Below are 71,587 nucleotides of genomic sequence, written 5' to 3'. Positions count from 1 at the left end.
TTGTCTGCTTTCTTTTGCGAGACTAATTGTTGCCTCGTCTTTCCAATGCTTTTTGAAGAGAACTCGGGCATCAAGTACGAAGTGCTCGGGATTACTCAGGAGAGGGATCTGATCAGAAATACGCCGCTCATCACTGATCCGAAGGACCGGCCTCTTAGCCGAAAAAAAGTCTCCAAATTGTCAGTGCGGTTGAGTACCAGCAGTAGAAGTATTGGTGGGAGAAACTTAACCCGTTCTTCCCTTTAACTGCCAAGGAAAAAGCGGCTGCAGCTCGTGCTTCTTCAGCTGTTAGAACTTCCACTCCTATTGCTGAGCAAGCTGAAATATCTGCTCTAAGAGTTGAGGAGGGTGAAGACGAAGACGAGCGTCTTCTCAACACTTTGGTAAGCTTTGAATTTGACTTGTTTGTTTGTTTTTTTTTTGTGCTTACACGATTCTACCCCCCTTATCCCTTCTTCTGCACTCTGACGAAGAAGAGGGGAACAAAAGAAAAGCTTCTGAAGTCGTCCTAAGCCTTTCTTTAGACAAAGATATGTCTGGGCCGAGGAAAAGGAGAGCTATTTTGAGACCGGGGCAGTTTCAGGCAGCCCCTATTCCTGTGAAGAAGCCTCGATTTGAGGAAGAGGTTAAAGAGAGGACCCTTCCTCCTCCTGAAACTCGGACCGAGGAAGAAGTTCAACAAAATACTCCTCCTCTTGAATCGTTAGTCAACGTTCTGGAGATTGAATTTGAAGAGAAGACTCTGCGTTCCTCGTCCCCACCTCGAGAAGGAGTTTTCACCGAGGATATTCAACGAGAGGCTGATGCCCTTCTACTGCATCCAATGCGGAGGTTCTGAGTGACCAGCCGAAGGGTCTCAAAAAGAGAGATTCCAAGAAAGATGCAAAGGCTGAGAAGGGAGATGATGTGCCTTTAACCTCTCCAAACCAATCCTTCAAGAGCTTCCAATTTGCGGATATGGGATTCGAGTTAGTTCCAGTTTTTCATGTTCCTAACAGCACTAAGGACATCCTCTGGTGATACCGAGACTCGGCCGTGGCCTTCTTCGGCGACCTATCAAGCAAACCCGAGCTGGACAGAGCAAGGACTTGGTCTTTTCGAGCTACCGCTGGAATAGCTGAGCCTCCTGTGAGGGTTCTAGACCCTTTTGTTGAAACTCTGAGACTTCTAATGCACGTAAGGCGTTTGGTCATTTTTACTTAAGCAAAATATTTTTTTTATAACTTTTTTGCTTCGGCTAATTGGTTTTTACCTTTGCAGGTTGTTTAGAACCACACTTTGGCGGTGGAGATGAACGAGAAGCTGAGATTCAAACAGGAGGATGTCGAAGCTTGAACTAACCTTGCTGAACTCAAAGCCAAAGCTGCTGAGGAAGAAGCTGTCGTGGCCAAGGAGACCTTGGAGACCTTGGTCAAACACCTGGAGAAGTATGTATTCCCTGTTATGCATCAGGGGTACGAAATTCTGAGAAAGTATGAGGTCGAAGACATTCCTGGCTTCGAGTCTCAAATCCAAGATATGTAGTAGCGGCGGAATGAAGTCCAGCGGATGATGGTCGAAGACTTTCGGCATAGGTCTCTAATAGCTTAGGAGGAGTCGCTAAAAAAGCAAACTGAGTTGGAAAATGAAATTCAACGGCTCCAAAACAAGCTGAAGGCGCAGCAGGAAAGGTCTTCCAAAACTCAGGCCGAGCTTGAAAAAGCCTAGGAGCTGCTGAAGGTCCGGATCTATACAAAGGCCGAGTATAATGAGGGTTATGAGAACGGATTCAATGTAGCTCGACAGCTAGCCTTCCATGTCGATCCTAACATTGATTGGGATCAAGTGGAGGTTTAGGCCTTGGATGACCAGGATGTTCATCTGGCAATCGCTAGCCAAGCTGAAATTGACTTCCTGACTCGTCGGGCTAAAGTTGAGGCTAAAGAGGAGGAAGAAGCTGCTAGGAGGTGAAAGAAACAGCTCAGAAGAAAGAGTCTAAGAAGGTCCTTGCACAACCTACCTCATCCTCAGCTGCTGCAACTTCGAGTGGCTCAAGTGCTGCTCCTCAGTCTAGTCCTGCGAATGCTGAAGCATAGGAACTCGAGTAGTCGTCTATAGAGTCTTGCGGATCAACTTGCTCTTAATTTTAAAATATGCCGCATCTATTTGCCTTTTGGTCTTTGCTTCAGCTTGCCTTGATGTACAAACTCTTAATTTATTTTTGACTTTCAAGTAGTTGTACTTAGCTCGGCAGCTGTGTTTTTCCGTCTTGTGGACGGTTGCCGATTTAGGATATTTTTCTTCTGTTTATCTGAACTTGATTTTTTGTAGCTCGGTGATCCGAGCATAAATTGTTTGCTTTGAATGCACTGCTTCTTTTTCAAGTGCCTTGCTCTTTTTACTTAGTTTCACAGTTTGCTTTTTCATATTTTTTGCAAAATTTTTCTAAGTGTTGAGCTTCGGCTTGGACCTGTTTGGTCCCAACTTACTGGAAGAGTAACATTTAGTTAAGTGCTTCTTGCCCCCTGATAACTTGCTATTTGATATGATTTTAGGGTGTTTTTGAACCTAGTTTACTTGATAAAATTTGTGTTTTGGTTCACTTTTACTCTATTATTATGCAATTTTTGTGTATCCTATACTTCACGGGTTGTTAGTGTTTTTGTTGAGGTTCTAGGTTCAAAGACGACCAAATGAAGCCCTGGATACAAAACCGAGGTCAGAAGCAAGAAGATGGTAGAAAGAAACCAAGGAAAGGAGCAATATAGAAGAAAAGATGGAGAAAAGGGTTTAGAAGACCCTGTACGGCCGTGCCAGACCTTGCACGTCCGTGCAGGAGTGCTCCAAAAAGTCACAACATTCTTCCAAGGCTTGCACGACCGTGCTTAAGTTGGCACGTCCGTGCAGAAGAGGCTGCACGTCCGTGCCATAACTGGCACGTCCGTGTAAGATTTCAAGCTTAAGCAGTAGCTTCTGCCATGCCCTGCACGGCCGTGCATAAGGCAGCACGTCCGTACAGCTTGGTCTGCACGTCCGTGCCAAACCTGGCACGTCCGTGCCAAACCTGGCACGTCCGTGCCAAACCTGGCACGTCCGTGCCAAACCTGGCACGTCCGTGCCAAACCTGGCACGTCCGTGCAGACCTGCAGTCAAGCCCGATTCTTGTTTTCTCCGTCCTTTTTATTTGGGGGTCTTATAAATACCCCCTTTGAGCTCATTTGTACGGCATGAAGGTTTTTAGAGCTTTTCTCTTAGTTTATAATCTTAGAACATTAAATTCTAAAATCATTAGTTAGATTCTAATTATTAGCTAGGAAATATTCAATTTCAATCATTGTAGAAGACAAGTTCCACCATTGTTTCTCACTTTGAAGCTTCATAGTAACTATTTCTTACTCTTCTCTTCCATTACTCTCTACTTTTGTTGTTAATTACTTGCTTAATTCTTGCATGCTTAGATTTCTAATTAGCTTAATCCTTAGTTTGAACTTGTTCATGAATTTCTTGAAATCTCTATTTGCTTTAACCTCCATGGATTGTGAGTAGTCTAATTTCTAGGGTTTGGGTAAAACCCTCAATGTAGTCACTAATAAATAGTTGCATGTGCTAATTTGGTTGTTGTGGGATATGAATTAGTTGAGCTTAAGTGGTTTAATTGCTTAGTTCTTGTATATGGCCATTGCTAGAACTATTTGTCCAAGCATTCTCAACGAAGGATCGAGAGATGAACTTGAGTTAGCTCCCTTATGCTTGATTGACCCGAAATGCCATGAGAGTAGGAATTTCCGGTCAAGGGAATGTTTATGTCATCGTAATTATGCTTTAACACTTGTTTTATGCTTTGTAACCACGAGAGTAGGTTGTATTCATGATTCAAGTAATCCCTCTAGCTTGAGAGAGTAGTTGGGTGCCTTAGATGACTTCCATTAATCTATCCCATTAATTTACCTTGATTGTTGCTTGCTAATTGTGATTTGTGATGAAGTTGAGTGGTATAACCCGAACCCTAGACTCCTATTAATATTGTTAATCTCCCTTTTGCCTTTAGTTGAATTGAATTAGTAGAAGTTACTCAAAACCAACCCAATTTAGACTTCATTTAGCTTATTTAAACATATCTTTGGTAGGCTCGACGACGGCCTATCACCCCCCCAAAAATCTGAAGTTTGAGCCTTCGTATTTCTAAGGTGTTTGCTTAGTTTTACTTGTGCAGACAAAGTCTTTCTTCGCCTTGTCTTGTACCATTTAGTAAAATTTTTGAAATTTTTAGTCTTTTTTTTTTTTTTGAAGAATCTATGAGTTCGCTGCTCAGAAGTCTTGGAGTATGAGAGTAGTATTCTCTCGATCCTTGAAAATTTTTCAGGGGAATGACTATCCAAAGCACAATGCTAGAGGCTGGCAATGCCTCGGATATAACTCCTTTGAAGCACAGTGCCAGCGTTTGGCTATGCTTCAGATTCGTCCACGACCCCTTTGCCCCAAGGAACTGGTTTTCCTGAAGTACCGTGCCTTCATATGGCTATACTTCGGTTGTGAAACCATTGTTCCCTGTTGGTCGGGTTTAGAGGTAATCCAAAGTATAATGCCTCTATTGGGCTATACTTTGGACAGTGCCGAAGAGAAACCCTTTTCAAAAAACATAAAAAACAGAAAATAGAAACTTGTAAAATTGATAAGAATGGTGGCTCAAAGGCCTTTCATTAATTTCGAGAGATGCACTTACATAGATTGTTCTTCCCCGAAGAGCTCATACATGATTTTTTTTAAGTACATCAGCGTTCCAGTGGTTCTTCAGCTCGGTTCCATCCAACTGACGAAGTTGGTAGGTTCCAGGTTGAAGTTCATCGTAAATTTCATAGGGTCCCTCCCAAGTGGCTGAAAGTTTCCCATGAATGCGGCCTTTTTGTACTACATCAACATTTTGAAGAACCAAGTCCCCCAATTTTGAGTGGCCTTGCATTGACCCTACTATTGTAGAACTTGCTGATTCTTTGCTTATATGTAGCCATTCTCTCTCGAGCCGAGTCTCTGACCTCGTCTAGAAAATCGAGGGATTATTTCATGAGCTGTTCATTTTCTTCGGCTAAGAAGTGGTGCACTCGCAAACTTTTGGTGCCTATTTCCACCGGAAGTACGGCTTCGGATCCATACACTAACACAAATGGTGAATACCTCGTAGCCTCTTTTTCAATTGTCCAAAGTGACCAGAGGGTTCGAGGAAGTTCCTCTATCCACTTGGACTTTTGATCCTCAACCCTCTTCTTGAGTGCATTAAGGATTTTCTTATTTTCTGCTTCGACTTAACCATTGCTCTGCGGATGCCACACCGCGGAATAAGCCAACTTGATTCAACTTGATTTCGAACTGATCAATGTACCGCCTTAGCGGCAGATTGTCAAATTGCCTCCCATGATCAAACACAAAAACTTTCGGAATACTGAAGCCAGTGATAATATTCTGCCAGTTGAATTTCGTGACAGTTTGCTCGGTGATGTTCGAGGCTGTCTCGGCCTCAATCTATTTGCTGAAATATTCATTGCGACTATAAGCTATCTACTGTGGTACAAAGCATCTGGAAATGGCCCCAAGATGTCCAGTCCCCATTGAGCAAATGGAAGAGGATTCAGAATCAGCTAGAGATCTCGGGCTGGCTGATGAATAACTGGTGCGAATTTTGACATTTCTCGCATTTTCTGACCAGTTCTTTCGCATCCATGACCATAGTGGGCCAGTAGTACCCTGCCCTCAATGCCTTGTGGTCCAAAGTTCTCCCCCCGATGTGATTCATAAATGCCGAGGTGGATCTCACGAAGGATATAATCGGCATCTGTTGGTCTCACACATTTCGGTAGTAGGGCTGAGAAGGATTTTTTTAGTAGCTCTCCTGTGAAGATGATGAATCTTGAGATGATTCTTTTCATCTTGGAGGCTAAGTTTTTGTCTTTGGGAATTTCTCTACAAAGTGGTCCATCCAGCTCGATCGGCTCAGGTGTGACGCAGCAAATTTCAGGTGCTTCGTCAACACTCCTTTCTCGCCACACCTTCACATAAACAAATCGGTTCAGCTCGGTTAAAGTTGAACTTGCAAGTTTGGAGAGTGTGTCTTCTGACCCCTTGGGATCAGCTCGACTTCAAAGGTTCTCAGCTTCGCAATTATCGTTTTGATTTTTGCGAGGTAAGAAATCATCGAGGGCTCTTTTGCCTTGTACTCGCCTCGGATCTGGTTTGCGACGAGCTGAAAGTCTATTTTCAGACAGACATGTTCGGCTTCCAATGATATGCACAGTTCTAGGCCAGTAATTGCTGCCTCATATTCTGCTTCGTTGTTCGAAGCTCGAAATGTGAATTTGAGTGCATACTCAAAGGACTTGCCTTTGGGCGAGGTAAGTACTACCCCCGCCACCGAACCATTCACGGTGGAGGATCCATTCGTAAAAACGGTCCAAGTCTTTTTCTCTTCGTATAGCGTTTCCTAGTATGAGCATTCGGCCAGGAAATCCGCTAGAGCTTGTGCCTTGATGGTTGTCCTCGACTGGTAGCTTATTCTGAATTCAGTGAGCTCAAAAGCCCACTTTGCCAGTCTGCTAGATTTTTCAACCTTGCCGAGGACTTTTTACATGGGTTGATCAGTTAAGACCACTATTTGATGACAATCGAAATAAGGCCTCAGCTTCCAAGCGGCTACCACTACTGCATATGCAACTTTTTCGAGTAGGGGGTAGCGGGTCTCGGCATCCGTCAGAGTGCGGCTAACGAAATAAATCGGCTTCTGGACCTTGTCTTCCTCCTTCAGCAGAACCGTGCTTATAGGGGCAGGGCTAACTGCCACGTATAAGTTTAAGTTTTCTTCTTCGACTGGGCGTGCCAGTGTCGCGAGTTGAGCCAGGTACTCACGGAGCTGCTTGAAGGCTTCTTTCTGCTCGCCTTCCTAGATGAGCTCTTTTGTTCTGGGAAGTTTTAGAGCCTTGAAGAAAGGTAGTCCCTTGTCCGAAGCTTTGACTATGAATCTGGACAAGGCTGCCATTCTCCCGGTCAGGCGCTGAACATCCCTCTTTGTTTTCGGCTCAGAAAGATAGAGCGCCGCTTGTACTTTGGCGGGATTGGCATTAATCCCCCTTTTGCTGACCATGAAGCCCAAGAACTTGCCTGACTTCACGCTGAAGACACACTTCTTCGGATTCAGATTCATTTAATGTTTTATTAAGGTGGCGAGGGTCTCGGCCAGGTCCGCAACATGGTCTTTATCCTCTTTACTATTGACGATAGAATCATCCATATAGACCTCCATGTTGCTCCCTTTTTTCTTGGCGAAGACTTGATCTACCAGCCTCTGTTATGTTGCCCCGGAATTTTCCGATCCGAAAGGCATCATTTTGTAGTTGTACACCCCGGAGTTCGTAAAGAATGTCATTTTTGCTCGTTCGTCGGGGTGCATGAAGATCTGATAATATCCCAAGAATGCGTCCATGAAACTAAGCAGAGCATGGTCACTTGTCGAGTCGACTAGCTGATTGATCCTCGGCAAGGGATAAAAGTCCTTCGGACAGGCTCTATTTAGGTCCGTGAAGTCAACGCACATTCTCAAGGTGTCATTTTCCTTCTGAACCATTACAATGTAAGCCAGTCATTCCGGATTCATGCAGGGTTCGATGAAGCCTGCATCCAGAAGTTTCTTGACTTCGGCTGCGATGTCTCGGTTCTAATTGGCGGAATAATTCCGCTTCTTTTGCTTAACCAATCGACATGTGGGGTCGACATTCACTACTAGAAATAGGCTATTTTGCGAGGGACAATAATTCCGTCGAAAATTTGAAATTTCCGGCGGAAAATAGAGTTATAGGAAAATTCGTCGGAAAAGAAACCTTTCGACGGAAAAATCCGTAGGAAATATTCCGACGGATTTTATTTCCCTCGGAATATTCAATTTCCGAGGGAATATTCCGTCAGAAAACATTTTTCGACGGATTTCCGACGGAATATTCCATCGGAACCTGTAAATTCCGAGGGAATAATTTCCGTCAGAAGGCTGCAACGATAAAAAAAAAATAACGTTAGGTTCTGAAAAAAACAGAACAACAAAACGCGAATGAAGAAGAGGAAGAGAGAGAAAGGGAGAACGCGAAAGAAGAAGAGGAAGAGAGAGAAAGGGAGAAGGAGAAAGAAGAAGAGAGAGAGGGAGAAAGGGAGCGTTGCCGCCACCACCACCTCGCCGCTAGGACGCCGCCGGTAAGTGTTTTTCGTTTTTTTTTTCTTTTTACATTTTTGCTAAAAACCCTAACAACCACCACCATTTCACCTAGGCTTCACCGGAATTCACCACACCCACCGCCGGTTTTGACCACAACCACCAAGAGTCGAAGCCGCCGCCGTTGATTAGTGGTAAGTGGTATTTGTTGTGTTGGTTTTTTTTTTAATTCACTGTGTTGGGGTTTTTGGGTGTTTTTTGGGGGTTTTTTTTTGGGAGTTTTTTGGGGTTTTTGGGTGTTTTTTTTTGGTTGTTTTTAAGGGTTTTTTGGAGGTTTTTTTTTTTTTTTTTTTTTTTTTTTTTTTTTTTTTTTTTTTTGCAAGCATAAACTTAGTTACTAAGTATTTAATTTGAATTATTTGTAGGATTTGTAGATTTAATCGGTTCTTTGGAAATAACAAGGGCAGATCTACAGGTTAGAAAGTGTATAAAAGCTTTTATTATTGTATTAAAATTCGTAGTTTATTATCGTTTTTAGTGTAGTGTATACAATTTGTTGTATTTATATTCTAATATGTTTAAATATTTGAGAGGAATGTGTTTGTGTTATGACATGTTAGTTTATTTAAGTTTAGTTTTTAATTGTTGTATTATAACATGTTAGTTAGTTTAGTTTAGTTTAATATAATATAATAATGTATGTTAGTTTATTTTAATTTAGTTAGTTTAGTTTATTTAAGTTTAGTTTTTAATTATTGTATTATAACATGTTAGTTTTTTTTTAGTTTAGTTTAATATAATATTGTATGTTAGTTTATTTTAATTTAGTTTACTTTAGTTTATTTTAGTTTAGTTTATTTTAGTTTAGTTTAGTTTAATAAAGTGTATGCTAGTGTATTTAGTTTAATATTTTTGTTTGATATAATGTTTAATATAATATTTAATAAGCGTTCTTATTTATTTGCTTAGTTTAGTTTAATTATGATATATCTCTGTTTAGTAAAATGCATGTGTCCTTCACTTTATATATATATATAATAAATGAATCATTTGCATAATCATATGCCTAGATACCCGTTCAAGGCATACACATTAGGAGTATATCTTGAATAGTCCTCGGTTGGGACTGTCCTTGTACGCTTATTCTCACTTAGGTGGTGAATGTAAGTCTTGTTTTTTATTCTAGGGAAAATCCTTCCTTTTCATGCATTTCTCTACCGTGTTCTCTGGGTACATATGTAGGTGTGTTTAGCCTACATCGTATACTTGGAGAACTGTAGGGAAATGCTGGCGGATTTTCCATAGAATTGAAAACCTGGGTTACATTCACTAGTAAGAATAAACGTACAAGGATGGGTTAAGTTGGAGTGATAAGGACCCTTTGGAACATTTCAAATTTCATTTGCATTTCCATAACGCTTTGGTGGATAATGACTGCGAAATACGGTTTATGACTAATGTGATTGTACATATGCGTGAGCTATGTAGAAGCTGTAATCATGAAACGAAGAGAACGTAGGTGGATGTATGAAAGGATGGTTGGGCAAAGTATTAATCCAGAGTTCGTGAAAGGGGTTGATGAATTCATTCAGTACGTCACAGATCATCCCGAGAGTAGTAACCCAAATGAAGTTAGGTATCCATGTGTTAAATGTAAAAACAAACGCCTTTGGGATGCGGATACGGTTAAAATTCATCTGTATCGCAAGGGTTTCACACCTAACTACTATGAGTGGATGTGTCACGGGGAAGGGTATCTGAGAGTTCCCGAACGGCGGTCCAATGAATATCGTGACATGGTTTTGGATGCTTTTGGTCATAGTCAAGATCAGGGGCACTCCGAGGAGACTAGTGTTCCATCAGAGGAGGAGCCTAATGCAACTACTAAGCATTTTCTGGATTTGTTGAAGGCTTCTGAAAGGCCATTATACGAAGGGAGTTCTTTGTCTGTGTTAGAGATGGCCGCTAGAATCACTAGTCTAAAATGCGAGTATAATTTGCCTCACAGATGTGTCGATGGGTTTGCTTCCTTGCTAAGTGAGGCGATTCCGAACAACAGCCATATGGCCGACACTTTCTACGAGGTGAAGAAGATTGTGAAGGGATTGGAACTGTCCCATCAAAAGATTCATGCATGCCCGAAAGGGTGTATGTTTTTTTGGAAGGATGATGCTCAGTTGTCTGCATGCAGGGTGTGTGGCAGCCACCGATACAAGCAGACTTCCAAAGGTAGCCTAGTGCCTTTGAATTTTCTTTTTTATTTCCCGATCACACCCAGGTTGCAAAGACTGTTTGCAACGAAGAACGTTTCGGAGGAAATGACATGGCATTCGAAAAATCCCCGAGTTCAAGGCACAATGGCACACCCTAGTGACAGTGCAGCTTGGAAACACCTCGACTGTCGGTTTCCAGAGTTTGCTCTCGAGCCTCGTAATGTGAGACTTGGCTTGTGTACAGATGGTTTTGCTCCTCATGGTAAGTTTGGGGGACAATATTCTTGTTGGCCTGTCATTTTGACCCCTTATAACTTGCCTCCCTCAATGTGCATGAAAAGACAATTCATGTTCCTTTCGTTACTCGTTCCCGGTCCTAAAAACCCTAAGGGCAACTTGGATGTTTACATGCAACCGTTGATAGAGGAGTTGAAACTGTTGTGGGAAGTTGGCGCGGCAACTTATGATATTTCGAAGAAACAGAATTTCAATCTTCGAGCAGCCATCCTATGGACCGTTAGTGACTTCTCGGCTTATGGCATGTTGTCTGGTTGGGCCACAGCTGGTAAGAAAGCTTGTCCATATTGCATGGAGAAGAGCAAAGCATTTTGGCTCAAACATGGTGGTAAAGTTTCTTGGTTTGATTGCCACCGACAATTCCTTCCGACAGATCACCCTTTTCGGAACAGTATAATTGCATTCTGTAAAAATAAAGTAGAGAAAGGTGCCCCTCCACACATCATGTCAGGAGAGGAGCTGTGGGAATGTGTGAAGGACTTCCCGAAGGCTACAGATGGATCCGATTTAATTAAGAGACTGAAAAATGAAAAGAAGGGGTGGTTCAAGCAAAGCACTTTGTGGGAGCTCCCATATTGGAAGCATCTCCTTATTCGTCACAACTTAGATGTCATGCACATTGAGAAGAACTTCCTCGATCAGTTAATTCACACTGTAATGGATGTGAAAAAGCATACGTGTGACACGCCATCTGCTCGGAATAACATTGCCAGATATTGTAAACGTCCCCAACTTCATCTTCAAGAGGATGATAAAGGAAAAGAGGTCATGCCAAAGGCTCCATTCGCTCTTGACAAGGCTCAGAGAAAAGTTCTGTGTTAGTGGGTTAAGCAGCTGCGGTTCCCTGATGGTTACGCCTCCAATTTGAGCAGATGCGTAGATTTGCAAGCGTGTAAGCTCCATGGAATGAAAAGCCATGACTGTCACGTGTTCATGGAGAAGATGTTGCCCACAACTTTGAGGGAATTGCTCCCTGGCCATATTTGGAATGCAATTACAGAGATCAACCAATTCTTCCGCGACTTGTGTTGCTATACAACATCAGTTAGTGACATGGAGCGATTGGAGAAAAACATACCTGAGATCCTCTGCAAGCTTGAGAAGATCTTCCCTCTTGCATTCTTTAACTCCATGGAGCATTTGCCAATACATTTGTCGTACGAGGGGAAGTTATGTGGTCCTGTACAATACAGATGGATGTATCCCTTCGAAAGGTAAGTCAAATACCCTTATTTCACATCCTTTGTTTTACATCCTAATCACTTGTTCATACAGTTACATAACAACTGTAATTGCAGGTTCCTCAATCATTTAAAACGGAAAATTGGGAACAAGGCTCGAGTTGAAGGGTCCATATGCAATTCTTATCTCACTGAAGAGATAGCAAACTTCTGCTCTAATTACTTTCAGTCGACTGTAGACACTAAAACTCGAGATCTTGGTCGAAATGTGAATGCCGACGTTAAGTCCACATTGGACGACGCTGAAATACTAGAGTTGTTCAAAGAGGATAGTGGTCGTGTGACAAATGAGGGTAGAACTCGGTTCTTAGATGACAAAGAACTCGAGTGTGCACATTTGTTCGTGTTACGAAACACCGGCATTCTTGGTGAATACAAAAGGTATATTAGGCCTAGGTATTCAGTGTATTCGTATTTACGATCATTTACAATGATGACTTTGTAGATTTACATTGTGTGTTTGGCCTCGTAGGAAGTTTGAGGACTACATTCTTAGTACTCGACCTTTCCTGCGTAAAGAAGAAGTCATGGAGAACTTCGAAGCTGAATTTTCTAATTGGTTTCATCACAAGGTGATATACGCGGTGTAACCGTGAAATAATTCTGTATTTTACATCTTGCATTTCAATTCATTGAATTCAAGAACCGTGATGTTGATATTCAACCACTTTATAGGTGGTCGAAGAGAAGCCAAATTCGGATGTCCTGCGAGTGTTGTCCATGTGTCCCTTCAAGCGAGTTCGTACTTGGGGCCAGATTTTTGTAGGTGGATTTAATTTCCATACACATGCCCATGGAAAGCACAAATCCACCATGAATTATGGTGTGTGTGTATCAAGTGAGGATGGCGGAGAGTACTTCGGCATTTTAGACGACATAATTGAACTTGTCTACACGGGACCCAAGAGACAATACAAGACAATTTTGTTTAAGTGCAATTGGATGGATTGTGGTAGGGGAATGAACATACACGAACAATACAAGCTAATCGAATTAAATCATACTAAGAAATACCCCAAATATGATCCATTTGTCTTATCTTACCAAGTGGCTCAAGTGTACTACGCATCATACCCTAGCCTGAAACGAGACCATGTTCAATGGTGGCCTGTGTTTAAAACACAAGCACGGTCAGTGTTGATGCTCCGGTGGACTTAGAGTTTCTGCAATCACCATCCCCAACAGTACATGCAACGCTTTGCCCACCGGATGACATTCCAGACTACGCCAGGGATGATGATGATGAAGACGATGACATTGGCTTTGTGATCTCAAGTGATGAAGACGATGAATCTAGTATCGGCTCTAGTGATAGTGACGATGATGATGACATCGATGTAGTATTAGATGATAGTAGTGATGAATCTAGTAGTGAAAGTAGTGATGAGAGTACTGAGTAGGAGAATATGTTAATCTCCTATAAAAGTATGCTTCTTATTATAAAATCAAACTATTAATTAGGCTTATGTAAAACTTTTCAGTGTTTGTATAAAAGCCATATTACGTTGCACTGCACTTGTTATTTATAATATCTTGTCATTTTACTAACATCTGATTCAGGTAGTCATGGCGGGTGGAAATAGTGGGCAATCGTCGAATAAAGTAAAGGGGAAAGAGAAAATGACCGCCCGCGCCCTTTTCACCGACGAATAGGATGAGGAGATGTTCGATGCGGAGGCCATTGATTTGGGTGAGGATCAAACGGGTCCATCCACTCCTCCAGAAGATGGGCCACGGGATGAGTCACAGGACGAGTCACAGGATGAGTCACAGCTCCCGTTTTTGGACCCTACTACGCTGTGGTACGTACATATCATGATATGGATGATGAGATACAAGGCTTATATTACTATTCTCGAACTTGTTTAACATTGTTGTTTCCCGTTTGTTATAGGTTTGATGATCCTAAGGTTCGGAGTGCGGTATCCGGTACGATCACTAGATACTACCGAGCCCCTTGGAGGAACTTTGGAGAAGTTCCTACAGCTACGAAGGAACACTGGTGGAACTTGTTCAGCGTATGATATTTTTGGGTCTTGGTTAATACATGTTTTTAGATATTGTATTGATTTAGTTTTGTGTATTGATTTAGATATGGAAATTCCCGTCCGAGGGACCCACTTTTAGGGTTCGTCGTCAGCGACCCAACATGCAAAAAGAATGGTAAGTTTATTTAAAAAGATCTTATATTAGAAGGCATTTTTGTGTATTTCAATGTAACAAGGGTGTGACTTGTTTAACGTTTATTCCTATTTTTTTGTATCAAAGGCGGCAAAGAACAAGGGCCAGATTCCAACAGCTCCTGAGTTGTTTCTGAAGACACACTTCAAGGAGCAGCCTGGGAAAGGCACAGTGGAAGTAAACCCCACAGCTCAGGAAATTGCGGTAACAAATTCCCTAAACTTAGTTCATTGGTTTATTATTCATGAATATGGTACTGAAAACTTAGGGACTTGTTGTTTTTTGTGATTTCAAGGCATGTACCCCTTAGAATAACCATAATTGACATGTTTAGAGAAAGAAATAGTTCATTTATTCGAAAATGAAGAAAATGGGCAAAGAATAGGTCATATAGGCCATAGTTGGTTCAATTTTGCTCCAAATGCGTCCCGAACCTTAGCGACTTGTTATTTTTTGTGATTTCAAGCCATGTACTCCTTAGAATAACCATAATTGACGTGTTTAGAGAAATAAATAGTCCATTTGGTCGAAAAGGAAGAAAATGGGCAAAGAATAGGTCATATAGGCCATAGTTGGTTCAATTTCGCTCCAAATGCGTCCCGAACCTTAGGGACTTGTTTTTTTTTTTTTGTGATTTCAAGGCATTTAACCCTTAGAATAACCATAATTGACTTGTTTAGGGAAGGAAATAGTTCATTTGGTCAAAAATGAAGAAAATGGGCAAATAATAGGTCATATAGGCCATAGTTGGTTCAATTTCGCTCTAAATGCGTTCCGAACCTTAGGGACTTGTTGTTTTTTGTGATTTCAAGGCATGTACCCCTTATAATGACCATAATTGACATGTTTAGAGAAAGAAAAATTTCATTTGGTCAAAAATGAAGAAAATGGGCAAAGAATAGGTCATATAGGCCATAGTTGGTTCAATTTGGCTCCAAATGCGCCCCGAACCTTAGGGACTTTTTGTTTTTTGTGATTTCAAGGAATGTACCCATTAAACTATGTACATTTGAAATGTTTGGATAAGAAATGAGAACATTAGCTAATAAATATTTAGAATGGGCAACATAGAAGTCACTTAGGCCATACTTGGTGCGTTTTTCATCAATATGGCTCCCAAAACTTAATGTGTTGTTTTTTTTTTGGCATTTAAAGCCCTAGACACCTAAAACTATGTACATTTGACATGTTTGGATCATAAATGAGAACATTAGCAAAGAAATAGAGAAAATGGGCAACATAGAAGTCACTTAGGCCATACTTGGTGCGTTTTTCATCAATATTGTACGTAAAACTTTGTTACTTTGTTTTTTTTTTTGGCATTTCAAGCACTTTATACCTAAAACTATGTTTAATTGATATGGAATGAGAAAAAAAATAGCTCATTTCCTAAGAAATGAAGTAATTGGGCTAAGTAGAAGTCACCTATGTCATGTTACTTGGTTTATTTTTTCATGAATATGGTACCCAAAGCTTATTTATATAACTTACTAACTCATTTGTTCCTTTTCATATGTTTATCTTGTAGGAGGCCTACCGAAAAAGGGTTGAGGAGGCTAGCACTCAAAGGACTCAGAAAAGTCCAAATGAGCTGTATTGGGAGACAGTGGGTGGTCGGAACAAAAAAGGACGTGTGAAGGGACTTGGCGGAAGTGCTGACCTTTACTATGGCAGCCAGATGGGTCGACTTTCCACATCTTCCATGCAGTACACGCCCTCTGTTGTTTCTCGGATGCAGGATCAGATGGAAACCAGGGTGCAGGCTCTTCGGGAAGAAATAGAACTGGAAATGGAGAAGAGCCCAAATGAAAGAAATGGGGAAGAGGTTGGAAGAGAGGATGATGAGTCGTTACCACAATGACCCTTGTTCCACCGTGCGACCTCCATTTCGAGATCCCAGGGACGACGACCCGGGTAGTGGTGGAGCAGGCTAGGGCACTCCCGCAGTTGCTTAGCTTTAATTAACATAGTGTTTATTAGTACTAATTTTAGATTACACTACTTGGCTGTACAGATTGGAATTAGTATATATATATATATATATATATATATATATATATATATATATATATATATATATAGTTATTTTTGCACAAAAACCATTAATTTTATTCTGTCATTAATATCAGAAGTAGGAAGTACAGGTATCAAAGGGTAGCAATGTGCCATTGGAAAATAGTCAAACTCGAAATAGTTCTGTCATTATTTCCGTCGCAAAGTTCCTACGGAATTAAAATACGTCGCAATGGGTATAAGTTTCCGGTGGACTTTTCCGTCGGTATGTTGCGACGGAAATATGTCCGTAGGAAGGTTGCGACGGAAATTTCCGTAGGAAAGTTGCCTTCTTCCTACGGAAATATCCGTCGGAAGGAGCTTAGCTTCCCAGTTGGACGGTTCCGACGGAATAATCCGTCAAAAGCTGAGAAACTTTCCGACGGAATGCAGTCCGTCGGAAGCTTGCGACGGACTTCCCATTCAGGTCAAACATTGGCTCCGACAATTTAAAATCCGTCGGAAATTCCGTTGGTATGATAATTTGCGACGGAAAATCTCCAGTGTTAGCCAAAATTCCTACGAAGTGAATTCCGACAACGTGTTCCGACGGATTTCCGTCGAAAACTGCATTTTCCGACAGATTTAGAAGGTTTTTTTTACAGATATTTTCCGTCGTAAATAAGGTGTTTTCTAGTAGTGATTCAGCTTATGAGAGATGAGGTTCGGATCAATCCCAGGAATATTAGCGGTTGAGAAAGCGAACACATCTCGGTTGTCTCAAAGGAGTTGGATGAGTTTAACTCGGATGTTCGGATCAAGTCCGAGCTCGATGCTGACGCATTTTTCTGAGTCCCCTTCGGTCAACTCGATTAATTCAGTTTGCTGGTCCAGCTCCATTGCTTTGAAACTGGACTCTTCACAATCCGACCTGCTGTCACGGCAAGCTTCCCAGACTTCGGTTGGCCTTTCGAACTTTTGCTTCGGATGAAGAGCCAGCCTTTCCTTTCCCCTTTGATATTTCTTGGGAGGGGGTCCCTTGGGCCGAAGCACTTAAGCCTTTCTACTTCTTGGTGCTTCGATCCTTTTCTCTTTCTTTCTCCTCATCATCCTTGTCTTCACGACGTTCTTTGGATGACCTGAAATAGTTACACTTTCGGGCAGCCTCTTGGCTCCCCTGAATTCTTTCGGAGTGGCCTTTGTCGGACACGTATATCATCATCTGATGATATGTGGAGACCACCCCTTGAATCTGGTGAATCATAGGTCTCCCCATGATCACATTGTAGACAGATGGAACATCCATGACCAAAAATTCGGCCATCACGTTCTGAGCTGCTCGATCCCTGCCTATGGTGACGGGAAGAGTGATCTTCCCATCTGGATATGTTGCAGAACCATTGAATCGAGATACCGGGTAGGGTACCGGACTCAGGTCCTTAGACTGCAGCTTGAGCTGGTCAAAAGCATCCTGAAACAGGATGTTTGCCCCGCCACCACCGTCGATGAGGGTTCGCCAGAAATTGTGGTTTACGATCCCCGTGATGATTACCATCAGGTCATCATGGGGTATGCCACCCCCCGGCAATCTACGGCTATGAATAGATGTTTGGCACCGGAGACTTTGGACCTCAAATGGAAGCGTGGTTGACTTGATGGGTCAGACCCCTCAAGTGGCGCTTTCGAGCATTGCTAGAGCTCGTTCCCCCGGAGAATAATGTTAGGATTCTCCTTATCCTGCGGCTTGTCCTTCTATCGGCTGAAGTTTAGTTGCTGCCGAGAGTCTTGCTCGGCTTTTTCCTCTTCGCGGCGGTCCGCGAGATATTTTTTTCAAATACCCCTTTCGGACCATATCCTCGATCTGATCTCTCAGCTGGATACAGTCCTCGGTGTGATGTCCAGGAGATTCATGGAACTCACACCATTTTTCTTTATTTTTGTTTTGATGCCACAATGGTAGTGGCCTCGGCTTTTTCCACTTCTCCTCGATCTTCGTTATGTTGTAGATTTTAGCACGCGGTAGGGCGAGAGGATTGTAGTATTCGTATTTCCCTACGAATGGGGTCTTTTCTTTCTTCGGCTCAGTAGCCGAGGATGGTTCTGAGGCTTTCGCCTTCCCTTTCTTCTGGCCCTGGCCTTCGAACTACTGTCCTTTTGCCTTACCAGTCCCAGTTTGAGATTAGGACTTGTTCTTGTTCCATTCTTCAGCTCGGATGTACTTATCCGAAGCATCGAGGGCTTTTTCCAAGGTCTGCGAGGTGTGCATGACCATGAAGTCAAGGAATTTGCCAACTTACAGCCCGCTCTACAACGCGAAAACGGTCAGCCCTTGGTCCAGACTTGTGATTCTAGAGGACTCGTTGTTGAAGCGAGTTAGGTAATCTCGAAGGCTTTCATCCTCCCCTTGCTGCAGGCTCATGAGTTGTGTAGTTGTTTTCTCTCGGCGGTTTATTGGAGAGAATTAGAGAGGTCTTCCCAACCAGTTATAGAGCCTTCCTTCACTCCTTTGGTGATCCACGATTGTGCAACACCTTTTAGAGTGGTCGGAAAATATTTACACCAGGTTGGTTCGGACCTGGGTTCAAGTACATATGCTCCTCGTAAGAGGCAATATGGTCCTTCTGGTCAGAAGTACCATCATACATAATGTGTGCCGGGATTTTCACCGTCGGCACTCTTTCTTCCAGAATCCATCTTTGGAATGGGGAATTGGAGGGAACCATCACGACCTTTCCCTTGGTCTCAGCCGTTGGGACCTCGCTTCCTCCCTTGTGAGTGGCGGAAGTGGTTTTTGTCCTCGGATGGGACCATGCGGGGTAGGGATTAGTTCCGTCAGGGTAAGTGAAGCAGCTATGGATGCTCACCTCCCTTGGGCCGATATGTCGTGAACGTTTCGGCGAGTAGTTTCTTGCCGCGTGGAAGCGGTGTTGCTGCTTTTGAAACTTCGGGGTTCGGGCTCCTCTAACTCACAAATTATACCTAGCTTTGCTAAAAAAACTAACATTCAAATTATAAACCCTATTTGCATGAAACCTTCTTTTTGCCTCAAATCTCTCATAGCCAAGCACTCATGGTTAGTTATTACCGGCACGTACAACACTTACAAAAAGTTGGAATGCCATATCTTGTTTCTAGGCTAATTGTACGACTTAAGTGTTGTATCGTGACTTGATTAATCATCATACAACTTTATATATATTTAATGATGACTGGAATATGTTTTATGTCACTTATTTAGATATATCATGTATGGATTTTTTTTTGAAGTATTTGAAAAACCAATATTATGATATGAAAACATTAAATTTATAGGATAATTATTGAAAATTATTATTCAATTTGCACATATAAATTGGAATTTTATCGAAAATAATTTTCTAAACCAACAATTTTATCCTAAAAATCTATCCAAATTTATTGAAAACTAAAAACCTAAATTAACTTTTTTTATCCTAAAAAACTTATCTAAATGTATCCAATTTTTTTATCCCACAAAAGTACATCCAAATAAATCATATGTGTCATACTAATAATTAATTATTGTCTACTTGGCGCGACACTTGGCGAAAAGTTGTAACGCCAAGTGTCTCTGTCTTATGGAATAGCTAAAAGTTTAGCTTTATATATTAGTTACTAGTTTTGTGTCTGGGCGATGCCCAGATGGTTGATAAAATTTTAGGGTAAATTTTTTTGGCTTGAGTGTTATATACAGTCATATAATCACTTTTGATAATGTAGGATATTTAGACATACGATATTATCCGCTTATTTATATAATAGTGTATTTTTTTGTAGTTTTCTTTGTAAATAGATGTCTATTTTATTATTGACTTAAAATTATTTTTATTGAACTTAAATTATTTTTACTAAACTGAAAGTATTTTTACTAAGTAAAACTTATTTTTACTTATTCTCTATTTTTTAAAAAAATAAATTAAATATATTATAAATGGATTTTATTTTAAAGAACTTTTTAAAATAATTTTTCGATGGAAATAGAACCAATTTATAGAATATTTAACGGATTTTATGATGGACACAGAACCAAGTTATAGGATATTTATTAAAAATTGTGATAAATTTTGTATATATGAAATATTAAAAATATATCGATAATAAAACTCTATACAATATTTTTATCTTATAAAATATATCCAAAAGTCGCTTACTAATCATCATATGTGTCACAATAATAACTATTTATTGCTTACGTAGCGCGACATTTGGCGGAAAACCGCAATGATATGCCAAGTGTCGTTGTCTCATGGCTTAGCTGGGAGATCCGACTTTATTTAATAGTGATATGATATGATATTAGACTATATATCATCTTACCTTATTATTTTCTTATCTTTTAATATTTACGCATCTTTAATTTGTTTATGCTGCATATTCACCAATTTAGAGAAAATTCTTTAGGTGTCGTTTCCTAAGTATTAAAGTCATAATTAAAGGTGTTTGATTTATACTCATTGAAAGAAAGTACCTTTAACACATACCTTCTAACAATTATATTGTTTATATGGGGTAATTTTTATATATTATAGGGTAACTTTTAATTATTCAAGAACAATTTTATTACAGATGTACAATATTATTTATTGTCACTCTATTTTTTTTTTTAAATGTTTGTTGTAGCTGAGTGATTTGATATTGTTCGTCTGTTGCCAATTTTATTTTATTTATTTATTTTAAATTAGAAACTAATCTATATCTATACTTAGTATTTAAAAACACAAACCCCATTTTCCACATGTCCTCCATTATTTCTACATTTTGTTATAATACTTTGCCATGTGTCCTTTACTTTTACTTTCTTTTTAATTCTTTTCTTTTATTGGCCTTCTTTATATGTCATTAGTTATTGTAGAACTTTTCCATTTTCCCCCACTTACGTAATACGTTTAATAATTTTGTAACCTCCTCTTAAATTCAACCAATCTTTTCCTCTTCTCCCTCCATCTTTCAAATCTATGTAATATATAAAGAGAAGAGGTGTTTTTGGTTGGGAATTTTTGAGTGGACCATTTTACCCCTCTTCAAAAAATTTATTATAATTAATAAAAATTTAAAATTTATTTAAAGTTTAATCTTAAAAAATAACTTTCATTTTTAACTGGTCCATAAATTTACAATGACAACTCCTCTCATGGTAGTTATTTAGTGATATAAATTTCACACTTGGTGTTTTAAAAGTTAGTAGTATAATTTAATTAGTAGTACGAATATTTATATTGTGCACATACTTTACAAGAATGTTTAATTTAAATGATAGAAATATATTGAAACTTATTTTATAAGTATGTAAGATTTAAATGATACATAAATACAGTGAAAGTTATTTAAGCCCGTGTAATGCTTAAAAAAATATTTAACTACATGTAAAAGTAAAATCTACTCCCTCCGTCCCTAAAAGATCGACCCTTATGGGAAATTTTCACGGATATTAAGAAAGTTAAATAAGAAGTAGTAAAAGTGCATTGAAAATATGAGTTTACATGGGATTTGCAAAAAAGTAAAGAGAGAAAGTAATAAAGTACATGGAAACACAAAATTTTACATGGGAAAGTTAATTTTGCACAAATATTGTTGCAAATTGAAGGTTATTATATTGCAAATGGGATGATCTTTTGGGCTAAAATTTTGGCCATAAAAGTTGAACTTTTAGGGACGGACGGAGTAGGATTTTTTTTGCATGGTTTTCTTTTTTAGCTCATCCCTTAAATGGATTTTTACATCTACTAATCATAAAAAATACGGAGTAATAAATTATATCAATATGCCATTTATGTAAATAAGTAAAGTATAAAGATAACTTTATGTACGAAGTATTAAGAGTAGGGAGGATAATCGTGCACGCATTGCGTGCGCCTCTGAACTTGTTCAATTTAATTGAATGTGCAGTGTTATTTAATTCATTGACCCTTTATCATTTACCCATATTTCTCTCCTAATATAAATTTCTAATTAAGCATTTTTTTACATGATCTAAATTCCCCTAATAAAATTGACATAAAAATATCTCTAAAAATGTTGTGCAAAATATGTGTTATGATGAAGATGGTGATTGAAAGGAGATAAATTTAATCTCAAAGAAGGAAAAGTTGAATGGCAAGAAAAGGAAAGGGTGTGAGAATATTCTGAATACCGATACTGTATGGCATTGCTTGCATATCATAAGACCTTGCATACTTTCAAGATACTAAATGTTCTCTTTTAGAAATAGATTTTAATTTCATATTTGATGTAAAATGTAAATTTATAACAAGCATTTGGTCTTCAATTATTTGATTTTATATAGCTACCATGCATGTTAAATGTTATAAGATTGTAAAAGTTATTTTCGTAAATACTTTTTGTAGCATAATAATAACTTACAAACGTCCCGTGCGTAGAACGGGCCCCAAAAACTAGTAAAGCTTAATTAAGCTACCCAAATGACCTTGTTGCTGATTGAATGAATATTCTATCTATAATCTATAGAATACAATTCCATATTAAAGTCAAACCCTAGGGTATGCTTGGTGCCATTGATGAGCTAGAGTCACAAATTCACAATCCAATTTAGCCGATTATTCAATTTTACCAATATATCCTTTTATTAGTTTAATAAAGGTCCATTAATTTTATTCGACAAACAACACTTTGTAAGAATGGGGTGGTTGATGAGATTCAAGTCCATGACCTCAGTATCACATTGGCTCTAATAGCATGTTAAAGGAATCACTCAACCAAAAGTTTAAGTTGATGGTTGAAACTCATAATCTGTTTTATATACTCTATCAAAAGATGGGCTCTCCATGTAAGTTTGTTGGGACTAATTTGATAGAGCACTAGCTTGCTCTTAATAATGAAGGAAGAAAAATGAGGATAATTATTTTTTTTTTTATATATATATATATATATATATATATATATTTGGACTATTCTCTTGTGTAATCTAGATTATAGTGTAGGATTAGACCTTTGGTTACTTTGGGCTAAAAGCCAAAACAATATCCTATTATTAGAAACCAATGCTGACTAAAGCAAAATGAAATACTTTTTGAATTGCAAGTAACTAATATGAAATTTGAGATCGTATTAGACGTTCAAATGATAGCCTGTTTAACCTCGTGTACATAAAAAAGTAAAAATAATTAAAATTCTCCTATACATCATCATAATTATTCTATATTTGTTTTTCTTTTTCTCACTACTTTTTGGCAATCTCAAGATCAACCAAAACTTTGGTAAATCTTGATCAATTTTCTATAAAAATAACACTTCTTTAGTTTGCCCATCAAGGAAGCAATGAAAGACTCAAAATATCTTGATAGGTTCGTTAAATTAGCTTAGCTTGCATCATTCATGCCTTATTTAAAATCATATGAAGAATAGAAAAATAAATTATTTGATACTTTCTAAAATTAGAAGGTTTATCCCTAGAAAATTACCAAGTATAGAAAGTTGGTTGTCAAAACAACTCACGCCATATTTAGATTAATTTGAATATCCTACCGCCCATTGCATTATATTATGGGCATGCATCTCAAAAAAGGAAAGACTTTTCCAATACTATATGCTCCGTACACATAATTCTATAATCTATACCTCTTTCTTAGAAAGAGTGAACCCATTATTTTGCTTGGAAATTCAACTAATGCAAAGGATAGGTTGAACTATGTATAAAGTATAATGTTATGGCTCGACTTTTATTGAAAGAAAAAAAAAAGTTAATTGAATTTGCAAAAATCCTGATAGAGGTACATGCTGATTTTTTAGGTTTAGGATATATGTCACAAAAGTAGAGCAATGATATTCTTTTGCGAAATTATATTATAAACTTATGAGGAGAGAAATATAAACAATTATTATCATCAAGACTTACACTCCTGTCAACAAATAGGCTTAAGTGTGTTGTATGTTTCAGTAATCAAATAACTTAATTCGTGTCACTTAACTTAAAAAGTTGTTCTAAAATTGGGCAAAAAATCAAATGGCCCATGACGGTCATGTGACCACGTCCACGTGTCATGTCAACGAGCCATGTAATTAACAAATTGGTCAAAAATAAGCGGATTAGCTTATAGTGCTAGTGCCCAACGGTTGAAAATGTTGTATATGCACAACCTATGGCCCACCGACTAGCTGAGCCGGGCTTGTGGAAGGCCCGTGCCCAGTCCGGTCATTCGACCCATACCCAGCTTTACTTGTCTTGCTCATGGATAGAACAATCGGAGTAGAAGATGTGCAGTGAAATGTAATATATGGGGCTTAATTTGTCATATTACTCATATTGGTGATTTGGTGCAAACTGCAAAGTAACGTGTGAGAACATAAAGGGAACCTTAAAGGGGTATATTGAAACGTGTCATGCAACGGCAGCAACATATATATAGACGCTTCATAGTCTCTAACTAAACAAATTCTGCCATTTTTTCATGCTTTTGATTCTAAATTATCAGTCAGTGATCAAATAAGGTTTCCGAGTTGTTTTTGAGAAGATTATCCCAGGTTAGGAATCCCCTCTCCCCATTTAACTCATGTATTTAAGTTGATTTTTCAATTCTCAAATTCACGTACGTGTCTATCATACATCCAAATGTATCTTGTGGAGTTTAGAGCCTATGGGAATGAGTAGGGGTGGGACTTCGGTCTGGCAGTTCGGTTTGACCTCAGTTTGAAACGGTTTCGGTTTGAAACGGTTCGGGTTAAAACGGTTTCATTTAGACGGCTGGTCGGTTCAGTTCGGTTTTGATTAGTCACAGGTCGGTTCGGTTTCGGTTTATTTTTGTACGATTTAAATTCGGTTCGGGTCATAAACGGTTCGATTTATAAACAGTTCGGGTCATAATCAGATCGGTTAGAAACGGGTCGCTTCAGGGGCGGATTTACTCGGGTCGATGCCGGTTCGGTTTTTAAACAGTTCGGTTAATAATCGGGTCGGTTTGAAACAGGTCGGTTCAGGGGCGGGTTTACCCGGGTCAATGCCCGTTCGGTTTATAAACGGTTCGGGTCATGATCTGACCGGTTTGAAACGGATCGGTTCAGGGGCGGTTTTACCGGGTCAACGTCGGTCCGGGTTCATATCGGTTCGGGTCATGAACGGATTATTTTGAAATGGGTCGGTTCAGGGGCGGGTTTACCCGGGTTAATGCTAGTTCGATTCATATCGGTTCGGTTTATACTCGGTTTGGTGCTAAAATCGTTCGGGTTAGTTTGGTAATCGGTTAAATTGGATCGGGTTGAAATCGAGTTCTAAAAAGTGGTTTTGACCAGTTAGCGCGTTTTTTTTATATCAAGTTGGGACTAGTATTTCCATTTCATTGGCGGGTCGGCATAGGTTGGTGAAAAAAATAATGGATCGATTAGAAATTGGGTTTTAAGAGATTTTTGACCGGTTATCTATTTTCGTTTTATATAAAGTTGGGACTTCGTCACTTTATTTTCAGACATCGGATTATATACAATTACACAAATCTTCATTTATTCAATTATTCTATATCATGTTAATATGTTATGTTTCAAGTTTGGTTATACTCTTGTTGTTGTTTATTCGATATTATCATATTAGTCTATTACAAATTTATAATGTATTAATGTATTATTGTTTCATTATTAAATATATATTATTAGGTTATCAGCTTCTTGTTGGATTGTTTTAGATATCGTGTCATGACCATGTTTTGATGAGTTGCTACTTTGAATACGATAAATCGATTCAGATATCAGATTATATAGAATTACAGAAATTCTCATTCATTCTATATCATGTTAATGTGTTATGTTTCAAATTTGGTTATAGTCTTGTTGTTGTTTATTAAATATTAGTCTATTACAAATTTATAAGGTATTAATGTATTATTGTTTCATTATCAAATATTATCAGGCTATCAGCTTCTTGTTTTAATTGTTTTAAAGATCGCGTCATAACCATGATTTGATGAATTGGTACTTTGAATACGATAAATCGATAATTGATATTGTAATAAACTAATAATTTAATGTTACAGAACTATATTTGGATGTTTAATTAAATCACGATTATTCAATTTCCCATTAGTCTAATAAAGTAATAATTGACAATTGTTTGTAACTATTCCATAATTTTGGTGTTAAAGTTATATTGCTGAATTACTTTGTTGTCTTACCCTCTCTAATCACCTTTTAAGATTACGTGCCTACAAGGCTGCAACATATATATGTTGCAACTTGCAAGTTAAAGAAAACAGGTGGGGAAGTAGAAGTATTCAATTAGATCGATCATCAACTGTTTTAAGTTTTAATAATCAGATACATTTATCGATTATCTATACATACCAATGATAGTATGATACCAATCGTACCATACATTATTATTTATTACATATACTGATATACATATAACTAATATACATTAAATATGTCATATTGAATCAATTTCAATTTCCAAACATTTGTGTTTCTTACAATTTATAAGTTACATAAAGTTAAGAGTACAGTAGTATTTTTATTAGTACGTAGCTATGAATAAAAAAAAACATACTATCCAAATCCATTATCCCATGATCCGTGTCACCGTCTTATATTAAATATCAGCCATTGATTTGCATGTCATCTAACGACCTATCATCGCACACATTCCAATTCACGATCCGTGTGTTTTCTTTTCCACCAATCAGATCACTCTTACCATCGTCTCTTTAGTACTCTTTTTGATTTCTCTCTCGTTTTCTTAATCCTCTTCTGTAATATTATCAATTTTTTGAAGCCATGGCTGCTAATATGCTCACTGCTCTCTCGTTTTCTCTCTCATCTCCTCTTCCTTCTTCCTTTCTTCTTCTTCCTTCTTCTCCCTTCTTCCGTCTATGTTCTCTTTTCTTCCATCTCGTTTCTCCGTCTCCGTCCACCGGCACCACGCACGACGGTTTTTATGGTCAAATTCGACCACGAAACTCTAGATCTAGTTGTTTCATGATCGAATTTGGCCTTTTAAAACCAAATTCGAGGCCAAATTCAGGATTAATATATAAGGTGTTTTCGTTCTTCCTTTTTTTATTTTCTGTTTTTCTTTTTAATTTTTTTCAAGTTGTGGGCAACGGAGGGGGCCGAGTTAGGATGGGTGCGGCGGCGGTTAGACTGGGTTCGGGTGGGTGGGGAGGGAGGATTTTTCGAGGGAGGGAGGGAGTTTTATGGTGGGTGAGCAATTAGAGTGAGTTGGGGGGTTTCGAGGATGTTGGGTTTCGTGGGGGTGGGTGGGGTGGGGTTACGGTGGGTTTGGGTTTTTTTTAGAATTTTTTGTATGGGGTGGGGTGGGGTGTGTTACGGTGACGGTGGTGGGTGTGGTTGGGGTTGGGTCTGGTTTTTTTTTTTTTTTTTTTTTTTTACAGTGACGGTGGTGGGTGGGGTGGGGTGGGGTACGTTACGGTGATGGTGGTAGGTGGGGTGGGGTATGGGTCTGGGTTTTTATTATTTACGGCGACGGTGGTGGATGGGGTGGGGTAAGGTTTGGGTCTGGGTTTTTTTATTTACGGTGGGTGGTGGGGTGGTGTGGGTTACGGTAATTATGGTGGGTGCGGGGGTGGTGTTAGGGTGGGTCTGGGTTGACGTTGGTGGGGTGGGGGTGGGTTACGGTAACGGTGGTGGGGTGGGGGTGGGTTACGGTAACGGTGGTGGGTGGGGGTAGTGTTAGGGTGGGTCTGGGGTGACGACGAGGGTGGTGTTAGGGTGGGTTACGGTGGTGGGTGGGTGGAGGGTGGTTGGATTGGGTGGGTGGCCAAATTTTTTCATTTTTTTATTTAATTTATAACTCCTAATTTAGTTATACAAGAATATAATTTTAATTTTATAATAGCAAAAAAATTTACAAATTTAAATCAATAATTATATGTAAAAAAAATTGTACTGTTAAATTACATTAAACATCAAATATATTTCATGGAATTCTAACAAATTGTTAAAGGCTGTAAATAGTTCAATTTGAATGGAACGGGTTGTAAACGGTTCGGTTTAAATAGTTTGTAATCGGATCGGTTTAAACGGGTTGCGGTTTGAAAATAGTTCGGTTTAAACGGTTTAATGGGTTATAACAGTTCGGTTTAAACGGTTAGCGGGTTGTAAATGGTTCGATTTAAAAGGTTTTTTCCTACGGTTTAAACGGTTTCGGTTTATAAACGGTTCGGTTTAAACAGTTAGCGGGTTAACATTAATCGGTTCAAACGATTTCGGTTTATAAACGGTTTGGTTTGTTATTGGTTTACGGTTCGTAACGGGTTAACATTAATTGGTTCGGTTCGGTTTCGGTTTGACATTATACAGTTCAGTTCGGTTTTCGGTTTAAAATTAGCGGGTTATAAACGGTTCGGTCCGTGATGGTTCGGTTCGGTAACGGACGGTTTCACGGTTCGGTTTGAAAAGTCCCACCCCTAGGAATGAGAATGTAAAATCGTGTGTCATGCTACATTCAAACACGGAGTATAATTTGTAGAGCACGTGGGAATGAAAATGTGAAAGGATGTAAAATTATGTTCGTGTATATATGTGCAATGGAAATAATTGTATTATAGATTTTTAAAATGTGGATTTGGGATAAAAACCAGTGTTATCTTTGATTGATTCAATGATTTTAAAATTAATTTGCTGGTAAACTTTTCTTGGAAAGATTTTCCATGGGAATTTGGTCAAAAATTGGGTGCTGCTTCTTACCAATTTTCGAGGAAAGTTTAACATGATAAGTTTGATATGGTTTGATATGGTTTTAGTGTTATTTTCGAGGAAAGTTTAACATGATAAGTTTATTTTTATCCATGAAAAACTATTTTGCTATGAGAATATGTGAAAGAAATGCGTTCAATGAGGAAATTTTTAAGTATTAAAGAACTAGTTATATATGCCCCTTGTTACTTTGTAGATCTAAGTACCCTTGGTTAAATCATTTGTTTTTATTATACAACTAGTTGTATCTTGTGCGATGTTTTTTTCCTTGTGTAATTTGCTCATTTAGGGAGCTCTAAATAAGCGCACTCAGTTGTATCATGTGCATGGTACACGTCTTGGTGATACAATAGTATACAAAAGTACAAAATGAAAACATGCTCAGGGAGATTGTCTTGCTGCTTTATTTGTTGCTTTGGGTTATTAAGAAGCATCCCAATAGGCGATGGCCATACTTGTTCGATTTGGGTACCGGCGGGCCTTGAATTTATTTAGTAATGCGGTAGGAACGAACTCAAATATTTTATTCACAGTGGAACTTAAATTGTGACAAATTCAAAGGTATTTTGCCCAAAATTAACAATGGTATTAAGGAATACACTGCATAACAAATATATTGATTCTCTTCTCCATCAATGAGCTTTATGCTATTATGATAATTACTCCCTTTATGTTCATTAGTTAGATAATATGCTAGAATTTCAACTTTTGTTTAGACAAGTATTTCATACATTAATTAATCTCTAAGGTTTTGTGGTGCTGAAAAGTTGGATGTGGGAGATGTTCAGCCAAGATATTCACCATTTTCTTGGCGTGCCTGTCGGTCTTGCCAGCGTAATCGAACATGAAATGACAGAATACAAGGAAATCCGGAGACCAGCCATTATCACTGCAGGATTCTTTGCGTTGCTGGCATCACTTCTCTCCATCGTTCTGATATTACAACATCTAAGAGCTTACAATAATCCTGCGGTAGACTCTTCACCTGTGCCTTACTTTTTTGATGCGATCATTTGTGTCATATTTGCATTGCTGGTATGATTACTGATTTTAACTTGAATGCCTTAAATCAGATAAGTGATACTCAAAATTTGATTGACATGAATTTATCATAGCAGCATAACTAGAAATACGAGAAAAGATTACTACAAAAGATGTAAGCAATCAAAATAACAAGTTTTCAATTCTAGGCTAGTTCATTGCATTTCACTGACAACATTTAACCAATGAAAGGATAAAGTGTAAAAAAATGATACACATTTAAAATCAATGGAACCATAGATAATGGACAATGAGTTTTTAGAACAAGTAAAATAGGCTGAACATAGTGAGGAATCTAATGTAGGCTGGTTAGTGACAACATATGGTGTGCAGTAAAGAAGCTTCAACGCAGGCAATTTTCAGTTGTTATAGAATTTTACGTGTTTACTAGAAGTTTGTATCATTTCACAGTGTTTACTTCAGCTGTTACACTTCACAGCCTTCATAGACTGCTACTTTTCTGTGTCAATTGAAAATGTACTGTAATGACTATTTTAATATGAAAAATTCTATCCAGGAGCAAAAATGGGTTGTTGCCATGCTTCTCATAGTTCCTATCTACGCCACTGAGTCAGTAAGTAGTATCGGTTATGATTTCTGATTCCTGATAAAAATTATAGTCAGTAACGGAGGTGGGGCAGCAACCTAGCAGGAGGCTCTGACTCTCTGGTCTATTTTATCGCTCTTAAAAAAAATTTCTCTTTTCTGTTGTTTTTATTTTTGTTAAATTTCAATTATTCTTTAATTCTCCCATTCCACCTGATAAGAAGGCTACAGGTAACTCCTGAAATGAAATTTGTAAGTGTACTATAAGTGACTGTTACAGATCATCTGATTAATTAATTTTCTCTTTCAGATTATATCCTTGTCCAATCCTAAGACTTCTCTAGCTTGTGATATTTTGAGAAATTGCTATGAGGCGTATGCATTGTACACTTTTGGGAGCTATCTGATTTCCTGCCTCGGTTAGTTTCAAGTTTCATCAGATTGGCAGACTGAAAGAACCAGTTCTTTATAGTTCTGTTAGTTGTTATGTTGAGCCTTAGAGTTTCTCAGCTGAAGGTGCAATTGTAGAAATTGCTCATTCTTTGTATCATTAAGTCATTTATCATGTTGTACAATTCACTTGTAATTGTATTTGTAGGGGTAAGAAAGTAGTCTGCCGCTAAAAATTTGGTTTCTCTAGCTAATTGTGAGAAATTTGTTGCTGATCATCTATTTATTTCGATTTTTTTTTATGTTTCTGATGACTTTTGTGCTGTGCTGAAGTGTGAAATTTATCTCATGGCAGGTGGAGAAGAAAGAGTTCTAGAACTATTGAAGAATGAATCAAGAAACGTACTTAACAAGCCACTGCTTGAAGGAGGAGACGCAGAACCAGAATTGTCACATCCATCCTCATTTCGTAATTTCTTTCTACGGCCAACTGAACTTGGAGAACAATTGTTTTCTATAATTAAATTTGGTCTGGTACAATATGTAAGTATCTCTGCAGTTTCTGAAAATTGTGCTAAAGTTATTGTCAAACTAACATCTGCATAGTAACCAGATGATTTTGAAGACAGTTTGTGCGTTCCTAACTTTTGTTCTGGAGGTATGCGGTGTATATGGTGACGGTCAGTTCAAGTCGTATTATGGGTAAGCTAACTATATACAGAAATGTTGACAGACAGTATGCTTATGATACTACTCTAGTTCAGTTTTATCCAACTTTTAATAATGCAGGCTTAGTTTCTTTTCCCATAACTTGCATTTGTTTACAAATCTACACTAGAGAACAATGAATTCAAATTTACAATTTGTTATATCAATGGAATAGGTATAGTTGTATGCCATATTAGTGAGCAGCATTTATAATTTGTGATGACAAATTGCTATTGTATTCGACTCTGATATTAGTCATCAGTGTCTTTTCAGGTATCCATATATTACAATTGTACTGAACTTCAGCCAAATGTGGGCATTATATTGTTTGGTTCAGTTTTATAATGTGACTCATCAGAAACTCAAACCAATAAAACCGCTTGCAAAGTTTATTAGCTTCAAGGCTATTGTGTTTGCTACCTGGTGGCAAGGCGTTGGAATTGTACTCCTATGTACACTTGGAGTTCTGCCTAAAGACGGGATAGTTCAGACTGGTTTGCAAGATTTTTTGATCTGCATAGAGGTAAGTATGCAGTATCCTGCTGGGGTTTTTAAGAGAACTGTTAAATTACCTTTATAACCTATGCCATTTGAATGAATGTACCATAATAAACTTTTTTTTTATGTATTACTATACACGGGAGCAAGTTTTGGTTATGGCATATGGCTGTATGGGTACCATCTATGATGTTTTTTTTTTTTTTTGACAATGTTGACTTAAAAAGATGCTAGTCTTGTTTCATATATCATCATTATAGAATTTGACTTGTTCACAGGCTACGTGCACATAGTTATGGTTTGTTATCTGCACAGATGGCAATAGCTGCTATAGCCCATGTCTATGTCTTTTCCGCAAAGGCCTATCATTCCATACCAATTTCTGAGTATGGAAAATTAGCACCCGAACTGAGAAAACAGTCGTTGACATAGAGAAAGGAAAGGGCAAAGGACCAACTATGATTGAGAAGACTGAAACTGAGGTCAAAGCTCCTGGAACAAGCATCAGTGAGAGTGTGCAAGACATCGTTCGTGAGGGTGGTCAGCAGGTATAAACATATGCTGTACTGGACTACTAGTTATTGAAGGGTTTTCTACACCCAGAAATGGGCATTTCATAGTTAATCAAATGTAGTGCTTCAATATTTTCACTACTGAATGAATACATGGCAGGTGGTTGAGGATGTAAAGCTGACAATAAACCAGGCAATAGAGCCTGTCGAGAAGGGTGTAACGAAAATCCAGGAAAGCTTTCACCAGATAACAGTTGGTTCTGAGGACAAGCAAGAGTCTGATGTGGAGATCGAGGAACGCATTGAGGATGATCGACAAGGAGTTGGCAAGTCTCAAGTTACACCCGAAATGATGAAAGTCACCAAAACTGTAAATGGAAATTCTTGATACATATTTCTATTTTTCTCGTCTTCCTTTTTAGGTATGGTTCACTAGGAAGCTGTAGCAGATTTTTTTTTTTTTTTTTTTTTTTTTTTTTTGGGTGCGTAAATGTATACATTATGTAGGTGATTTTGTGCTAGAAAAAAACTAATATGTACATGGGCCAATGTGTTATAGTTTTGTTGGACCAATATATTAGCGATTTTAATCAAATCATGATGCAAAGTTGCACACATCAGAGAGTATAGTTAAAATTACGACCTACGGAGTAATGTTTTTTGGTGTATAGGGTCAATAAAGGACAGTAACACAGTTTGACATGACTCGATCTTATGTATGGAGTATAGATAAAACACTCCAGAATTTAACAAGTTAGGTCCTCATCCAATTAGCTAGTGCACAATTGAAAAAAGGGAATCGCAAGTTAAACTACATACGGTTTTTTATATATATAGGTCTCATCCAATTAGCTAGTGCATAATCGAGAAAACCATCACAAGTTAAATTGCAGTTCATTCAACATAGATCACAAATTGATATAATGATGGTTACGTACACTTAGCAAGGTTTATTTTGAAAATTGAGAGGGGAAAAAAAAAACCCAAACTAAATTACAGTTCTGTTGTAAACAAGGATTAAATATGGAATCAGATAAAAATTATCAAAATTTGAATTTGGAATATTTCTATAGATCATCAATAATAGATAGCACTTCTGCTGTATACAATGTTTTTGCTAATGAAAGTTGCATAAATTGAATAACTCAGCTATTCTCATATAAGTGAATTTATTTACTCACAAAATCTCAAATAACTAAAATAGAAAAGGTAATTTACAGTAAGAAACTAACCTATAACACAATTCCCTAAAAAGTATAGACATAATTGAAGTGAGATTACCATGTACTGTACGGTCTGTAACATTTAGTTATTGTTTCCTGAGCAGCATATTTCTGAACAGCATGCAATGCAGCCGAAACAAGCGAGGGATGTGAAAAGCTGGGTGAAAACAATCGCACATTGGTTATTGACCTTTGAACATGCCTGTACACAGCACATACAACAGCAGTATCCACACATCGTTGTGCAGCAATCTGAGGCTGCCCTTGCGAACACTTCAGCTGGTTCTGGCATTTTTGGTTCTTTAAAACCTGGAGGGATATTTTCAGCGGTTGCCTTCTTATTTCCGAACCCAATGCCAATATTTCTCAACACTTTTAGTTTCTTGGGCTTAGGGTCTGTCTTCTCTGCTTCACCTTTGTTTGGTGTTTTCTTCTGTTCACAAACAAACACACTACTATAAGTACAGGCTACAAACCTACAACATAAATGCTAGTCCACACCCTCAACATTAAAACGTTGAAAAACACCTGAAATATGCTCATGAATACATGAAGATCTCAATCTATTTCAAAATCCTCGAACTGGTGTGTAATTTCAAGTATTATGACTTATGAGGAATGCCTGAGGCCCTGAGATGTGAGCTCAAAAGTCATTGGACAAACAATATGTAGATCTAGCAATTTTCCTTCTAGGTTACGCGTTTTTAACCAAAAAAAAAGGGTTGTGCCACATATTCCAACTCTCTGATGTTACAAGAGGTAAGGGTATTGGGTCTACAGACTAATGCAGCATTCAAAATGGTTTTCTCTTTCCTGCTAACTGCCTCAGCACTACCAGGTGCTTAGTAAAGATTCCAACAATACTTTGGAGGGTGGACATTGGAGCAGGAATTCAAGGTTCTTGAGACAAGCCATAATACCAGGATTAACAAGTGACTAAGTGATTCATAATATAGTAAGTGACTATAGATGTCTCAACAATACCTGCTTTGCAATTACTTCTACCTCTTTATTCAGGGTCTCAGTCATGAATATGGCCATGGATGTATATTCTGAGACAATGCCATTTTGATTGCTCAGTTTTGCAACCTGCCAATCAAAGAACAATTGCAGACAATAATTAGTGTAAATTACAAACTGCTATAAATTACGAGTATTGAAGAATTGTAGTAATGAACTGCTGTACAGATGCTACCAAAGGACTAATATGATCTTCCAAGGCCTTATATATAACCCTTAAACAGATCCGGTTCATACAGCATCAAAGAGTTCACAGCATCATTGTTTGAGTATCTCATCACCATGGTTTATGCAAAACTCTCTTTGTATGTGTGTTTAATTACTTATTTCAGATCAGATTTTAAAAATAAAAAAAAAATTGATCAGACCTTATCATATAATTTTCAATTTTTTATTGTCAAATATCTTTAAATTTGTAATTAATAAAATCACGAAAAATACGTATTTGGAAAATATAAATTTATACAGATCTAATAAAACCTCATTTAATATATTTTTCCCTTATGGATTAGCGTACATATAAAGGTCAAAGTTAGTCAAATTAAGCAATCATATCAAAGCAGGTAAAAAATAAGTTCAGATGAGATTAGCAACAATAAAGTTAACTAAACATAGCAATGTAATACTAACAGTACATGGCCAAATTAAAAGTTCATGTTTATAACACAACAGGTCTACTCTTTTGCATTAAGATATCACGTGAAGTTAAATTCTTTTTTGAATTCAAACCCAAATCAAGTTCTTTTATCCTCCCCAAAACTTCTTTGCATTTCTCTCAAAAATAGCAAACCATATTTTCCCTAACGACTCTGGTTTCTGATGATAGATCTGTTCTGATGAATAATTAAGAATTTCCAACTTTTATTGGTCATAAAATAATATGTAAAATTTTCATATTTGTCTTTTTTGAGTTTGCAATTTATGTTAACGGAGCAATATTTGTTACATTACTTACAAAGCACTATTTTCCTGTTTTTAAAATTATTATTTACATACTTCTCTCTCTAAAAATACAAGTCTATGCATAGCCGGTATATTTGTAAAAAAAAAAGATCCAAACGGATTAAACCCGGAGCGGACCAAAAATTAATCAGTCCAAAACCAGCCTGGAAGAACAGCCATTTTTCAGTGGACCACGGACCAGAATAATTCCGGTCCAAACCAGAATTTCAGGGACTGTTCCATGATTTTACACTTCTAAAATAAATAATATTTGCAATTTCTTTTCCACAAGATTGTTAGTAGCATTTCATATGTCCTAATCACAGTACACTAGTACATTATTTTCACTAATAAAAAGTATAAATCATACGAATAAGATTTTAACATAGACCTTCACCCAAAAATATGTTTAAGGGATACCAAGTCCCTGTTCTGGACTGGATTTTTCCAGGTTTAGAAAACCGGAATCAAGGATTTTCAAGGACCAGAGACTGGGCCCTTGGTCCTGTCCATGTCAGGGTCCAATCCATTCCAATCCTGACAAAACTGTGCATACCCCTACTAGCAGTGCATGCTTTTTGTATATGTTATATACAAGTCCTTTTTCATTATAACCAATAGCTTCGTTGTTCTTTAGCTCTGAATGTTATTGGACCCAGTTAAAGAACAAGTTAATTCTTCTGTCTTTTTATATTGCAAATTACTCCCTCTGTTTGCGTTCTTGCATTTTCACAACACATGCACATCACATGACACTATGACAGGGGAGGGGAGGGTTACATACATGTATTTAGATATAAAAGTATTTATATATATGAATGTGTGCGAGAGACAAAAATGTACTTGCAAAAACATAATATATACTTCGTAGAATATACAAAGTGTCCAGGAGATATACTTCAAAAAGCACCAAAGATAAAGTAAGGTACCTTTGTCTCAAGTTGCTTATCCTCCAAAAACCATGCTTCAGATGTGCACATGGTAATTTGCTGCAAGGCCAATATCTGTAACATAGAACAATCAGCCAAAAAAAAAAAAACCGTTAAAAATGTATGCAATGCTAGTTCATTTTTGTCAGGAGTATAAACTATAGAGACCCAAAACGCGCATGCACTTATTCTATGTATTGACAATGGCTACTATACTGTTTTTTTCATGAAATGGTTTGGTGACTCAGAACAAAGGGGTCATATAGTATAACTTAAATGCTTCATACTTGTCATCTGAGGAATGTCATTTAATACCAGACTAGATAAGTTGTTCTTTACGCAATTATTCTAAATTAAACATAATAGATTATTGATAAAATTGTGTTGCTTTATTTTCAAAATTAGAATAAAAATGCTATCAGCATGGAGATGAGCAGATCTCACAATGGTGGACTAACAATGATGTCAAGACTCAAGATGAAAAAGAGGAGCAATTTTTAGAGTTTATGAGGTTTCCATCCTTGAACTGTTTTTAGTTTTAAAGGCAGTATTTGATGAAACATCAAAGTACCAAACAGATATAGGTGCATTAATGGTTAGCAGTATTCGATGAAATATCAAATATCAAACAGATATATTATCTAAGGTGCATTAATGGTTAGCCAGGTTCCAACAATCCCACAATGCCAATTGACACATATGACATACGTTCGATAAATGGCAACGCAAAACCTCCAACAGACTCAAAATCCAGAGAAATAAAAACAGGGATGACATCTTACTTTATCAAGAGGGATTGCCTTTGACTTGTAAACCTTCAGATTTAGCTCATAGCATGTCATGTCAGCAATAATGCCTCTTGCTTTGAAAACTTCAGGAAACTTCCCACTGTATCTTCCTGATATTGTCAATGGGCTTTGTGATGAAAGATCTGGAACATTGATTGGGTGCACCTGATATTTTGATTGCAAACAAATGCAATGGCATTCAGTAGACTAATAAGCATGTTATCAACTAGGACATAAAAATCATGACATCTTACAATTAGTCCATCAAATATGCAGCTATCACACTAGCTCATTTAGTGTAAATGTTAGCAGAAGAGATTAAATAAAAGAGCTTTTACTCTGATATTACAGCACCTGACCTATCAAATACAATAGTTTCAAAGACATGCATAACTGAACTTTTGGGAGATATAAACAAGTCTAACACCAAATTAGTCAAACTCAGGTACATAAAGCAATGTTACAGCTATAATGCTTATAATTTTAGAAATGAGTGTCAAACTCCGGACTGGACTCAAGAATGTGACACAAAGTTTCAATTCATTGATACACCAAATGCATACTTTACTTTGTTATACTACTCCATAGTTGGACCTCTCAAGGAGCATGAATGGGATCTGTTCAGAACATTATTGCCAAACCTATCAGTTTCACTGTACCTTTTATCTCTATATTTCAATTAAAGGAACAGAACTCCATGTTCTAGTATTCTGAATGTCTGAGATATACAGTGATAAAGACGTCATTTGAGACCAAATATAACCCTTTGGCCTTTCCACAACTTGATATCAAAGCTATGAATATATAGATGTAGTATACAGGAATAAGTTAGCACAAAACTAAAGATATGAACTCATATTTTTAACTCTTAAAGCATACCATAAAAAACAGTCTATAGTGGGGAGCCTATATAATTCTATGAGCAATATGATGCAAACAAGTTCTGATGTCCACAATCCACAAATAAGAAGATGAGACTAACCTCGGCATTATCATGTTCATCTAATGTGTCGAAAGTTATGTTTGTGAACACAGTAGATGAGGCTGTAGTAATTAATTTCTGCAAACGAGACTCTATCGAATCTGAATAAACCAAAAACAACAAAATAAGAATCAGAGTCAGAGTTGAAAGGCTCTTCCTGCATGAACAACAATAATAAAATATAAATAAATAAAACATTATTCCTTTTCTCTTTGCTGCAAGATATATTTTCACATTAACATGAGCCTGGACGCTACATAAGTAACATGTTAAATATACTTGTGACGCTTTATGTGCCAAATCTCTAACTACAATTGTTACCCCAGAAGAGAATACAGAATGATTAACATGACAATAAAAATATATATATTAAATGAAATTCCATGAAATTATAGATTGAAAAATATTAATGGTCAAAGTTCATCCTCAAAAAGCAAGATCAATACTATAATATGGAGAGAGTAAAAGCTCAAGAAACAAAAAAGATATCATAATTCAATCTTAATGATTATTACCATTGTAGCCTTGGGGTGTAATTTGGGAGAAATAGAATGGAAATTATTTTTATTCAATTCCTTACCTAACAATTGTGAAACGAATATGCTTCATTTAGTTCCAAACCAATACACAACGGAATGCTATTATTCATTCTGATTTTCCCCAAGTTAACCAGTAACCACAGGGACTCCAATATGTTCCAATATCCAGATGTTTAAATGTAACTCTTAGTTAGGCCCTTTATTGTTTTCAAAATCAATATTATAATAATATTTCACATTATACTCTAGATGATTATAGAACTCAAAGGACACTTATCATAGATTAGTCAATTGGAAATTTATTTCAGTTATTTTTAGATATGGTTTAGGTATGGTTTGGGATTACCAAATTCTATTGAATATTATTGTACATTAATTCACTCGTCAATTTCTATTGTCCTCAAATTTCCTCCTCCACACCCCAAAAATTAACAGAAGAAAGGATTTCAAGGGGAGATAATAAAAAAATAAAAAATAAAAAAAGGGTTACACAACATAAATATGATGATTTGGACAGCAAAAGATGGACACATAGGCTACTTTTTTGTATCATCTGACTGCAAGCAGACTCCATAACTTGGAGAGGTTTCAAATCAAAAACCATGAGAGTATGAGACTAACCTGCGTTATAGGCAGCTTCATAATGACCTTGCCCAATCATTGCCAACATTCTCAAAAAGTAATGATTACAATATATACCTGCATTCAGTACCATATATGAGTTTCAGATACACCCATTTAAAAAATAAAGGGCTCCTACACCAATAGGCAACAACCTTTCCCAGAATGTGTTCACTACCCACTAAAGTTATTTTTAATTTTGTGTTTCAATCAACAACAGCGGGTTGATGCTGATGCGGAGTAAAAAGAGGGGGCCAAGATTTCTTTGCAGTTTGCACCAACAAAAAACAACACTAACACATTGCATAACTGTACAATTCACATAAAATGCAACAAAGAGATGGAACATTTTCAACTACATCATGTATAGCATCATAGTCTAGCATTGAAATCTCAATCATAATAAAGATGGGTTCCCTTGTGAAAATCACAGAAATAATCAAAGAGACCCAAGATATTGTAGTGAAATGCAACTTCACACAATGGGTATTATTAAGTAAGATATCATCATATGCATCAATGCATGGAGTAAACAAGATGGTACAGCCAATCAAGTTTTCCCACCTCCTGCCATAGTAGATCCAATTGGAGCACATTATATCTAATCTTTGATATATTCTTGAATCAAAAAGCAAGGAATATCAAACAGAAATGAAATAGAGAATGCAATATACATTTACAACATTTATGGAGCAATGCAGTTTATTTTGTACGTAAAATGTTTTATCAAAACACAATATCATTACCAAGAGCACCATCAATGCCACAAGGCAAGAAAGAACAGTATTTACCAATTCCAAAGGTATGTATGCGTGGAGATATGGCTTTTGTATTGGAGAGACGACTCTTTGCAACCTTGCATATACGTCTCTCATCTTCAACAGACCCATCAGTAATCAGAAAAATCATAGGTAAGGATTTCTGCGTATCTGATAACATCTCCATCGCCTGTAAACAAAAGGGGGATATTAATCTAAGTTCCTCAGCAAAAAGTATAAAAGGAACATGATGGATCTGGCAGCATATCTGCAGTAGCTCATATCAATCTCTTTTTATGTATATATGAAAATTATTTAATTAAAGCAGCAAGAGATGCCCTCACACAGAAATGCAAAACAATTAAACAAATCTACAAATTAGTCTAGTGCCTATTGATCTCCCCGATTGAAATTTTATTCAAAGCACCAGATGCCTTATCCCGTAAAGATGCTAGCAATGTTAATGCATCCCACAATAAATCACACAGAATAGAAACTACAAAGTCCATTCCAATCAAATGCCCCACAAGATGCCACCGTAACATTTTTTCTGTAGCAAATTAGTCTCCTTCCCCTCTCCAACCCTACAAAGTGACCCTGTGACCACTTCTATATTGAAGGACAAACCCAAGCCTCTTTGACTAACACCAAGAGTCTTTTCCAAAGATACCATGCAATTTCACAGTAAAGAATAACATGTGAGCAAAGACACACTGATGGTTAGGCATAGCAAGCATATGTCAGGTGTGATAGCCATCCCCAGCTGACATGTTTGGAGCACATCAATGCTGGTGTGCCTTCTCAAAGCTAAACCTTGACAAGCAGGAACATGCAAGGCCCAAGCAGACTTGTATTGGTCACACACTCACACACAATGCAGAAATATGAAACTGAATGAAAGTCAAGTATATAACACCAGAGTCCAAATTTAATGACAAGATGCATAAGCAAACCCAGAGGTTTCAGTCTGTTGACAATAAACCCCTTTCAGATTTTTGCATTAATATATATTTATTTAGTCATCTGAGAGAGAAACTCATTCATGAAAGAGACAAGAACAACCTTGTCAAGAGCAAGAGAGATCTCGGTGCCATCCCCGACCAGTAGAGTGTCATCCATCCACTGTATGGCTCTTTCAATGGTCTCCAGGTTAGCATGCTTTATAGATGATGAAAACGGAAAGGTCGTTGCATTAAAAGCTATTATGTTGAACATATCTTCAGGAGTAAGCTCAGAGAGTGCTGCACCCAATGATTTTTTGGTAGCCTCAAGTGGCCTCCCTTGCATGCTACTACTTATATCAACAACATAAATGATATTTCTGGCAAAAACCTGGTAAAAAGGAAACATCATATTAGACAATATACATCCTAGAGAAAAGGTGCAAATTTCAGTGCATATTTTCTCAAGATTAATCTAGACAGATGGAAGCCAACATGATGCAAAGAAATTAACTAATCTTTTTTCTCTCCTCATTAGGCTTAAATATTGTTAATTACATATACATAGCAAATCAAACCTTTTTTCCTTGCTGGATTCCTGGAAGAAGATGCACGCAGAACATCTCTCTTTGATCTGTATCTTCAATTGATGGTGACTGCAAAAGCACACTTCCAGATATACGGCTTGTAGGAACCTAGAAAGAAAGAAAGTAGAAAGAATATTAGAATATACATATTAGATTATACATCTTATACTAATCACAAGTTTGCATCAAAAGATGTTTGTGCTAATTACATCCATTTCTCGTAACTTCAATATATACTTCTGCTATCTATGGAAGCACCCAGGCAGTACTATTATATAGGATAATAGGCACAAATCGACAATGATAGATAACTCACGCTGTATGAGAAGCTAAAATCTGTATTTGACCATGAGAGAACATCTGACTCATACTTGAATGACAGAGAGTCCACTTGTCGTTTTCGTTCCTGAATGATACTAAAAATATTTCACGAATACAATCTCATATATCATCAAACTCTATATAATATATAAAAAGATTACCTTTAAAGGGTGACTAATAGTCTTACACAAGACTTCACTTCCATCACCTGGATGGACATTTAGTTGCATCTTCTCTTTTCTAGGTATCTTTTTGCTTGCAGGATTCACATACTCGGGAAAGCAGAATGGTACGCTCAGAGAGAATTCACCATCATGATACAACAACTTTTGCGACCAGCTTATTGTGATATTAAGGTTGGATCCACCATCAACCTTAAAGGTTAGAACGCACATGAGATCCAATTCTTCATAAACAAAAATAACTGATTACAAACATACTAGGAGGATTGACAACTCACCTGGGGAATTGTTAAGAAAAATATGTCAGGCCTCAAAAATCCTCCATCATCCCCACCTGATGCCTCCTCATCCTTTTCGTCTTCCCTGGAAACTAGTTGAGTACGATAAGACTTTTTAGGAACATCAATCTCAACACCTAGAATTGAACCCTGTTAGAATGACAGAATGTTTGAGAACACATGGATGGAGAAATCACAGCAACATGGATGGAGCTATAGAGATTATTATATGGTGTTAACTTGTTAAGGGAGAAAGAGGGGGAGATCATTCACAATTCAATAGACCAACTACATTAACTTGTTAAGGACCAGGTTGGGACAGTGATGAGATATTTAAGGTTCTAAAACAACCTATGGCTAAATGATAAAAAAAATAATTTTAAAATGTTAAAAAGTAACAGTGTTGAAACTCAGAGGTAAGGCTATACATAAGAGTTAGTCTTCTTTGATGCTCAAAGTGAGCATTGCTTAATAATACAGACTCGAAATGGAAAATGACAAATAATCCAACTAAATTGAGTCTAAGATCAATTAAACGGATAATAGCCACAGAGAAGTCTAGCTGTTGAGCATGTAGTACCACCATTATTCATTATGCATGAAAAGATTTCAATTTGTTCATATAGGTGATCACACTGATCAGAAAGGATTAACAAAATCAACAGAGGAAAGAAGAGGGAGGGGGGGGGGGGGGGGTTAAAACCCTTGCACATATGAAAATGAAGATAATTGCTTTTAACAGAGGGATACTATTGAAGAGATCTCATGATCCTAAAGCAAGGAAGAAAACGCTCACTTGGTTTATGACAGACATGCATCAAACACATTCACACCTTCACATACTAAAATCATACAGAACCATTGCAGGCAATTGACATTTAATCGGTTCAGCATTGACAAACTAGCATATACTCCTATGTATTTTTCATAAAGAACATTAAAACTGAATTAGTTTGAGAGGAGATGCGGATGACATTTTAATTTTTAGCATTTGATGAAAATCAGGAAAGTAGTGAAGTATATTCTAGCTGTCTGCACAGTCATCTTATGTCAGAGATTTACACCAGTCAACTTAGAAAGAAAACTCACTAATGGTTTATACAAGTATAACTTAGTAATGACAGTTATTTAACTAATTCAGGAGTCAGTAGTCAGTCACAATAAGAGACCATGAATAATTAAATACAGCTGGAAAAAAATCATAAACTCAGAAGTGCTCTATCTCAGCAGTGATGGATCTAGATATTAATTACTCGTATTCATTATCACCCTCAATTATAAACACAAACTTTGGGAAGAAAAATTGGCTAATATGTGGCCTAGAACACCAATCAGTATAATTTCTCCCTGCCCAAATATAAGTCTCCATTGATTTACTTCCTTTGTTATTGAAACCATGGAGATTATAGGAAGTGGGCCCCTTGCTCGACTCTTTCGATAGGAAAGAAAAAATTGTTTAGACATTAGTATCATTATATTAGTATAATATGGACTATGTGGTAAAGATGGCACTGGGCCATGCCGGGCCGAGCAGTACGAAAAATGCACGGCACGGCACCGGCACGGGCACGATGTAGGCACGACATGTTACTGTGCGTGTGGGTCGTCTTTATTTGGGAGAAGCACGATAAGGCATGGCACGGCACGACGGGCCCGGCACGACAAAGCATGCTAAAATCAATGCAATTTTGCTTAGGCACGCAAGCCCGGCACGATAGCACGTGGGCCTGGGCCGTGCACAGGCAAACCTTTTGAAAACTTCGGCCTGACACGAAACTCGTGGGCCGAGCCATGGGCCGGGCCTAACTAACCCTAAAGCACGTGGGGCCCACACGAGGCAAGAGCCACCTTTACCATGTGGTAGAGTAAGGAATAAGGAGGGATAAAATGAATACAGCAAAAGTAGGAAAATAAAAAAGAAATTACCTAAAGGAAAGTAGGAACAAAAAAAACAAAGGGAGGGAGTAAAACCCTTTAATAGATACTTGAATTTTCTCCTAAACAAATTTGGCAAATGGCCAGTGTAACATTATGCTCTGTATTCCAACAGTCAGATGATAAAAATTTCGAGTGTACCAGTAACAGCTTCTCATGTTAGATTTGTATAATACATCTAGAACACTTCTGTAATTTTCCTATTTATGCACTTGCCTCAACTCCATGCATCATATGAGCTCTATGAATGTCTTATTTGATAGGCATGTTCCCTAGTGTACATTATTGTTACAATCATTCCAAAATAAAGCAATCCATTTCTCTTGAATTGTCAAACTACCTATAAAAAATTACATCATTACCCCCAAAATAAATTCACTGTTACTGTTCCAAAAAAAAAAACTTACTTTCTTCCTACTTATGTATCTCATAGCAGTTTCCTGAAATAGTAACAATTTAGTTGCAGCTTCTTATTCTTCACAAGATTCCAACAAAATTCATTTATGTCTAAGAAATTTCGCCTTCAAACATAACAAAACTTTTTTCTTGGTACGAAAACTCTTAAACGCAAATGGAATGGAGTTGTCAAAAACTGACCCCGACCTAAGATTATTCAACACAACCGGATATCATTGTACACGACTAACATAACTCATACTAACACGACCTGACCTGATTTAACACGAATACTCGAATTGACAGCTCTAAATTCATATTCTCTGACAGTCAGACCAATTCATACCACTCCAAATATTTTGTTTTTTCTCAGGATCAAAAAACATCAATCAAATTAATCAATAAAAAAAATCGAAGAGAGAAAATAAAATAAAATCGAAGATCACCTGCTCACCCATAGGAACAGCAAGACGGCAATCACAGACCTTACTTCCCATAACACAATGAACTCGCCATTGACCAGAAACCCTAACAAAAACCGTATCCAAATAACAATCAACCTCCATTGAAACACTATTCATCTGAAGCGGAATCAACGCCGGAGGATCACATCTACCATAGACATACGGCTGGTAGCTCGGAATATCAGGATTATCGACGATTCCGGGGTCGGTGATTACGGCGTAAACCATTGGAGCTGTTGGAAGGTAAAAACTCGGATTCTTCGACATCGATGGCGGAGGTTTTGGCGGTGCTACTGACCTATCTTTGCCGAAGTATAATCTCTTTGAGAGCTTCAATCCTTCTTCTACCGCCTCCATGAAAGCTTCTTCAACTGCTGCCATTGATGAAAGTAGTTGATTTTCAGGGTTTGGAGATCGAAGAAAGAGGAGAGAGAAAATGAGAGGAGAGAGAAAGAGAGAGAGTTGTTATGGAGCTGAGAATAAGTTCTGGAAAGAGAGAGGAATGGAAGGTGTGTTAGATTGGAGAAAAAGGTAACAGAGAAATACAGTTAGGCATTTACGATTCATTTCATGATTAAATGAATGGACTGTTGAAGTACTCGTATAAGATAAAGTAATTATTTTTTTAATGATATGATAATTAATACGTAATAAATATAAGTATGATTGAGTTAGATTCGCCTCAATATCTACTTTTCAGATATCAATCAATACTCGTATTAATTTTTTATAATTTTGTACTAAAATATAATATAATTAAAAATAAAAATATTAGTCGTTAAAATAATGTACTCCGTATGAAATCACGGTGTAATTAAAAAAAAGAAAATAATAAAAATAATCATAAATTCATAATCATTAATTTGGGGATTATTTTACATTTATTTATTTATTTTGGGGGTAAATCTATTGAGTTGGTCAACCATGGGGCTTGTAAGTTTTATTTTTTAGGTTGGAACAAAAAAAAGTGTACTTGATGTTAATTAGAATGTGTTTAATGAATTTGATGATGATTATAATAATTAATAATGTGTTAACCTTAAGTAAAAAGGTGAGAAAGAATGGATGTGATAAAGATTATGATAATGACAGTATACACTATCATAAGAAGAATAATTATATTCTACTAACTTTTTCTAACTTTATTTGTGATTTAATTGATTGCTATTTAAAAATACTCCATAAGAATGAAACTAATTGAATTATTAGAGATTACTTCGTAAGGAGTATTTGCTACGGAGTATTAATGGTTCGTCCATGACAGTAATCAAATAGATTAATTGATATTATTAGTATTAAAATATTATGTATGACCTCCGTTATTATTATTTGCAATATATATATATATATATATATATATATATATATATATATATATATATATTACAAATAATACCCTTTGTTATAAATAATAAGAAATTGAGGTAGTATGACATTTTATTTATATTAATATATCCTTACTTTATTTTTATTATTATTTTAGACATTTTGTTTGATTTTTTCTGACTTATATTTTAGGAAATTTTTAGTTTTCCTTTTTTTTTTTTTTTTACAACAGTTTTTCCTTCTTTATTCCATTGAAATTTCACTAAACAAAATTACTTTGCTAATTCTCCAAATAAAAAGGGGGGGGGGGGGGATTCTAGGATTGATCAACTGAATACATAATACTCCATAATTGAGTAGGACAAAGTGAATTGAACCGATTTTCTAGTTCTATGGGCATGTAAATAGTCTCTTACAACAAATCTATGGATTTTTTTTTACTAGAATATTTACTTTTCTTTTTACCAATATTATTTTGATCCGCAGAAGTTTTAAAATAGGTATAAAAAAAGTGCGTTTTGTGTACGCTGGTCACACTATATGGCCGCTTGAAAAAAAACAAAGTAATCCTTATAACACTGACTGAGTAACTCGTGTAATTCTAACCAAATAACCCCTATAACACATGAAATAATTCATGTAATATTGACCAAGTAACCCCCTATTACGCCAACGGAGTAATCCTTATGGTGTGGCCAGCTACATATAAGAATTTATGATAAAAAAATTCTACAAGTATTATCAATCATTTAGTTTTTGAAGCAGAGATAGGAGTGTTTATCTATTAATTAATAAAAATAATATTAATTTCTTGTAAAAAATAATTATAATATTAAGGAAAATGCTATACATAGCTCTTAGAGCTACATATAAGCATTAAAAACACACTAGAAAATCATATAAATTTAAGAAATCATAAAAATATAAACACTAATTACACTGATTTACACGTGTTTTTGTCATAAATTCCTAATTTTATACAATTTTCAAGAATTTATTTAATGCTTATATATAACATTACCCAAATATTAATGATCAAAGTTATGAATTTAATAAACATGAAAATCAAAATAGTTTTGTGTAATCATTTACCCCAAAGCAAAATCAAGTATCTTCCAATCTTGGAAAGGTCACTAATCTTAATTTAATTGAAGCTCCAATTCCCAGATGAACACATATACTTTGTCAAAGCAAAGAATGAGCAAAACAAAGAGGTGACCGTTGGAATAGAGTAACGTTAGGGTCACGTGAGAGGAGGTGAGGTATCTTTTTCAAAATGACGTTATCGTATAACGGTAACTTGATCAATGAACAGTCATGTGAAAACGCGGGGATTGTGAATACCGGTAAATTTATTAAACTAATGGCGCGCTGTCACATATGGATGTTACGATTGATTACACGTCGCCAAATTATATTTGTATATATACTCGTGTCCAATAATAATACAATATTATACTTATTTCTTCTTATATACGGTTTTCAATACATACTTTTCAAAAAAAAAAAAAAACACGTACCTTTTATCATTTTTTTACCGGAAGAAATAATTTGATTAATAAATATCAATACGACATCTACAATAATACCAATATGATATCTACAATAATAATAATAAAGATTTGTAAGCTACAAATTTAGAAAAATTAATAGAACTTTTATAATCAAAATCATAACTAATTTGCATATCTGGCATAACTCTCACTCCATCGCTTCAACCTTAACGCGAATAGCGATTTTCGATGTCTTTGCATCTTTTCAAGTAGAGACCTTCGCAATCTGCGCTAATTTTTTTATCGTAGAGTTGATGACAAACCCTAAATCCATATGAATCCAAATCATTTTCCCAATTATTATTAGAACCCTAACTCATCCATAGATGAGAATCAAAATCCCAAAAAAATAGGAAAACCCCAAAAAAAATTGAGACATACTCTCACAAATGAAGAGAACAAAGCAGAGCAAAGCAAACTAAAGAAACGGGGTCGAAAATAGTCTAATTTCCGGCATAAACGACCAAGAAAACTAAAAACCCTAGAGGAGAGAAGAGAGAAAAGGAGAAGATTAATACGTTTAAAATTATACGTACCTTTTATCATCAATATATAGTTTTAATTTTCACAAAAATTAAAAACATAATGATATATGTAATCGTTAGACCCTAAGCCTATAAATAAGCATTTAATGTATTTTTTTAATTTCATATGAAGTATTAATTTAGATTTGTATGATAAAGTCAGGCATAAAGCAGTGTAATTAATGCTATATATTTATTTGTTTATATTTATTTATTTTATTTTATTTTTCAATTTTAGCTCTTAATACTTCGTCTAATTTTTCAAATTAAAATTATAAAGAATTGGTATAGTGAAACAAACATTTTGAGATGACTCTAACAATTTTCTACAATTTTTATACTTATAATAATAATAAATTTTGGGTCAAACTTTATAAAATGTGACCTAAATAAAAATGACTACTTATTACTTTTTTTTTTTAACAAACTATGTATTATATTATATACAAGGGAGTATTATATTATATATTTGATTGGATCAAAAATAAATTAAAGTTGATGCATAATGTAATATGAGTAAGTTTTTATTTATTTATGTGATGTAATAAACTTTTTGTTTGAGGCAATTGCTGTTTTCGTCGTTACTTGACATTTTAGTGGGCATTTACTTTTTTTGTTTCAGAATTAGATTTTTTTTTTCATTAATATGGATGTTAATTGAACTTAATTGGCCAACTATTGGATGATTTGGTTGTCCTCACTCTAATTGTATAAATGAAAGTTGGTGGTGTTTGTACATCATGGGCCAATGACACAGATCATACAGTCCATTGTCACTCTATATATTAAAAATTGTCTCATGCTGATGCCGTTTAAGTGTAACTAGATTAATCTTGTGCGTTGTATGATTTAAACAAATAAAAATTTCTAAATTTGTTTATTTTTTTATACCGAAAGAAGAAAAAAAAATGTTCTCAAAACAAATAATACATCAAATACTTATAAAAAAAATTTAGAGCTCATTGAAAAATTGAATGATAAAAGGGGTACCTAAGGAAGAAAAATTAAATTATTATTGTTAGAGAGAATAAACCGTTTCGGGAATTATTATTGTTATTCGAGAATATGCCGACTTTTTATATCTATGTATTTAGATTCTTAGCACTTTTCCGATTAATTCTTGTTTGATTTTGTTAAATCTGTTTTAATTATTGTTATTTATCAATTGTAGATGTCATATGACTTTAATTAATGAAATTTAGTGTCCTTTTGGACTTCTTTCAAAAAAATATATATATATATATAGCTTACTAGGATTTTTATAAAATAAAATAAAAATCAGAAAATTATGACATCATTTATAATTTTGGAAGGAAAATTTTTAATGACAACATAACATATGTCTAATTTTAGGATAGGATGATGTCAGCAGTTGCTATTTTAATATTAGTTATAGATAGATAGAATGTATTTTTTTTTAACAAACATTGATTCATAAATAAAAAGTCATACGACATCCACACAGAGATTTATATCAGACAAATACATGACAATTGAATCAAATAAAAACATCCTTTCAGCAAAGCTATGATTGATGTTGCAAATCATACATTCTTTATACCCTTTTTCACATCGTTGTGATTTACAGCCTTCTTCGACGAGGGGGTCTATCGATCTGTTGTAGCCGTAAAGAAAATTTTCGCCTGATTCGTCTGGTTGTAATCGAAAGATTAATCTCTTTCTCGATTCCGCACAAATCTTTACTCATGAAACAACTCTATAGCAATCCATTAAACAAAAAAGCAAATCCTCTCTCAAAAGAGAGAAGAAAAACCTTTTCTTTGAGCGATTTCACTCAATAATGTTGAAACAAAAACAAATTCCCATTATGCACCCATTTAAAAATAAATTCCCAAAGTACCGTCCATGTAGGATTGGTATTTGATTTGGCTTAAAACCGCTAATGTTGTTAAAGGTTTTATGTTAAAATCGCTAGCAACATTAGCGGTTTTGTATTTTTTTTTTTTTTTTTAAAAAAAAAAAGCAAAGAGACTTGTTATTAGTGAAATCAGGTCTCTTTGAACTTAACAATACTAATATGAGCGCTCTCTGTTCTGCTTATGGTTTTAGAAAAGAGACCGCCTTTTTCTATTAACAGGTCTCTTTGCCTCCTTACTTATTTTCCCTTCCTTTTTACCATAAAAGGAGACCTATTAATAGAAAAAGGTTGTCTCTTTTCTAAAACCGCTAATAAAAGTAGCGGTTTTAAAGCTATAACCGCTATTGCCATTAGTAGTGTTTCGGGGTTTTCTGATGTCCGGCGGGAGAGTTACAATTCCGAGACTGGAACCGGACGCCTGTACCTGCAAAACAAACGGATGCTCCGGATGGTTGGAGATCCGCCTCCGACGGTCAAGTTAGTACTTGATTAAGGAGTAATTAATGCGGAAATTAAAGTGATTGGGTCTCTCTAGGTGAGAGTGTTTAATGTGTGTAATCTGCGTTGTTCGCGTCCTCTCCCTTAATGAGGATTAAGGGAGGTATTTATAACCTCGGGAAACGTGCCAATCTAGGTTTAGGTTAACCTTGGGCTGATTGGGCTTCCCTCGGAAGTTGGGCCTAGGTGACCGGCTTCTCCATTAGGCATGGAGTATGCCACGTGTCATGACATAATAAGTCCAGGGTGGACGAATAAGCGTGTGCCATGTGGCAAGCCCTGAGATGTCCAACTGGGGGACACTTGGCAGGACCTGATTGGCCCACGTGGCGCATTCCGATTGGTGGGAGCAAAATCCCCTAATCAAGTAGTTTTAAGCTAAACCAAATCAAAAAAAAAAAAATTGACTCCCGACACCGATTCTACGTGGACGGTATATAGGGATTAGTTTCTAAATCGACGCACAAAGGGAATTTATTTTTATTTTAGCAATATTGTGGGAAATTGCTCCTTTTCTTTCGAAGGAGAAAAATCCTCCTAAAGAAGAAAAAAAAAAGCCCTTTCTTTCGAGGGAGAAACGTTCCTGCTAAAAGAGGAATAGTTATTATAAACCTAGAACAAACAAAAACAAAGAGAAAAGACACACAAAAAACCAAAATTGGGGCTTTCTACCGGTAAAAACCAATGGAAGCCCCCCCAAAATTCAACAATGGAGGTTAAGAGGGGAGAGGGGAGAGAGGCCAAATAGATAGATTGTATTGATTGAATGGATATGTAACTTTTTATTTTTTATTTATTTTGTATATAGGTCAGGTTAGAAATGAAATAGAAAGAAATAGCAGGATTCAATTATTGGGGAAGTTGTTTTATTGTTCCAATTCCCATAATCAAACATTTCATTTAATTTTTTTTAATTGCAAGTTTGCAACACTTGCCTTCTAAGAGTCAATGCAAGTTTCACAACTTTTAAAAATAAATTTGTATCAATATAAATATTACTTTGTATTATCGTTATATCCTGTTATATTACTCCATACGACATTTTTTTAATGAATTTGACAATTGTATATTTACGCTGTCTAATTTAATCATGGCTTTAATGTTTAATCCATATACATTCATAAAAGCCATTCACATATCCAAAGCATTTAATAATGAAATAAAAAGAAAAAAGGAAAAATTGTTAAAAACAATACAAACTTTCACCCATCCGCTAAAAACAAGTCGAACTTTTGATTTTTTTCTGAATAATACAAACTTTGAGGGGCATCCGCTATAAACAAGTTATGACCTATTGGTGACTTGATTAATAGGTATATGGGATATGTGTCATTGTTTGATTAATTTGACCATTTAATTTGATTTTTTTAAATTTTTTTTAATATTTTTACTTCTTAAAAGACATAAAATTATATTTATTAATATTAATTTTTTTTTAAAAAAGAAACCCCTAGCCACCCCTTTTTCCCGGCACTAGGCTCTTCGCCGGCGACCTCCAAACGACGCACCAGCCACCTCGCCTGCCTCTCCGACGACTCATTACCCCACGCCGGCGACCCGACCCCCGCATTCCTACCTCCTCCCTCTCCCCTCCTCAACTCACAACCATCACGAAAAACCCACAACACCCTACTCTCCCACTACTGAAAACCCCCAACTGTCACTTACACCACCCCCGAAAATCTAAAGGATAGGATTTTCGAGGATGGGAAAGGGACAGTTAGGGATTTCAAGGACGGAGGAAGGCTGTTTCGTGGTTTTTTGTGTGGGGAGGAGGAAGGGGATTTCGTTGTTGGCGGTTCGGGGGAGGGGAGGACGACGGCAGGGTAGGAATTGGTGGCGAGGATCGGCGCGGCAGGGTGGCTGGGTTGGCGCCGCCTGGTTTGGGGGAGAAGAGGGGCTGCTGGTGGTGAGGGGTGGGGTTTTTTTGTGAAACGCTAAACATCGCCCGCAAATCTCCACATAAAGCCCACAAATTTGAAATGAAATGACATTTTTGCCCTCAACATCAAAAACACACTTTTATCTTAAAACACACTGTTATGGCTAATAAACGGGAAGTGGCGGCACCGGAGGCGGTGTCGCGGTGGAAGTAAACAAAGTCGCCGGATCGCGAAGGAGCCGTGGTGGCAGCGCCCCACCCAGGCGCCACAACCAAGGCTACTGGCGCCTGGCCAGGACGCCACCGCCACGGTGGCGGCGCCTGGGCAAGACGCCGTGGCCACGGTGGCGGCGTCCACTGAAGACGCCACCACCGTGGCTACGGCGTCCTGCCCAGGCGCCGCCACCGTGGCGGTGGCGTTCTGGCCAGGCGCCAGTAGCCTTTTTTTTTTTTTTCAAATTTTTTTTAATTTTTTTTTTCAATTTTTTTTTCCTATTTTTTTTTTTAAAATGTATTTTGTTTTTTGGATTTTCTTTGCAATTTTTTTCTTTATTATGTTTTTGTTTCCTAAATTTTTTTTATTATTTTGGTTTTTTCTTTCTAATTTTGTTTATTTTTTGAATTTACTAAAGCATATTTTCAAAATAAATTAATATTTTTTTTTGTTTTTTTAAAAAAAAATTCAAATTTATCAAAATTCAAACAAAAAAAAAAAAAAAAAAAAAACCAAAACGAAAAAAAAGATTTAAAAAAAAATATACCGAGGAGGTGGCGCCTGGCCAGGACGCCACCACCGTGGCTGGGGCGCCTGGCCAGGACGCCACTACCATGGTGGCGGCGTCCTGGCCAGGCGCCCCAGCCACGGTGATGGCGTCCTGGCCAGGCGCCCCATCCACGGTGGCGGCGTCCTGGCCAGGCGCCCCATCCACGGTGGCGGCGTCCCGGCCAGACGTTCGCCGCCAAAACTTGATTTTTAACCACTTCAGACCTCGTTTTCCGGCTACGACGGCGGCTCTTTGGTGTCCCTCGGCGATCCGGCGCTGTTCCACATTTTGGGTGAGACAAAATTTCGTTTTAGGTTAAAATTAGAACAAGGGCAAAGTTGTCAAAATTTTATAAATTGTGGGCTTTATGTAGAAAAACGCGGGCGATGTTTAACAAGTCCCTTTTTTTTAATTAATTTTTTTTGAATGGTTTATTAAATTATTTTAATTATTAATTAACTGTAGTTAAAGTTTTAATTACTAGTTAACTAAATTCTTAAATGAATTTATCAAAAAAAAAAAAAGTTAATTGGCTATTTAGGTTGTAGGTAAAATATCTCGTTTAAAGCGGATGCTCCCTCAAAGTTTGTATTATTCAGAAAAAAAAAAATCGAAATTTCAACTTGTTTTTAACGAATGGGTGAAAGTTTGTATTATTTTTGACAATTTCTCCAAAATAAAAAAGACTAAAATACTTTATTTTTGTTAAAGAGATTATAGTCTAAATTTGTAATGATTCATAATGTCCTTATTTTCTTAAAAAAAAATTCCGCATCCATAATACAATACTGAGTATTTAGTAGTAGATTATTCTAAAAAACCAAGTGTAAAGTTAAAATTTCACATGATTACTTTACTTTCCCAAAAAAGTGGGATCATCTTATCACTGATCAGTGATCACCCTCCAGAAGACATTCTCTTCTCTATATTAGGGTGGCTAACGCGAGTGATGTGCACGCCATAATTAGCATTATTCGGAAAGTTCTTACGGTTTGTCTTTATACCACAACTTTAGTTGTTAGTAGCATCAATGAGGGAAAATTAGAGGTGGCAATTTAAGTCAACAGGCCAGGTCAGGTTCGGGTCAGATTTCGGGTTGTGCCTAGAAACTATCAAAATTAATGTAAAACTTAATATTATTACAAAATATGAAATTTGGGTCAAATCGGGTCGAATTCGAGGTGTTCGGTTTGGGTTTCTCTCAATAACTTCGGGTCGGGTTATCGGGTCAGGTCAGGGATTGCCAGGCCTAGGGAAAATATGTGAACAAATATTTATAGAGGTATAAATATCCGTACACTATTATTAAGAGTTTAAAAAAAGAACTAGTTAACATTAATGGGGGCAATTTAATAAATAAACATTTTAGATGATATAATTGTTCAAGCACTATTCATAAGAATTAACTCATACTTTCAAAAAGGTAGGGAAGTAAAACAGAGGTCGCGTAAACTAATCAGCTAGAAAAAATTCACCACTAATAAATTTAAAATATCCGTGAGATAAATGCTGGAAAAATGGCTATCATGACACAATTTTTTCAATTAACTAAAGAATAAGAACATAAATCAAGATCAATGTGTTAGTATACAAGTCGAAACCGAAATGAGGGGAAGAGCTGAAGCAAAAGATGCCACTCAAAAGAATCTGCAAATCAACATTTATCCAGTACAAACTAGCATTATCAAGTATACCGCAGCATCTTCCACCGAGTTGCCGTTACTTCATTCCTAGTCACCCAGATACCACCTTATCCGAACATTTAAAGTGCAAACTGGAGCTGCTTCTCTCCACGCAATGCTTCATCCTCGGGCACCCACGGACCCACCAAACAAATAACTGAATATGAGAGTGACCCAGAAGTAGAAGAACCACAGAGGAAACCATTTTGGCTGCGTGGGCGTACACTCATGCATGCCTTATGTTATAAACCTAGAAGCTGTCATAAAGCTGAAGGACGTATTTTCCGGTACTGACCTCTGTTAGGGTAGTTATGTCAAATGAATCATGTGTCAGAATGTCACTCAACTATCTTGTAAAAAAGTTCCATGTACTTGGTCCCGTGAATTGCTCATACCCACATTAGAGTGTGTTGAGGGTTTAACACGAGTACTTGAGGTGAATTGAAGAATCTGTGTAACCCATCATACTCTAAAATCTGCCTAATGCTGAAAGCTGGCCAAAAAGGATTTCATTCCACGCATCAGGAATCCCAGGCAAACACCAATGCAAGCAATCTTGTCCAGATGCCTGCCTAGGTTTGATAGTATACCTAGATATATGACCTTCGTCTCTAAGCTCGGAAAGAGCTGTAATGTCTAAATATTTCACATTTGTCCCCTTCACTGCCGAAGCAGCTACTGGATCACCACTCTCCTCTTTTAGAACCTCTTTACCCTTAGAAAGCGGATTAATATTATCACAAGTCCCACCCGAATTCCAATCTCCATTGAAGAAATGTCGTGGAGACAGAGAACGATAAAAAACCCTCAATTTTGGATGCTGCAGGAGCTGAGAATCCACCCACTTGACTATACTGTGAACTGTGAAATTTTTCGCCTCTGCCACATTCTTGTTTGGGTTGGGTACACCTCCCACATGCATGACCCAGTGATTTCCATCAAACTTGCCCTTATTCCAGTGGTGTCCAGTATTAAGAACTATAACATCAAATTTATCAAGGTAGCAGCTAAGAAAAGATGGAGGGCGATCAAGGTGCATGGCAACTTCAGAATTTTTGTCAGATGGGTTCACAGGCTGCAAGTCACAAAGACATGCTGACCAGTAAAAAAGGATAGTTGTATTCGTGCGCGTGAAACGATGAGCCCATCCATCAGGACGTATGGCACCCCGGGCTTTCACCAGACCATATTCCTTACCCACGTCAATGACATCATTGCTTAACCTACCACCTGATACCATGCACATCAAAGACTGATATTGCTGTCGGCCAAGCGAATCCCCAATAAAAGCCAAGGTTTTATTCCGCATCCTGGAGTACAGAATTAAACAGGCTCAAGATAAGATGGTAAAACCATAGTATTTCAAAGTAAGACCAATTAGGCAATTAGTCCACATTCAAAGGAACAAACCATGAGAAAGAAAGAACAAGATACGTATTGAGATGACTTTAAAATATGGAAGTGGATAACTAAGAAATGACTGAAACCAATTCCTGGGATTGGGAACGATTTCTATGTCATTGCCCTAAATGTCTCAAGGATTACATTTTGCCATTTCTACACTTCATTAAAACACTTGTTGAGAAAGAATATCTATATTTTTAATCTATTAAAAGCAAGAGTTCAAATACTATGAGAAGACATTGAGAAAAATCCTACTCGATAATTTACATGTATTATCAAAAATCATCAAATATCTTCAGTTTCCTATTTATTAAAAAGAGGACAATACAACAATATTTATTACTCCCTCCGTTCCAGAAAGAGGGTTACGTTTGACATTTTAGCCGTTCCCCTTTAATCGTGTCAATTATTTCAAAGATTAGAATAATTATTTTTAACACATTTCTCTCATACATACATACTTTCCAAGTTTCCATGCAATTATCCTCATTTATAATGCAACTATTCCTATATACAAAAATATTTACTTACTCCAAATGCAAATATTCCTATTTTCAAAGTTAATTTAATGGCTTAATACTTTGATATATGTGACATCTAATCATTGTTTTCTAATATCTTATTTTTCTTATTAACCGTGTAACTCTTACATTCAGAGGCAAAGTTAATCTATGGCGATTAAAACCACATTAAATACCTCCCTTCTACCCAAAAATTAAAGAAAAATTATACAAGTACATTAGTAATTTACATACTAGTTGTTCAGAAAGTAGGTAAAGTAGCATCAAAATAAATTGGTCCCAAAAATTTTCATATTAGAGAGAAGAGACATGTGAATGGAAAATGCTTCCAATTGATGACAAACAAAGAATTACATGATGACAACCTTCCACAAACATTCCCACCCCACCATTCAATAGAGATTATGAAAAAAAAAAAAATATTTTTTTTAATAAAATCAGACTATTTAACTTTTTATTATGGAGGGAGTATACTCCGCAATACAACAAAATTGTGAAGAGGATGATACCTTCTCAAAAACTTTTTTCCACTAAATTCTTCCATTTCACAATCTTTTGGTTGCCAGCGGAACTTTTCAAATGAAAAATCTGTTCGATCTGTCAGTCTACATGCCCACATCTCTGACAGCCATTGCAGACAACGACCTCCAGAATAGAAAGGGCGATTATCATCTGCAATCCAATTCCCTTTGGAAAAATCGCAGGCTGAAATTGGAACACAGAAACATCCAAGAAAAATTGATTTGGAGATACTACTGGAAGCAAATGATAATATCAGAGGATACATAAGCAAATTGTCCTAATCATTTTCTTCCTGAAAGCTTCTTTATTAAATGTATAGTTCTCCTACAGTTGTTTGCAAGAGAAAGAAAATCAGAAAGCCGAAGGGTAATCCATCTGGACACTCCAGATCAGAACTCTTTTTCTTTATAAAAAAAAAAAAAAAAAAAAAAAAAAAAAAAAAAAAACTAAATAAATAAAATCATAAATTAAAAATTAAAATAATATAAAAAAATGAAGAATTGAAACTTCTTTCCCAAAAAAGTATTGCAACTAGCCTTGTGGGTCAAATCATAAACAAGTCTAACAAGCAAACAAGCATTCCACGAAGTCAATTTTTAAAATTGACCAGTTAAACTTAAAAGACTAGACTGTTGAAATTACAAAAATTATAGTTTTAAACTAGGTGACATACTAACAGCCCAATAAGCTTTACATACGCATGGTATCAATAAAAAATCTCAAAAATCAATACCAAATGCAATCTTTAGCAGTCTAAACCAGATACAAAACCAACTAAGAAGTAAAAAGCCTAAATATATGCCTCCCCCATATTCAAATTGATCATGATGATGATTGATGACAACTAGTCAGTTCACATGATGGCCTATTACTTCTTAGTTGGTGTTGCAGCTGTTTATACTGCTCAAGCAAAGATGAGCGGCAAATAGTATATGATACAATTGTATATATTCAATCCAACCATGCTCAAGTAAAATTATTGAAAGCAAAAAAAAGTAAACAAAGAATGGGAAGAAGAAAGCTAATTGATAACCTCTTGGTCCTTTCAAAAAAACTCGATGATATCCAAACCTCTCACACTTAATTTTGGATACTGTTTTCCAATGTCAATAAGATAAACTATTCAAGTCTAGTGAGAACTTGCACAAATAAAAAAAAAGGAAATAAATGACATGACTAGAAGATTTGCATCATACTTTGGTTTTTAACGTGATATGATACAGTGCCTTTCTTCTTCCCGGTAACCACAGAGCTAGTATTCACAGAGTTCACTGGCACTGATGCATCCCATAGTTTTTCTTTGGAATTTTCTCCATCCTCTGCACAAGTGTATACAATTAAAAAAGGATAATTACTTTGAAATATAAGCTAAATAAAGAGAAACATCCAATGTGTCAGTCCAAAAACAAATATAAAACACCAACAACAAGAGCTCATGTACATCCAAAAGAAAAATATACTACCATTATTTTTATTTGTTCTAATTACTTCCCTTTTTTTCTACTCACTTTAATTCATTCCGTGTTGGCATAACCCCTTTACCATCTTACCCCTCTCACCCTGCAATATTTAAACCTTTCCACACAACCTTTGCCTTACACTCACCTATCTTTTCACACTCTCTTTATTACTTTGCATTTCACCCTCCCACCTTTGTACAATCTCCCTATTACTTTATTTTGCATTGGCCCACCTCTGTAAACTTGCTCTCTCTTCCTTTATCTAATACCCACTTATATTTCCAAATAATTTCTTTTAAAAAAAAGGCCAAAGCCCAACTTAACAAGACCCTTTTACGATATAGGGTCCATTGGATTATCAAAAGAATGCTTATTTTCCAAATACTTGTGGCATCCATTGATAACTCATTCACGCTCAAGCAAACAGTTAATGTTATAGCTTATAACCAATCATTATAAAATCTCAAATCTGTATTCTATTGACATGTCTGACATTCCAGCTCTGCCTTATCTACTTCACATGTTGGCTTCAACAGATCATGGTTCAAGAATAGCATATACATACTATCTATCCAAATTTGATTCTGCCATTATCTGGAACAAGAACATTCCGGGGGGAGTATATATATATTGACTTTCCAGTCAAACTTGTCAGCTTTAACCCTTTCTTTCTATCATTGTATGATTTGTATCATCTATTCATCTTATAAAGCTATACAATGATAATCAAGCAAAAGTACAATAAAAATGTATTACATCCGTTTAACATACTCCATTTTTGTCCGCGCATAATGTTCTTAACACATCTCAACTTTATTTTATTTTTGGCAAAACCCTTTTACTATCATACCCATTTTATCCCACATATATAGACTTTTTCACGCACTTTCTCTTACTTTATCCACCTTTTTCTTATACTCATTCACCTTTTTCTTATACTCACTCACCTTTTTACACTTCTCTCTTACTTTTTCTACCTTTTTTCTTATGCCCACCCATCTTTTTACACCCTCGCTTTCATTTGCCTTAAATCCTGTGCATAAAGTATATGTTAAGAACATTAACAGATGCCATAGTCAAACAGACCTATAATTTAAACATAGAGTAATTGTATAACATATTTTATGGGTAAAATCAAACAAACAGCTATTTCGAAGTAAGGTGTACTGTCCACTTCAACAGTGGCAATTTATTCACATATGTTAGTTGTATACTTGTATTGAACTTCTTTATAGTATTCTCCATTATTCTAGAATATACTTGAAGTTGGCTAGAAGAATAAACTAACTTGTGTTTGTTTTGGCATGGACTTACATTGATAAAACATTAAATTGACACCTCAATGGACCATAGCCATTAAACTCTAAGTCAAACCCAATAATTGTAGTAGATGAAGAGGGGTGATTACTAGCATAGCTCAGCAATACTAATATCATTGTGCAGTATAGATTTTGAGCGCTGTCAACTCAGTGAAATGTATATATCTCTATATGGATTATATAAACAATACTTATCATAGAAAATATCTAAGGTCGTCAATAAATTAAATAAGTTCCAACTTCCAATCATGTTTAGCAAACAAAGTGGACCAAATACATCTAGCATTTGAACTTTTTTTTTTCATTTAGCTTCTTTCATTTTTGGATGAGTAAACTCCAAGCCTCCAGCATAAGCTCAACATTGTAAAAATAGCCCTTACCAAATTTTTCATGTCAAAGCAGGGTAGAGTACACATGGACTTTAGGGATCAATTATCTATCAAATCAGCTTCCAAAATCATAGACCAATAACAACTATACCATACAAGTAACATAGTTTAGATAATAAGAAAAGGATGGCATAGTTTCCATATCTATCACCTGCATCATAAAACCAAGGGAACTAAGACAATCATACTTCAATCTACAATACTGAAGGTGCACATTGTGTAGACATATAAGATAAAAGTAGAAAAATAGTCAATTTTAAGCTTTACTTACAAAATTAAAAGCAGCTGTATTCTAACACATTAATTTCTCAACAGAAATCCTAAACAAAGTGTTCTACCAATTATAATTATTTATAAATTTATAATATCTAAGCAATTTCTTGATTAAATTACCTCTTTTGCTTCTTTTGTCATATCCTTCATGCTTATCTGATGTCTCATTTTTTGCAAAATAGGGCAAATTATCGGCATCCTTTTTTGGCACTGCAGATATGTTTTTCATAGGGGAACCAATGAATATATCTGTGCAACAAGGGCCAAAAAGAAATAATAAGTCAACCAAAGACAATAACAAGAAGACGAATTAGTTTGAATCAAGCTGTAGGTCTAAATCAAGGAGGTAAAAATGTATTGTAACATTAATATAAATAAGATTAGCAGACAGGTGTTTCCAGAAGTTACAAAGAGATACAAATCAGAAAATGGATGGGTGTAAAGAAGTAACACAAAGTGTTAATCATACCAAAATTAGTAAGTGAACATATTTTAAAACAAATACTGAGAGTTGTAGCAGAGATTTTAAAATGTTATTATGCGAAGTACATACAATATTGCAATACGACTTATAAAATAGAGAAAAAATAAGCAATGACGCAGAAAAAAGAAGAAAGTATTAGCAATAACATATAAATGATATGCAAGAGTTAAAGCATTGGAAAAAGATTATTGCAAGTTTATATGTAGAATGGTGCAGGAAGGAAAAAGGCCAATAACCAAGCTAGTAAAACAGTCCCTCTGTCCAAAGATGTGGTTAAGCTTTAAAATGGAAAAAAAAAATAATAAAAAAAAAAAAAAACACTCATTCCACAAAGTTCCATTAATCCCTAACATATACTTGTATCAATCAGATATCAGTAATATCTCTCGCTTGTGTAAAAGTTCAATCAAATTATATCGTTAATATGGCCTTACAGGACATCTAAAGCTAATGTTTGAAAGTTAGAAAAGTTCACAATCTTTTTGGGAAACAAGGAGTATATGGAACCTTCCTCATAAGAAGGGTATCACAGTAAACTATGAAAAGAAAATACTACCTCTACCCACATTTCATCGTCCTTCCTATTTTTACAAATGTAACAACCTCTTCTAATCCCATTTTTAATTAATTTAAATTCAGCAAACTACTTGTTTTGATTCCATATTCTCTGCTATTACCTTTATCTTCAATTATAAATGACTAAAATATAATCTCGTTTGGTTCATTAACAGTAGTGCAGTTCTGTCGCCTAAACAATCAATCATATACGCCGTACAGATCCACCGATCCCAGAGGAGTTATCACTGTGTTAAAAGGAAGACTGTTGGGAGGTGGCTTACGGACAAGAGAGAGAAAAAGACGAGGCAATCAGCTGATTCGACTCCATGCTGCTGCTGGGTGTTGCTGCAGCAGTGCAACACAAGCCAACAGCTGATGCATCATCTGGGAAGTCACAATTATTATGTTACATATGACAGATTAACATATTATGAGGGGGATAAGGAGACAGGTACTGCTCCTATACAAGAAGCACCCAGTAGCTACGCAATCTTTATACTGAATACGTATTTGTATTACCCTCTCATTGAAGCATTTGAAAAGCATCTCTAAATGGCTCACATACCCTGAGATTGCTGAGCACAATAAGGTGTTCATACGGTAAGACAATCAGGTCCCAGATTTTATAGGCCTACAAATATAGCCCTACAATTTTTCCTTTTTCTTATATTTTACAACTACATGTTTAACAAAATACAGAATAATTTTATTATTTTCATGCAGTTGTGGACCTACATGCCATGTAAAGTTGAGCTTTATTGTTCTCATCCCATGAAACTGACAAACTAGTGCACATGAAGTCACATAATAATATTGCTATACGCAATTTGTAAAAGAAACCCAAATACATAGCATAGAAATTCGGCAATAAACAAATGAAGTTAAGTAATTAAAAATGCATTTAGAGAATCTTTAACAGTCCACTCAAGCGGTCAAAGATAGCTTGCATTCCACAACTTTCATAGTGATACAAACAGAGTGAGTACATAAAAATGAAAGAATGTGTCATAAAGAAACGCCAGTTAATATAAAAGTAGCAGAAGCAAACCTGGAGAGAGTTTGAGGCTTTGGCTCTTGGGAAGTAATGAAACAAGGAAAGGAGATTTGTCCCATCCCCATAAAAGAAACGTTGTGCAAACTACAGTAATGAGGATGAGAGAGAGTTTTGTAGCCCTCAGCCTCAAAATACTCCCCTTCATCCTCGCATTCACGTCACTAAATCGTCTTGCCAAGAACAGAATCGACCCATTAACTAGCTAGGATCACCCAGATGAATACTGAAACAACACATGTATCCCCAATCATTATTTTTGTTATCGTACAAAATGACACCATTACTATTCTACCTGACCATATTCAATTGGAATAGAAATTTGAAAATGCACAACACATCTAAGTGGCTAAATCCTACAAAATTAAAATCCCAATCCATTAGTTAGGAAATGTTCGTTATCATTGTGAGTTTTCAGTATTTAACTTGAAATCAAATCCATAGTTTCTAGTTTCTGTCGCCGATATTCAAATTTAACATGATTGGTATGAATAGTAGACTAATTTTAACTTCATAATACACCTTACATCATAATCTAAGCAAGTTCTGAAATCTCAAAACTGAAAACTCGCAGAAATTCCGAACAAACCCTAAACATCGAATTCTTGTTACAACATTTTACTAATTCTATAATTCAAGTAATGTATGCTGGCATAAGTTTGCATCATATAGCATGGATTACTTCCAGAGTTTCAAATGTACAACAACAAATTTAAAAACTTAACACCAACTAATTATAATGATAAACGCAACATTTGCATAGTAAACACTAAATTAATCCTTCACTCTTAATTTCTTCTAACTTAGCAACTTGATTAGTGAACTAATCAAAAATCAACTTAACTTCCACGATTCAAAAAACGAAAAAAAACAAGGGTCAATAAAAAAAAATTCACAAATCACCAAAAGATTAACAAGAATTTGAATAAAAACATGATAATCAAAGAAAAATTAAAACTAATAAATCAATTTTGGATCTAATGACTCAAAAAAGAAATCAAATTATACTGAAAAAATCAATTAAAATCGTTACAATTAGCAGATAATACAACTACATTGATCATCTAGATATAATCGGTAAAATCAAAGTAAAAGCAATACAAATTAACCAAAAGAAAGAGAGTAAAATACCTAAAAGCGAGGAATTCTGGGAGATCGAAGTTTGGAGAATGAAGAAGTAAGGAGCAAAGAGAATTGAAGGAGGAGAGAGAAAATGCGGGATGTCAGAAATTGAAAGTTTCCTTTGAGTTTCGTCGTTTCGATCAAAGAAGGTGAGGTAAGCAACAGAAAGATTCAAATAAAGATCATTTTTCTACTGATTTTTATTGTTCCTTTATCTTTGTCATCGTACTACTTAATTAGGATTAAAATCTACTCGTATTTAATTATTCAGATTGTAGTCGGTAATCTTGATGTATTAGCCCTATTAGGTAGTTAGGTGCAGTACAATTTTGGATTTTGTGATTGTGAAATAATTGGAAGTTTGGAACCACTTTGTACTTATTAACAAAGATAACCTAAGAGGATCAACTTAATTTAGCTTTATAAATAATGTTGAAAAATTACAAATTGCTAGACAATATGAAAATACATTCATTAAAACAATATGAAAACAAAGATTCATTTATCTAGTCTTAGCTTAGGTATTTTGAACTACAAAGGGTTATTCCATTTGTTCTAAGGGGGTGTTTGGTACGGGATTTTTGTAGGCTTGGAAACGGAATCAGATACCGTTTCCGTTAGAATCCGTTTGGTTGAGGAGTATAGTAACAAATCACGAAACCCATTCCACTACTTTGTTTCCGGTAGAAAAACTGGAGAAACAATTAACGTTTCTCTCCTCTAACCCCAAAAACACACAACAGCCTCTTCTCTCAAAGAAATGTCGAAACCCTAGATTTCGCTCAACGTATGCAGATTTCGTTCCCAAATTATCGAAGCTCTAGATTTCGCTCAAGTTAGGTATGTTATCTCAAAACCCTAGATTTTGAATTGTTGCTGAATTTATAAATCTTTCTATTTGATTGATTGTATATTTTGATTTTTCTATCTCGAAATACATGATTGATTGCAATATTATTTGAGTTTTTATCTATATTTTTGTTTGAATGTTTGATCTATTTATTGATTGCTATTTTCGATTTATGGTGTTAATTTCTAGAGTTTTTTTCCCTAATTTTTCTGATTTATTTGAGTTTTAAATTTTTCAATTGAATTTTTTGCTTTTTGCTTCATGATATTGCGGTGTTACAGAAGTGAAACCACACGATTTGAGTCGTTGAAGTTTTGATACCATGATTTGAAATACATGTCATAAATCTCATAATCATTGTAGAAGCCAAAATTCTGCAATGCCAGAATACCAGAGTCGTAGCACTAGAATATCAGATTTACAGCAACAACATTAGAGATATGAGTAATTTCAATTGTTAATAATAAGATTTATGAAAATGAAAGGATGTGCAGAATCTGGAGGTTGCCCAACTGACTATGTTGCTGTTTCTGTATCTTCCCTTTCTTTTTTTCTGTATGCTCTAACTTTTCCCCTTTTATCAATTACATCATTTTTGTATTAGTTGTAATTAGTTCATCAATTTTAATTTTAACCCTTTTAATAATATCATTTTTGCTTTAATGGGTCAATGATTCTTGCTTGTTTGTGCTAATTTAACTTAATTATATGGACCTGTAAAATGTGCTTCACTAAATACTGTTTTTGATTAGTTTTTTCTGAGTTTTTTTTGGGGGATTTTGGGTTAATCTTATGCTAAAAGTTGATGGGTTACTTATCAATTGGTTTGGTTATTGCTGGTTAATTTCTAGTCTCTAGGGTAATGCTACTTTGGACTATCCAATTTTCTCATTCAGTTAATAACATTTATTGATCTTATCTGAAATTATTGTTAAATCTACTGTCTGTTGGGTGTATGTGTTGTCTTTGCTATGTAATGATAGCAATAACAGATTTAGCAAATCAGCTTGATGGATTTGGTTCTTCTTATTAGGACTAACTAATTAAGTATTATTGACAATTATGCTCTTTCTGGTATTTTCCAGACTTGATACTCTTGACTAATTGATTAAAAAAAAAAAACCATTTACAATTGACAATAGTCCGCACCACTACTTTTCGATCCTTCATGCATGTATATACTCATGTTAGATTTACCTCTCAAGAAGTGGACCTCTTAAAGTAAATTTACCTATCTATATAATAATAATGGCCTAGCCTATCCAAAGAAATTAACACACTTTATTTCTTACAATATGGTGTATAATGGTACCTTACAGTAAACATCTACTTACTAATTTCTCAACTTTTAGCTGGACCAACTCGATTCTTCAGTTTTCGATCATTGTTTCGTGCTAGTATTATTGACAATTATGCTCTTTCATATTTTCATTGGCAATAATAGAGCATCTTATCTATTTCTGTTGAATGTTTAGATATAAGCTGCATGATTTTGTTGTAGCACTAGAATCTTATCTTTTTCTATTGAATGTATTTTTAAGGTTCTTGAAATGGCTCGTATTGGGAAAAGAAGAAGAGCAAAACAAGTTCAATTGGTTATTACAATGATTATTGTAGTTTTTATGCTGTTTTGGATTTGGTATTTGATGAGCGTTGTTACAATTAGAGGGGCTCAAATAAATGAAAGGAAAAGGAATAGGAAATTGTTACGCTCGTTATTTTTGAGTCACTTAATAAGACAGAGTGATGTAAGCTGTAAAAGTGAGCTTCGTGTCAATAGACGTACTTTTAATATTATTTGTGAGATGCTTAGAGATATAGGAGGTTTAAGTGGAACAAGAAATATGACTCTTCAAGAGATAGTTGCAATGTTTTTGTACACATTGGCTCATCATCAAAAGAATGGGTCAATTGGAAATCTCTTTTTAAGAAGTGGGGAAACAGTGAGTCAACAATTTAACCTATGTCTAAGGGCTATTTTGAAGTTGCATGAACACTTATTGCACAAGCCTATAGCGATATTTGATGAATGTGAAGATGAAAGGTGGCAACCTTTCAAGGTATAATTCCATTCATGTTCTTTTTTCTATTAGATTTTCATGTAATGTATGTAAATGAGTCATATCTTTGTCTTTTATAATGTAGAGTTGTCTAGGAGCGCTAGATGGTACCTATATTAACGTAAGAGTGACTTCACAAGAAAGGGGAAAATATCGAACAAGGGAAGGCACAATTGCTATGAATGTTTTAGGTGCTTGTGCACCTAATATGGAATTTATTTATGTGCTTCCGGGGTGGGAAGGATCAGCCCATGATGTACGTGTCCTTCGCAATGCTCTCTCTAGGCCAAATGGTCTTAGGGTACCTCGAGGTAAATGGAATAGGTCTTTTTTTTTGTGTGAGTATAATTATAGTTGTTAGTAAGGTATCTAGTGATTATCTTATTTTGATTTTTGTGAAGGTAATTATTATTTGGTTGATGCGGGCTACACTAATTGCGATGGATTTCTCGCTCCATATAGGGGGCAACGATATCACCTTAAAGAGTGGACAGATAAACAACCTGAAAGTGCCGAGGAATATTTTAATATGAAACATGCTAGGGCAAGAAATGTGGTAGAGAGGTGTTTTGGTTTACTTAAAGGGAGATGGAGCATACTTAGGAGTCCCTCGTTTTTTCCTATACGCACCCAAGGTCGTATCGTGATGGCTTGTTGTTTACTACATAACTTAATTAGAAGAGTCATGCTTACTGATGATATAGAGGAAGAAGAGTTGAGTGAAGATTCCGATGATGATTTTGATGATGAACCTGAATATATTACAAGTGTTGCAACTTCAGATCAGTGGACCAATTTTAGAAACACACTAGCACAAGATATGTTTAATGGGTGGAGGGCAAGAGGTAGAAGAGTTTAGCAGTCAAGATCCTCGGTGTAGTGGGTTCAAATTACAAGATGTAACTTGATTTACTCTTTAGTGCTAAGACCAAACTGTTATACTCCTGTAACTTGATTTACATACTTTTTTTGGTGATATGTTAAATTTACTTACTTTTTTAGTGATATGTTTAATTTACTTACTTTTTTCTAGTACACCATATGATACCTATACTCTTGCACTCATTGTCTTGATATATGTAAATTTTCTCCTTGAAGTTGTATATGATGGGAGAAGAGGGAAGCAATCGAGGAAGAGGTAAGAATAAGCGTTTTTGGACCTTTGAGGAAGATACGGTGCTCATAAAATATTTACATGAGTTATCTATCGATCCTAAATGGAAAAGTGAAAGTGGCTTCAAGAGTGGTTACATGAATAAGTTGGAAGAAATGATAAAATATGTGCTACCTAATTGTGGCTTGAAAGCTGATCCACACATTGAGTCAAGGATTAAGCATTGGACAGAGAAATATAGTGCAATGGCAGAGATGTTATCTACTTCTGGATTTGGATGGGATTCGGACAAAAAAATGTTGCAAGTAGAGAAAACTGTATTTGATGAATGGGCTAAGGTAAGTAAGCTTTTTAATGTTCTTCATTTTTTATGATTTGAGTAGTTATTAAATTCATTTCAATAATGCTATTGTTATTAAGTTTGTATTTAGAGAGGTGGCTGATGTTAGGCTGAGAATAATTAGCAGGAAATGAATTAGTGAATATGAAGTTGACATAGCTGATTTAAGTAAGATTGCTAGCTTAGTACTAGTATAAATCTGCTCTAAAGGTGAGTATGATGAGAAGCAGATATATTAGCTTATTTTTATTTTATTTTTATGTAACATGGATTTTGAGGCTTTGAGCTTATATTTCTGTAAGGGAATAATCTAAAAAAGGTAGGGGAGGAGCAGAGAGTAGAATTTCAAATTCGGATAAACGAGTTAGGTTCATGTTTGAATGATTTACTTTATTTTATTGTTTTTATGAATGCTGTTTATCTGGAATAGAGTCTTATCTAAGCATGTATTGCTCTGGCTGAGTATGCTGATCTGAGTATGCTGAGTATGTTGTTTATTACATTGCAGGCTCACAAGAAAGCAAAGGGGTTGTATGGAGTACCCTTTCCTCATTATGAGACACTTGCTGAAATCTATGCAAAAGATAAAGCAACCGGAGAAGTTAGTGAATCATTTGTTGGAGCTATTGATAACTTGAATGTTGAGATTGCAAATCAGTCTATGACAATACAGAGTGACGAAGACGGTTATATAGATTCTCCCACTCATTCTACCCATTCCACTCAACCAACAACTCAATCCCATAAGCGGCCAATGAAGAAAGAGGATGATAATACTCCTTCCAAAAAAGCAAAGATGAAAGAAATGAAGGGAAAAGGAAAGACACATCAAAGCAAAGATGCTAATGAATTAGTAGCTTCTCTTCATAATACATCTAATACTTTTGGGAAAATTTTCGAGGACATAAATGCAAATCTTGGAACTATAGCAAATTCATGGTCCAAAGCCGAAGAAAGGGAGCAAAAAATGGATGATGAAGTGAATAAGGTGTTAGAAGAAGTTATGAAATTGGATGGTGTTTCTCCTTCGGAATCTTTAGAGGTGGCAACAATTCTCATGGCTGAAAAACATAAGCTTCGAATCTTTTTTTCAAGCTCCAACTAACTTGAAGAAACAATATGTTTTAGATCTCCTTAAGAAAAAGTAGGTGGGAGTATTGCTAATCATCTACAATGTATGGCCTCTGAAACTTTAATTAAGGCTTATTTTGTTCTTGAATTTCAGAATTTTGTAGCATACATTTGTTTGGTTTCCTACAAAAAGTACTTGTTATGCTATGATATAATCAGTTTAATATTATAGCTAACTTATTTTTATGGTATTTTAATAATGGTATGTAAGTTGATCAAGTTCTGTTGTCTGGTTTCTGAAGTTGGTCCTGCTGTGGGTGGTTTATTTTGCTTTAGCTTTGTGTGTTGCTGTGATCTGATGCAGGTTTTGAGCAGGAGCAGTTAGTCTGCTGCTGCTGCTCCATTGTTGGTGTGTTTTTGGGTTACTGTTCTGTTGTCCTGGCTTTGCAGCTGGTCTGCTGTGGGTCTATACAGGCAGATGCTGGAATGTTGTTTCCTGCTGCAATTGCTGGTGTGTAGCTGCTGATCGTTCGGTTTCTGTACAGTTGGTGGCTGTTTCTGGCCTGCTGTTTTTTTGGTCTGGTGTTTATGTGTTCTCAGGCTGCTGGTGTCTTTGGCTGAGTTCTAGTTTTGATTTTGTTATTACTTGTGTCTGTTTTTTGTGTTGCTGGGCTTATGTTTGTTACTTGTTGTAATTCTTTCATTCTTTGTTAATAATATTTGCTTAATTCCCAAAAGATAAAAAAAAAAAAAAAAAAAAAAAAAAAAAACTTGATCAAGTAAAATTTCTCATATATTAAATAGCAAAAACTTCCTATTATAAGTAGTTTCATTTTCAAATGATTCCTTTCCATTAGGTAGACCAAACAAGAACAAAGGGAGTAAAATTTAATTGATTCCTTTCCATAGTTAAACCAAACAAATGTAAAGGTAATAGCTAAATGATTCCTTTCCCCCCTCTTATTTGTTTCCTTTCCACTCCGTTTCCATTATCCGAACCAAACGCCACCTTAGAGTGAAAAACTTTGAGGTTTTAAAGTATTTATACTCCCCTTTTAAAACAAAAACTCATAATTACAAGACTGCCATTACTAAATCCTACGCCCCCTTAACTTCTTCCTTTGAGGCCAACTTGTTAGGCTTTTAAGTATCCTCAATTTCCCAACAAGTTGATCCAACTATTTAAATAAAGATGAACCAATTTAAAACACTTTTATTGACTCAATTAATGACTCATATTATTTTATACACACTTACATAATATTTAAATAATTAATTTCTTTTTTAAATGAAATGAGTCATTTTGATTTAAAAAAATAAATAAAAATAAATAATTTATATATATATATATATTATAAAAATTACGGAGTATTACAAAGCTTGAATGGATTGGTATGCATTCTCATACTTGGGTGGTATGGATTTTATATCCCATACCAATCTAAAGTTGTTTGGTTTAACCATGGAATGGATTTTCATACTTGAGTGGTAGTATGGATTATAAATCATTAGGGGGAGGTGGTTATGAGATTTGTTGATGATAATGGTGCTCAGGTCAGCAAACACAACCAGGGCCG

At 36.0% G+C, this 71,587-nt stretch overlaps 6 protein-coding genes and 1 pseudogene across 6 annotated transcripts; 4 read left to right on the top strand and 3 right to left on the bottom strand.

Moving 5' to 3' along the window:
* Positions 1-17,151: 17,151 nt before the first annotated feature.
* On the bottom strand, positions 17,152-17,643 carry LOC110721757. The gene has a single exon (XM_021900946.1). The coding sequence runs from the start codon at positions 17,641-17,643 to the stop codon at positions 17,152-17,154; it is 492 nt and encodes a 163-aa protein (XP_021756638.1).
* An 11,969-nt stretch (positions 17,644-29,612) lies between these two features.
* LOC110721756 (protein LAZ1 homolog 2-like) lies at positions 29,613-31,346 on the top strand. Its single transcript, XM_021900945.1, has 4 exons — positions 29,613-29,798; positions 30,322-30,378; positions 30,661-30,769; positions 31,096-31,346. Exons 1-4 carry the CDS (start codon positions 29,613-29,615, stop codon positions 31,344-31,346), a joined length of 603 nt encoding a protein of 200 aa, XP_021756637.1.
* A 364-nt stretch (positions 31,347-31,710) lies between these two features.
* Positions 31,711-32,901, top strand: LOC110721798 (annotated as a pseudogene).
* A 597-nt stretch (positions 32,902-33,498) lies between these two features.
* On the bottom strand, positions 33,499-45,947 carry LOC110721797 (inter alpha-trypsin inhibitor, heavy chain 4-like). Its single transcript, XM_021900996.1, has 13 exons — positions 45,347-45,947; positions 42,570-42,719; positions 42,271-42,483; positions 42,105-42,194; positions 41,780-41,896; positions 41,323-41,592; positions 40,294-40,450; positions 39,503-39,580; positions 38,343-38,443; positions 37,355-37,525; positions 36,573-36,647; positions 34,666-34,770; positions 33,499-34,114 (listed from the first exon to the last, which is right to left on the bottom strand). The coding sequence occupies exons 1-13, from the start codon at positions 45,743-45,745 to the stop codon at positions 33,764-33,766; spliced, it is 2,277 nt and encodes a 758-aa protein (XP_021756688.1). The 5' UTR covers positions 45,746-45,947; the 3' UTR covers positions 33,499-33,763.
* Positions 45,948-55,271: 9,324 nt separating this feature from the next.
* LOC110721796 (protein trichome birefringence-like 14) lies at positions 55,272-64,780 on the bottom strand. The gene is made up of 6 exons (XM_021900995.1): positions 64,585-64,780; positions 63,451-63,679; positions 61,481-61,609; positions 59,116-59,238; positions 57,907-58,102; positions 55,272-56,782 (listed from the first exon to the last, which is right to left on the bottom strand). The coding sequence occupies exons 2-6, from the start codon at positions 63,599-63,601 to the stop codon at positions 55,942-55,944; spliced, it is 1,440 nt and encodes a 479-aa protein (XP_021756687.1). The 5' UTR covers positions 63,602-63,679; positions 64,585-64,780; the 3' UTR covers positions 55,272-55,941.
* A 1,123-nt stretch (positions 64,781-65,903) lies between these two features.
* LOC110721754 (protein ALP1-like) lies at positions 65,904-68,344 on the top strand. The gene is made up of 4 exons (XM_021900944.1): positions 65,904-65,957; positions 67,168-67,485; positions 67,571-67,796; positions 67,887-68,344. The coding sequence occupies exons 1-4, from the start codon at positions 65,904-65,906 to the stop codon at positions 68,342-68,344; spliced, it is 1,056 nt and encodes a 351-aa protein (XP_021756636.1).
* A 161-nt stretch (positions 68,345-68,505) lies between these two features.
* LOC110721731 lies at positions 68,506-70,150 on the top strand. Its single transcript, XM_021900918.1, has 2 exons — positions 68,506-68,937; positions 69,448-70,150. The coding sequence occupies exons 1-2, from the start codon at positions 68,590-68,592 to the stop codon at positions 70,042-70,044; spliced, it is 945 nt and encodes a 314-aa protein (XP_021756610.1). The 5' UTR covers positions 68,506-68,589; the 3' UTR covers positions 70,045-70,150.
* Positions 70,151-71,587: the final 1,437 nt, after the last annotated feature.

This window comes from Chenopodium quinoa, unplaced genomic scaffold (assembly GCF_001683475.1).
Source record: "Chenopodium quinoa cultivar QQ74 unplaced genomic scaffold, ASM168347v1, whole genome shotgun sequence".
Classification (NCBI taxonomy): Eukaryota; Viridiplantae; Streptophyta; class Magnoliopsida; order Caryophyllales; family Amaranthaceae; genus Chenopodium; species Chenopodium quinoa.
This window is presented reverse-complemented; position numbering and strand designations above follow the sequence as displayed.

Excerpts from the sequence above, each read along its gene's own strand:
- LOC110721797 (XM_021900996.1), bottom strand. The coding sequence starts at position 45,745 with ATGGCAGCAGTTGAAGAAGCTTTCATGGAGGCGGTAGAAGAAGGATTG. Across the intron at positions 42,720-45,346 it reads CTGTTCCTATGGGTGAGCAG|GGTTCAATTCTAGGTGTTGA; the intron begins GTGATCTTCGAT and ends TCATTCTAACAG. Across the intron at positions 39,581-40,293 it reads CATACATACCTTTGGAATTG|GTATATATTGTAATCATTAC; the intron begins GTAAATACTGTT and ends TACTGAATGCAG.
- LOC110721754 (XM_021900944.1), top strand. The coding sequence starts at position 65,904 with ATGAAAGGATGTGCAGAATCTGGAGGTTGCCCAACTGACTATGTTGCT. Across the intron at positions 65,958-67,167 it reads CTGACTATGTTGCTGTTTCT|AGTGATGTAAGCTGTAAAAG; the intron begins GTATCTTCCCTT and ends TTAATAAGACAG. Across the intron at positions 67,797-67,886 it reads TGGTCTTAGGGTACCTCGAG|GTAATTATTATTTGGTTGAT; the intron begins GTAAATGGAATA and ends ATTTTTGTGAAG.
- LOC110721731 (XM_021900918.1), top strand. The coding sequence starts at position 68,590 with ATGATGGGAGAAGAGGGAAGCAATCGAGGAAGAGGTAAGAATAAGCGT. Across the intron at positions 68,938-69,447 it reads TATTTGATGAATGGGCTAAG|GCTCACAAGAAAGCAAAGGG; the intron begins GTAAGTAAGCTT and ends ATTACATTGCAG.
- LOC110721796 (XM_021900995.1), bottom strand. The coding sequence starts at position 63,601 with ATGAAGGGGAGTATTTTGAGGCTGAGGGCTACAAAACTCTCTCTCATC. Across the intron at positions 61,610-63,450 it reads AAGCCTCAAACTCTCTCCAG|ATATATTCATTGGTTCCCCT; the intron begins GTTTGCTTCTGC and ends CTTGTTGCACAG. Across the intron at positions 56,783-57,906 it reads GGAAAAAAGTTTTTGAGAAG|GATGCGGAATAAAACCTTGG; the intron begins GTATCATCCTCT and ends TCTGTACTCCAG.
- LOC110721757 (XM_021900946.1), bottom strand. The coding sequence starts at position 17,643 with ATGGTAATCATCACGGGGATCGTAAACCACAATTTCTGGCGAACCCTC.
- LOC110721756 (XM_021900945.1), top strand. The coding sequence starts at position 29,613 with ATGACAGAATACAAGGAAATCCGGAGACCAGCCATTATCACTGCAGGA. Across the intron at positions 29,799-30,321 it reads GTGTCATATTTGCATTGCTG|GAGCAAAAATGGGTTGTTGC; the intron begins GTATGATTACTG and ends AATTCTATCCAG. Across the intron at positions 30,379-30,660 it reads CTATCTACGCCACTGAGTCA|ATTATATCCTTGTCCAATCC; the intron begins GTAAGTAGTATC and ends TTTCTCTTTCAG.